Consider the following 72,089-nt stretch of genomic DNA (forward strand, 5'->3'; position numbering starts at 1 on the left):
AAATGAAACAAAGAATCATGTCAAGTCTAGTTTTTGTGAGCACTTAACTCACAATTCCGGGACAGGTGAGTTTGATGGGACAAACAAGGAGGCCAAGGTTGTGATAAACGTTTTGAAAAAAATGTATCTATATTATATATAAATGTATATGATACAATCAGTTGCAATTTTACAACAATATTAAGTGTAATTTCACTAGTATGAGGTTTGCAAAGTTGGATTGTAGCCTTTTTTACCAAACACCTTGTAGGTTTCTTTTTTTTCTTTTTTCCCCCTAATTTACCCCAAAGTTCAAAAATCATAACATTTGATATTCTTTATTTTTTTTTTTCCTGTTTTTTTTTTTTTTTTGTTGGGGACGTAGGGTCCAATATTTAACACCTTGGATTGCTCTCTATAAAGGGTGTTTGAGACTTCAAATATTGCTCCGTGACCACTTCGCCCAAAACAACTTAAAAAAGTTTTAACATAATATGGTTCGAGATGTTGAACCTTGGACTGCTAACATTTAGAACTTAACTCAGTTGCTCAAGATGTATCCGTGTGAAAGCAAGCGGTTCGGGATTATAAACCTGGACCGTTTCTTTCACAAAAAATATCTAATTTGCAAGCCCGTGTGCCCTATATTTAGGTTAGTTGATGTTTTGAACATGGGACTTCCCCATATATGCCTTCCCCACCATCCTGAAAGCCCTTCGGCTCCAAAAAAAAAAAAAAAAATTGATGCATGGCTGCATGAAGTTATCATACTTATTGTATGATTTTGTGTTAAGTTGTGCACTCTTGTGTATGATATCAACAAAATTGATGAGTCCTACATGAGAGTAACAATTGAAGGAGACTCCCTCAACGTCATCAACTGGTGATGATATACTTTTTCCACCCCTTGACAATGGGTCCCTATTTGGGATTATATTGATAGGGGCTTTCGAGGTAAGGAGGTGTCTTTTTTACATGTTACAGACAATGAAATGGAAGTGCTGACGCTATTTTCAAGGGTGTAGTGGTGTAATGTTTTGCTGCTCACTTTTTCCTTGTCTTTTTTTTCTTTTTTTTTTTTTGTTGCTTCTCTGTAATTTTTCGAATGAAAAGCTATTGTTAATTGTTCAAAGAAAAATAATATTGTATGATTTTGTGTTTGCAAAAATCCTTGAAACTTTGCATAACCGTGGCTTTTCTATGCTAGATGTCATGTTTCTTTCTTGTCACTGCATGTTGTCATCAATGCATGAACTTTGCCCATACATCTCATCAATGTACCTGCCAGTGTTTAAAAATTACGTCGCGGGCGGATTCTCCATCCAAAAGACCGGTCTAGATAGGTGGGTTTACAATTTAGATCGGCGATCAGACTAAGTAAATCGGCCAACAAAAAATTTTAAAAAAATAGAGATCAAAATAAAAAATTAGAAAAAAATTTAAAAAATAAAACGTTTGGGGGGGAGAGGGCGGGGGGAATTAGCTAACTGTATCAAAGAACTGGCCGGTTCTAAGGGAGAACCAGCTAGTTCTTGATATATGATGGAAACTATTACGTATTCGATAATCAGATCTGGTAACCAGAATGGAAAAGTGACTTGATCACGAGCTAAGTAGGAAAATTCACGATTCTTTCCCTTGTTCTTACTCTTACCTATTTACTATTACCTATTTTGGTAGATTTGTAATATGAAAGAAGGTAAGGGGAAGAGAGAGAAACAGTTTCTTCGATGGAAACTAACCTCTAATGCAATATATTAATGGGATAAAAAATATGCCCCACACCATCGACTACAACACTTTTATTAATGCCCTTCCCATTTTCAACTTTCCTCCTTTTGTTTTAACACTCAGTCTTCTCATACTCCCTAAACACCAAGACTCTTAACAACATTCTACTGACTTATTACTCACACCACCTAAAAACTGGAACTCATTCAACTTCCTTCCGCTATTTTAGCACTCATTCAGCTCATACTCCCTAAAGACTAGGACTCTTAACAACCTTCTACTAATTTCAGTTATTCACCCTTACATGAACTCATCTACTCAAAGCCATGTTACCTTTTTACACCTTGCATACGTGATGGAGTTTATTGAGGCAAAACAAACACATAACATAAACTTGGTCCGTCTCATTAATTCTTGATCTAGGCCATTCTAATATAGATTAACATTTTTTGAAACCATGGTAATAAGAGTATGTGTGTGCTTGTGTTAGCATCTCGCTTGAGGATAATTCTTGGCAATTTTTAATAGCACTTTCAACCTCGGTCGCGTATATTATGCTCCCCACAAGCAACAAAGAACTACTTTGATTTTTTCGCAATGAAATGTGGGGATAATTTTGATAACCAAGGGATGATTAAGAAAAATTAAAATTTTATTGTTAAACAATTAGATCTAACCATAACAGAACATACAGTTTTTATTCAATCTCCTTGCGTTGTTTTTATCGTTTAACTGGGCCTCTTAGGTGGTTCAAAATACTAAAATACCCCCAATTTTTTGTGTACCTTACCTTGATGTAATTTGTATATTTTTAGTATATTTTTTAAAGAGATACATGATTGACATGAAAATTAAGAAATAAGTTCTCTAATGTGGATTGGGATGGTTTGACCCAGTGTTCGCAAAATCGAACCGGAACGGTTAACCAGACATAGGCCTTGAAGTGGTTTAACCGGCCTAACCGGTAAACTAGCCAATTCAACCGCTCTAACCGGGCAAGTCTAGGGCAGTCAAAAAAGTGTTGAAAAAAATAAAAATAAAAATACAAAAAAAAACTACTAAAATATGAAAAGCATATAAAGAATAATTAAAACAAAATAGATTCAAATGAAGTTGAAAATTAATGAAAAAATATGGATTTTAACCTATTTTATATTTTCCAACAGGCTACTTTTAAAATTTTCTAAAAAAGGTGGGAAAATATAAAAGTGAGTATTAATGACCAAGACAATTTTTAATTTTTACCATAATGTAAAGAATATTTAAAAGTGCATAGCAAATCAAATTCCTTATTTTTGAGAATTTATATATATATTTTTTATTTTATTTTTTTAAATACTGTTTGATCACCCTAACTACCCAAAAGCGGAACCGGCCATTGGGCAGTTCCAATCTAATTGGGCAGTTAGCGGTTAGATTGGGCGATTTTGCGAACAATGGTTTGACCCCGTTGGGTCTTAATTTCAGGAGAAACAAACATAGGGCTCGTAACTAATATGAATTTATCGTTAAAAACATAGACATTCTTCCATTAAGCTTGGACAAAGAAAAAAAATAACCGGACAGGACAATAGAAGAACTTAGCACCTAAATCTATTAACACTTGTGCTAGAAAGAGAGATGCAAAGAATCCCCAATATCTACACCAAAAAAAAAAAAGAAGTTGAAAAAAAGAAAAAAATTGCAAATCATCGATCAAGATAACCATACCCTGGACGAAACATCCCAACAAAAGAAAACCACTAAAATAAGAATTTATTCGATTAAACTACGATTCCCCATCGGTTTTGCTTTGAAAGGCAATAAACCCAAAAGTTCTTGAAATTTTAATAGTCACTCAAAATTGAAGATAATGGTGCGGATATGAGTAGATTTGATCCAATTTTAGCAGTGTTTATGATCTACATCGTTACATTTTTTGAGAATCGATCTATATTTTTCATTGACCCATAGGGGATAATTATATATTACAATTACATGCCAAATATAATCCATTGATTATGGGGATTTTACAGGATATATGTTATTCTTAGTTATAAATCTCAGTGTTATAGGGATTTACAATTTGAAATAATAAAACCGTTTAACACTCCCTATCAAGTTGGAGCATAAATATCGAGAACACCCAACTTACGAATCAAAGAATTGAATTGGTTGCGGCCAAGAGCTTTAGTGAATACATCAACAAGTTGCCGCATTGTTGGAATGTAGGAGGTCCGAAGAACTCCATTTTGGATCTTTTCTCGAATGTAGTGACAATCAAGCTTGATGTGTTTCATCCGTTCATGAAACACAGGATCGGTAGTAATGTATAATGCAGCTTGATTGTCACAATAGAGAACGATAGGTGGTGAGTGAGGAACTCCTAAGTCATGCAGCATGGAGCGTAACCAGATGATTTCACAGCTGGTAGTAGCTATATCTCGTAAATTCGGCCTCGACGAAAGACCAACTAATAGTATGTTGCTTCTTGGTTTCCAACATATAAGAGAATGACCAAGAAGAGCACAATATCCAGTGGTAGAGCGGCGGGTGTTGCCCAATCAGAGTCACAAAAAACTCAAAGTTGAAGAGGGTTGTCTGAGGGAAAAAATAAACATTGTCCCGATGCAAGTTTTAAGTACCAAAAAAAGCATAGGGCTACTTCATAATGTGCCCACCGTGGTTGATTCATATACTGACTAAGGATATGATCATCATAAACGATGTCTGGTCTAGTGAGAGCCATATAAATGAGACGACCTACAAGGCGACGGTACATGGTGACGTCAGAAAGGAGTTCTCTATGATCATGATGCAGTTTGAGATTTTACTTCATGGGGAGGTGAATAGGTAGGGCAGCAAGGAGACCCATTTCTTCAATTATCTCAAGAGTATATTTGTGTTGTGAGATACATAAACCCTCTTTAGACCGTGCCACTTCAAGACCAAGGAAATATTTGAGAGGACTAAGATCTTTCAGGTGGAAGCGGCGATGGAAGGAGGATTTGAGAGACTGTGTGGCATGTGAATTGGTGCCTGTAACAATGATATTATCGACGTAAGCCAAAGTTATCAAAAAACCATCATGGCGATTGTCAGTAAATAAAGAATAATCTATTTTAGATTGGGTAAAGCCAACATCAATAAAGGCCAATGAGAACTTTGTAAACCACTGACGGGATACCTGCATGAGTCCATATATGGATTTATGTAACCGGCAAACCCTTGTCTCCCCCTGTCGAGAAAACCCCAGAGAAAGACTCATGTATACCTCTTCTTCCAAGTCACTGTGAAGAAATGCATTCTGCACATCTAATTGGTACAAAGTCCAGTTACGAACTGAAGCAATGGCTAATAAACAGCGAACAGTGACCAACTTTGCAACTAGTACAAAGGTCTCATAGTAGTCCAATCCTTCACGTTGGGTGTAACCCTTGGCAACAAGGCAGGCCTTGTAGCGTTCAACAGTATCATTAGATCGATACTTAGCTTTATATACCAACTTACATCCAATGGGAGTTTTCCCAGGAGGTAAAGCCGTAAGGGTTGAGGTATGATTCTTCTCAAGTGCTTGATGGGTAAACAAAACTTTGATAAAAGCGAGACAAGTTTTAATAAGAAATGAAATGGGACAGGGGATGATGTGGACCTTTGGTGGAATTAGTGCCATAAGAAGATGTGGAAGCAACTCCAAGCATGGCGTGAGAGCAGTGAAAGTCTTTCAAATAAGAAGGTGGTTGAGAAGCTCGTTGAGAACATCGAATGGGTGGTATAGAGATTGGTTTTGGGACAGAAGTGGATGAGGTGTCATGGGGTTGGCCTTGATGAGGAGAAATAGGGGAATTGGGTAGGGAAGTGATGGGATCAGTGGTATTTGGGGCATCATATGAATCAAGGGGTGGAGTCATCAGGTATTAGTAAGGGTAATAATGACAGAGGAATCAATGAAAGGGAGATTTTGATAAGGAAAAATGTTCTCATGAAATACTACATCACAAGAAGTGAAAATAGAATTGGTGGAAAGGTCAATAAGACGGTAGCCCTTTTGAGCATGGGGATAACCAAGGAAAACACATTTATGAGCGCGATAGTCAAACTTATCTCGATTTGAAGCAATGGTAGAAGCGTAACAAAGGTAACCAAAAACTCACAAATAGGAGTAAGATGATTGTTTGTTAAATAATATTTCAAATAGGGATTTATTCGATAATAAAGGTGTTGATAACCCGTTTATTAAATATGTGGCAATAAGAATACAATCTCCTCAAAAGGTAAGAGGAATATTAATTTGAAAGCGCAAAGCACGTATCATTTCAAGTATGTGGTGATGTTTGCATTCGGCAAGCCCATGTTGCTACAGTGTGCAAATGCAACTATATTGATGGGTGGCCTCATGTTCTTTAGAAAATGTTGAATAGTACGAGAAAGGAACTCGGATCCATTATATGCTCTTATGTGCTTAATAGTACATTGAAAATGAGTATTTACAAATGCAATAAAATATTTTAATAAGGATGGAGTCTCAAATTTGTTTTGCATAAGAAATACTCATGTGGAATGAGAAACATCATCAACAAGAGTTAAAAATAACAAGCTTCACAAGGGAAGAAGTGGAATAATATCCCCAAATATCACAATGAATCAAATCAAAAGGTGCGATAGATAAAATAGAGCTTGAAACGAAAGGTAATCGTGTTTGTTTAGCTAAAGGACAAACATCACAATAACTAGGATTGAAAACAGAGATCTCATCAACAGTCTTAGCTAACAAATTCAAACGAGTAGAAGAAACATGTTCTAAACGTCTACGTCATAAATCAAAACCAACTGAAATGGACAAAAGACCAGTATGCGTCAGTGGAGAGGCTTCAAAATAGTAGAGGCCAACAAGCTGCTTACTTGTTCCAATCATCGTCTTCTGGTACAGGTCCTGAAAAATGCACATATCAAGAAAAAATGTCACTAAACAAGGATATAATGTAGTAAGTTTGATGATGGAAAGTAAATTGAATCCAAAAGAAAGTACACACGATATATGATGTAAGCAAAGTGTAGGTATTAAAAAGATAACCAATATGAGTTACCAAAGCAAATGAGTCATTTTGAAGTTTGATAGGTGTTATGTGAGAAACATGTGTAGATGAATGAAACAAAGATGTGTCAAAAATCTTCTGATCAGAAGCACCTATGTCTACAATCCAAGTATAGAGAGGAATGGAAGATGGATAAGCTGTGGAGTTACCTGCAAAGTTGACCATTGGTTGTACATTACCTTCAGTAAGCATAGAGAGTAAGCGACGATATTGATCCTGTGTAAATTGTGAGCTACTTTGGCTTGAATTTACAGCAACGATATTTTTCTCATTTATTGTAGGCTTAGAAGATGTCCTTTTGCTCGGTTGGTGCAATCGATGACCCGGTGGATAACCATGAATAACATAACATGTGTCAATGGTGTGGCCTACCCAATCACAATAATCACATTTGGGCCGCTGTTTGCGACGACCTTTTACTTTGTCTGTATTGTTGAAAGGATGTCGGGGTTGGCGGTTTGTAGTAGGTGTAGCGGTGTTAACTGCAAAGGCAACATCTTCTAAAGGAATTGTTTTTGTAACCACCTGCCACTGCTTTTCTTCTTGAAGAAGAAGATAATAAGCTCTATTGACATTAGGAAGCGGGTCTATGAGAAGGATCTGGCCTTGAATTGGGTAATAAGACTCATGAAGTCCCATGAGAAATTGAATTAATCTGTCATATAGTAGATAGTCAAGCAAGGCCTTAAAAGACCCACAAGAACAGGGTGGCAGAGGGGTATAAAAAGCAAGTTCTTCCCAAAAAAGATTTAAGTTTGGTATAATAAGCTGAAATGGTAGAAGAACCTTGAGAAACAATTACAATATCTCGTCGTAACTTGAAGATACGAGAAAAATGATCTTTCAGATCATCCCACATGCCTTAAGCAGTGGTTTCATAGGAAGTACTATCAACAATATCTTTATCGATACAATTTTGGATCCATGATCGGACCATGTCATTGCATCTTTTCCATAGAAGATGATTAGAAGAAGAGATGTGAGGTATGATTAAAGAACCATCCACAAAGGATAAGTTATTTTTGGCACTCAAAGCAGTGGTCATAGCTCGACTCCATTGTGGATAATTCTCACCTTCAAGGATGTGAGAGATAAGAATATTGCCAGGATTATCATTGTTGGTCAAATGAAAAGGGCTAGTGAAATCAATAACAGAGGAAGAAAAGCTATTACTATTGGTAATAGTGTTCCCATCGGGGATGACATTGGTGGAGTCTTCAGAAAGAAGAGGTATTTGCTAGTCCATGGCAATAACAACGAATAAGGAAATTTGACATAACTGTGTCAATGAAATACAGGTAGCAGGGAATTTACGGGCTTCTTTTTAGAGAGAGGGAAGCTAGTGAGAGAGAATCTCGGTGGTGTGTAACTATGGCAAGTGATCCGAGCCAGAAAATCGACTACGTGTTCAAGATGGTGCTCATCGGTGACTCAGCTGTGGGCAAGTCTCAGATCCCGACCCTATTTGCTTGGAACGAGTTCACCCTCGATTCGAAGGCCACCAAGACAACGTGAGGTCGAGAGTTCGTGCCTCTTTCACTCAGGTTTAGGGAGAGAAAATGGTTGTGAGCTTGAGCAAGATAATGGCTTGGATTTTATCTTTATTCGATGCCAATCAGGTGATTTGGAGTGGAGATATTGACCAACCTCACTCTGATACCATGTTAAAATTTTTGGATAATCGATCTATGTTTTTGATTGACCCAAAGGGATAATTATATATTACAATTACATGCTAAATATAATAATTTTCTTATGGGGATTTTACAAGATATATGTTATTCTTAGTTGTAAATCCCTGGACTGTAGGGATTTACAATTTGAAATAATGAAACCGTCTAATATGCAAAGATGTAGTTCTCATATAAGTCAAATGAATTTAATTTTCATTTCATATTTTTTTTCTACAAATTTGTTTTTGCATAAATGTACCACAGATTTTAGGGTTCGCCATACCAATATGTTCTTCTACAAATTTGAATATGATTTCTTGAAATTTGATTGAAAATGATTTTAGTGAATCTATATTCCATATTACAAATCCAATATAATAGATAGAAATAAAAAAGAGCATGGATTTTGGGCCATGAATGCGGACCGGTTATGGGGATTTTGAGAAATCATGTTTTGAAAGTTAATAACTTTTTAATAAAATTGGGGCTTATGATGCATATAGTTTATTGATGCATATGATGTGTGATTCAATATTTTTTATTTTCTAAATATTTTTAATTTTGATGTCATTATTTTTCATTTTTTAGGGGAGAAATCCTTTTTGAATATTTGTTTTATGTCATAACATTGAAATTTATAAGAGGTTTTATTTTTATTTTTAATCATATGATATGGAAGTGCTTTTTAATATTTTTGGAATCACGTTTATTATAATATTATGGTTAATAATTATACATTGATAACAAAATATTTTATGTTATTTATTAATATATTTATATTCTAAATTAGATAACGTATTATTTTTTGGAAAAAGTTTATATAAGGATGCAACCTTGTAATGTAGAACTATGGATACACCTCAAAAATCCATTGGAAAAGGTAGTTTTAATATTGAAAAACCCTTTCATTGATCATCTAGACATCGAGATGCATGACCATGAAAAATAAAAAGATTTTAAGTCTCAGAAATAGTGCATTTTACAACATATTATCTGCACCGTCATTTTCAAGATTTTCATATGTTTATAGACCTACTTGATTTTAACTATTTTTGAAATTTAAAATTTTATAATTAGATATAAAAATAGATTTTGAGATAATACTAAGAGTATTTTACATCAAAATTATATATCATGATAAACTTTGAAGGTGCACCTTACCTCTACAGCTACAGATGTTTGTAAATAATTTTTTTTAAATTAGTTGATATTATAAGACAAAGTTACATTTATTATTATTTGTATAGTAAAATAGTTATACTTAGGTAATATTAAAGTATTTTTAAATTTATTCCAATAAATTATCAAACACAGGTACTCAGAACTTCTTTAAGCTTTCGGAAGAAAACATTCCACTTCCCAAAAAAGAAAAACTTCTTTTTTCTGGATAATGTGTAAGTTCCAGTAAACAAACCCGTCCTTGATCGTAACCCCACATAGCTAAAAAAAAAAAAAAAACAATAATGATGATAGTTTTTTGGGTGCAGTTTCTATAAGGTTGCAACCTTAGAAAATCCAATTAAGGCGCTTAAAATTTTATCATAGCATGCAATTTTGTTGTAAAAAATTCTTATTATTGTCTTAAAATTTATTTTCATAGCTAATTAGAAAATTTTAAATTTTAAAAATGGTTAAAATCAAGTAGATCTATAAATATATGAAAATCTTAAAAATGGACGGTCTAGATAATGTGTTGCACGATGCACTATTTTCGAGATTCAAAAACTTTTTTTTTTTTCATATTCATAGATCTCGATGTCGAGATGATTGATTAAAGGGATTTTTCAACGTTAAAACAATAATTCCGTTAGATTTTTGAGGTGCATTTGTGCTTCTACATTTTAAAATTGCGACCTTATATAAACTTTTTCCTAATTTTTTTTTGAGTAATGATCCTACGAGACCCTCCCACAACTATATATGTAAGACTCTAAAAAATTATCATTAAATTCCATTAAATTCGACACAGAGACTTCACTTTTCTAGACAGATGTGATAAATTTAATGGTGATCTTTTGAGGCACTAAACATAGATGTGGGAAGGTCTCGCAAAATCATTTCTCTTTTTTTTTTTTTTAATATATATTAATGAGCTATTAACGATATTATATATTTCTAAAAAATTTGGTCTAAGGGAAGCATTTCAAAGTCTGGAGTCTTGCAAAACTGTCCTATGTTTATAATTTCTAGGGTTTTGGCGGTCTATGTGTACAGTCATCGGACAGAATCTGGTGATTGATAAGCCGGATGTGAAATCAGGTCCGTTGAAAGTCATCCTATATTTTTATCGGCGATAGCAGGGTCCCTTTCCTGTCGCAGAGGAGGGAGAAGCGCAGACTCGTGAGGAGAGGAGAGCTTTGGTGCAGCGGCAAAACCACCAGATTTAGCGACCATGGGTTAGTCTCTCTCTGTCGCTCTCTCTCTCTCTCTAAGAGAGGAGAAACAACCATGGTTCGGACTTTGTGGTTGATTTACAGGGCTGTCCTGACCTTCTCTCTATCTCTCTATGTTCATTGGATCTTACTAGTGGGTTTTTATTTATTTTTGATGTGGGCTCTTTTGGGTTTGATTGTGCAGGAAAGGTTCACGGTTCTTTGGCTCGAGCTGGGAAAGTGAGGGGGCAAACCCCAAAGGTAGCGAAGCAAGATAAGAAGAAGAAGCCCAGAGGAAGGGCTCACAAGCGAATGCAGTACAACCGCCGCTTCGTCACAGCAGGCACATACGCACACATTCTCTCTCTCTCTCTCAGATTTATCTCTCTATTTGTTTTTCTCTATAACTTTCTATCTTTGTCTTATATCAAATCCATGTGCCTCTAATTTTGTTCTAGCAATTAATGATTTGATTTTTTGGGTTGAATTTATACAGATTAACTTTGCTTATTCTCTTTTTTCTTTTTTGGTTCTTTTGCAGTGATTGGTTTTGGGAAGAAGAGGGGACCCAACTCATCAGAGAAGTAGATCTACAGAGTAAAATATTATGAGAAGCTTGGTTAGTGATGATTTTGGAGGGTTTGATTTTTGTCTTGTACTATTGAAAATTGTCTCCTTTTTCTCGTTTCTTAGTGGAGTAAATCTGTAAAGTATTTGTGGGAGGCTCAAGACTTCAACGTTTGAGATTTGACAGTGTTATAAATTTCAAGTATTACAGAGTTAGTGGTGAAGAGTGTTTCTTTCTTTTGTGTTTGAACTTATATGAGACTTGTAAGGTGATCTTCAATGAATGCATAATTGAAATTATCATCTTCTCCGATTGTTTTGGGGTTGGGTTTGATTAAATTATTGCAGCTTTCCTTTATATTGTTGGTTGTGAAGTTTGAATTATGGATATCGTGACGAACCTAGTTCAATAGTCTTTAGTACAGTTTCATATTGGTTTACATATTTAAACCCTTGTGAACTGCAGGGATGGCTTTAATTTTTGTTTGAGACAAGGAGTTTGCTAGACTTCTGTTTCCTCTTGGAATCCAATCTCGAGTTTTTTATCATGTGCAGAAACAAAGAAAATGTATGATTTACATGCAATGCCTAGGAAATAGGACGTAATATGGTTTTAGCGTGATTTGCTATAACTTTGGAATTCATGGGGAAATATTGACAAATTTTGAGTTATTTTTATGGAAAATACCATAACTGTAGTCCCATATCTCATAGTGGAGTTTATATTATCATAAAAACGCAAGGGGTCCTTTTGTTCGTCTGTGTCCCCCTTCTTTCTTCTCCGTCCTTCTGCCTCTCTTCTTTTCCCTTTTTTTTATTTTGTGTGTAGTTTTCTTTTGCCACTTCAAGTGGAAACTGTACTTGTAGTTATTCCTTAAGGTTCAATCCTTTGGCATAGCTGAACTAATTGACATCCATATTTCAAACTTTGGAATTCATGGGGAAATATTGACAAATTTTGAGTTATTGTTATGGAAAATACCATAACTGTAGTCCCATATCTCATAGTGGAGTTTATATTATCATAAAAACGCAAGGGGTCCTTTTGTTCGTCTGTGTCCCCCTTCTTTCTTCTCCGTCCTTCTGCCTCTCTTCTTTTCCCTTTTTTTTATTTTGTGTGTAGTTTTCTTTTGCCACTTCAAGTGGAAACTGTACTTGTAGTTATTCCTTAAGGTTCAATCCTTTGGCATAGCTGAACTAATTGACATCCATATTTCATTTATTAATTCTATATGAGTGTTGAATTCTGCATCTTGGTATTTATTTACACTTTGATTAGTTCCTTTCGAATTTCCTGCCTGTGGATTTGAAGATAATATTTATGGTCTGTTCTGTAAGGTTTGTGGCCGATTTATTTGTTCAGGATAAAGTGTTTTGAAGTCCTGATACTTGAAGTTACATGCTAAAACACCTTAACATGATGAAGAGTTCACCGAACTTCTATTTTGGTACTTAATTACCTCCTGGTGTTGGCCACTCTGAAATGAAAAATTTTGAATAAGGTCACCTTATTCGTAGAAAAGAATAAGAGATTTTACATTCGATTTAACTCTTGTTCCAGATGGTTTTGGTACTAGTGTTTTAAGGTCAACCATCCTATTCAATTAAACTCTCCTAGATACCTTTGCTCTTCTATTCTATCTGTAATGCCAATGGCCACAGGTACCATTCTTTTTTCACCTTAGCATTTCAATAGTACTTTCCTGTTTCCTGTTTGCATCTTCATCAATTGAAAATTTTAATTTGATAGACAAAAAGTCAAACAAAAGCTCTTAACAAACTTAAAACATTATCCATACATCCACATAATTGGATTCTCCCATTTCTATGATAGAAAAAATAATTCAAACCAATCCTAGTGAGCATATTAAATTTGGCTATGTATGATTTTTTTTATAGCATGTGATGGATGGGTTCAAACGTACAGACTTATATCCAGCCTTGGGCTAGCATTTAGTTGGAGACATGTTAGGCGAGGCTCTTCTATTTCAATAAAATTTCTCCTTCCCATCAATAGTATCTATGAGACTTGGCTCTAATCAGTTTGAATTGGTTGTTTATCCATTTAAAAGAGTGGCACATTAGAAGGATTTCTATCAACTGACTTCGACCATCAGTAAGATTAGAAATTTTCTTTAGTTACTTTACCATTCCCTCCTCCTATGTGACAATTGCCTCACCCCAAAGCACTAATCCCAAATGTACTTATTGTTACTTAAATAAATATTTATGATATATTTGTCTGTAGATGTCTTATTTTTTGATGCTGTTAACTGTTTGTGTAGAATAAATATATTTGTGTAGAATAAATATATTTGAACTTGATCCCAAGTGCGCACGTGTGTAGATGTTAATGTTAAAATTGTTAAAAGTGTATTTTTCTTGAAACCATATTAGTTTTATTTTATTTTATTTTAAGTGACGTAGTGAGGTTGTATTTGTAATTTTGTGTAATTTAAAGTTATGGAACTACTAGGTGGTTAGTAATTATTTTAGTAAATATGGTTGTAAGAACCTCTATTTAAAGAGAGTTGTGTGGTGGGGAAATTGGGTCACATGTTACAAGTTTGTAATTCTTGTGTATTTTTCATCATTGAATGAAAAATTGTTTTTCTTCCACCTTATATTGAGTGTTCTTCTTCTATTTCTTTGGTGGTGAGTCTTGGGCTAGTGTGACATTGTTATACCAATTGAGAAGCGGATTGTTCCGTATTGTGGCATCCGCCTTTCTCCACAGTTAATGTACATATTAATTAAAAGATAAACCCAAAAAACCCTAAATACATGGCACCCCAAGTCACAAGCTATTTGTTATCTGAGTTGAGTCTGTACTTGTGTGCTTGCATGAACATGCTGAGGTTAAATGCAGTTTGTGCCACTGGTTTTGGGACTGTTTAGTTGTAGTTTGCTTGTGTGAACTTGCTGAGGTAATTTCAGTTTGTGCCGCTGGTTTTAGGACTCTTCATTTGTGTACCTGTGGTGCCTTTTGTGCACAAGAAGAGACAAATATTTCCGTCTTTTGAAGATTTCAAATTATGCTGTGAGATCAAACAAAAGATGATTTCCTCAATGTCTGGAGAATTTACACTTAGGTTCTTTTCGAAAATGTGGATATAATTTTATATATGATCTCTGCATGTTATATTGAACTGATGAAATTTTGAAGAAATATAAATTTTAGAAATTGGAAGTTCGAGAAACTTAAATAGAACATTTTCCTTTCTGATTTTTTTATTTCAATACCACTTTTTGTAATTTTATATTTATGCAGATACAAAACAAAAAATATGACAATCTTGTTTTAGTCACTGTTGAGAATTAGGAATTGATTGTTATTACTAGTGCTGCAATCTTATTCTAGTCACTGTTGTCTACTAATTCAAAGGCCTTATTCATATTGTTAAAGAGAATCTTGATGTCATGATCTTTAACTTGCCTTAAATCACTTGTAGCTTGGTAGTTCTTTGAAATATTCAATGCTTCTGACAGTCTAGTGTGTCATTGACTAAATATGAGTTGCAATTCTTCATAAAATTTTGCAATAAAGCGATTTTGTTAAGGGATTGTATACTATGAGACCATTTTCCATTGTTTAAGCTTGCATGTTTGACATCCATCGGGGTGAAAAAACGCATGCCTCTTAGATTAGTAGTTATAGTGAAGGGGTGATAGAGTTGGTTGATTAAAATTTAGAATATCATGAAAGGTGTGGTTTGTATGAGGTCTCAAACTTAAACAATCCAATTAAGGTGCACCTCCAATGCTCATCTAAAGATGTAATTTTGGTGTCGACATTATTAATGACCTGAGAAACTACTTCAAATCTAATTATGACCTTTATAACTTAAAAAAGGTACAGATCGAGCAGATCTACAAACACATGAAAATTTTGAGATTGACGGTTTCGAAACCCTCTCCATTGTTACATGGGTTTTTGAAGCTTTTGGTCATCCTCCTTGTTCTCAGGTCAGTATAGTACAATGTTTGTTTTATTTTTTAAAATTTGTTGTGGGTTATTTTTGCGGTTTTTCCTGTCATTGGTTGTCTCCATTTGCAAAAACATGGATTAGATTTTTCATTCCTTTTAAATCAAGTTTTTTTTTTTTTTTTTTTTGTGAATCAGGTCTTTTTGAACCCTTTATCTATTTCTGCACCTCCATTCACTTCTGTTTCGTTCTTCCCCCTTTTGAATTTTGAGGTTTTATGTAGTTTTTATTGAAACTGTTGTATTGCAGATTATATTCATCATTTTCAGTGTTGATTGGTTGAACTCAATGGTATTGATAGATTGATTTTGTTTTCTTCAATTTCTATTGATTTGCACATTCTGGTTATTCTTAATGGTTATAGCCACTGTGGTTCTGCTTCATCCATTGGAAAGTTGCCTTGCCAGAAGAAACAAAACTCTTGTTTATGTCCCTGGAAGGCCATATGCCATATATTTGGTTTTGAGGTGTTCCTCTTGAAATGAAGTTTGGTACTAATTCTATATTTATTTTTTGAGGAATATTAATTATACATTTATTATATTTTGAAAGAAGTTTCCTGCTCTATCACAGTTGCAAATTTATTCTACATTTAGATCAAATTGAGTTGAGATGTTCTTTAAGAGGCTTTCCAATCTTGCCATTGGTAGATTAACTTTTTTTTATCCTTGTTGGGTTTAATACCATTCAAAAAATGGGAATATCTATTTCTTTATTATCGGTTGTAGAACTCGTTTGGTTTGAAATTCTCATAATTATATGTAGAGTTATATCTGACTGCATTGCCAGCCCACCCATTGGAGTTGCTAAAATGTTGATGTAGTTCTCCTCTACCTTCCATCTGTCATATGCAGGGCTTGAAACCCCCAGAAAATATCACCTGGTTCCATGTACATTTGAAGAGTGCGATCTAGTTTCTTGCATCTTTAATCAACAATCGGCAAACTATCAGTTTAGGATTTTCTTTGGTTGTACTTTAAATCCTGCCTCTTTCTTTATTTGGGTCTCTCTTTTTGTGTGTTTGAGAGAGAGAGAGAGAGGGAGAGCGAGAGAGGGAGAGGGAGAGGAAACTGGCGCAAAGTTATTTTGAATGTCTGGGAGATGCTTTGGCCATATGTACTTGCTCTATGGCTTTTGGCGAGCTCGTGGCCCAGAAACATTAAACTGTCATTCTCAGTCTCGTGCTAGTAAGCTTCAGTTCTCATCTTTCCATCTTATATGTGTCTTTGAATTTGCAAATTGTGGCTCATGTAATTGCCTTGTGGAACTTCAAGCTATTATATTGGTCTTGTTAACATCAACATAAACAACTGTGTAGCGGGTCAGCATCAGTTACCCAGGTTCTATTGGAACTCCTGTTTCCACACTGGTTTGGGCTGGGCCGATAGTTTGCCACACTCATTTGCTGATGTGTGATGATGATATTCTCTCTTGAAACTTTCGTGTGTCATCTCTTAATCAAGTTTGTCAGATTTTCGATGCAGGTTTGCTTGACCCAGGTTGATGGTAAGTTTATCTGTCTAGAAGCCCCTTACGCTGCAACATTTTCTAGCCTGAATTATTCAGGTTCAGAGCTCCTCCGAGATCAGTTTAGTGGAGCTAAGTTAATGGCCACTCTCTCTCTAGAAGCTTCCGGCTGATTTTTCCTGTTCATTGTTTATATGAACCACAGTGAAATTTTGAACCACAGTGAAATTTATTGTGTGCTTATTTTAGCTCCAATGAGGCTCAGTTAGAGCTCTCTTGGTTACCAGTTTGTTGGAGCTGATTTGATCTTTCTCGTGAAGCTGCTTGCTGGTTTATACAAAAGCATTTCTTCCTTTAAATGTCAATTGATGCTTGGTATCCATGCCTCGGTAGATATTTGCATATCATTCTTATTTTCTCCTTTTCAACTGAATGTATTAGTTTCAGGAATTGCTGATATGGTTAAAAACCAAAAACCAAGGTGATATTTTTTTTTGTTTCCTAGGCATGTTTTCGACCTTTGCCTTTTTTTTAGTAACATAGATAAAACTCCAGCACTAATTGATTTGCATTGGGAAATCTTTGTAGTTTCTATAAAATGCATGCAAAATTCCTAGAACGGTTGGCCAACCAATTTTCTAGGAGAAATTGTTTGAAGTATCACTTCGACCATGAATGAAAAAGGCCATAGATTGAAAAAGTTCCTTGAAGCACTACTTGGGCCTCCACGACTGTGGTAATTAGGTACCTCAAAGCAACAATAAGGCAGTGGAGAATACATCCTTAGTAGCCAAGTTAATCCCAATGTTTTATGGACCCAAATGGTCCTTCCATTTGTAAAGGACAGAGTTGAGTGGTCTGTAATCTTCTTCATTAACTTGAGCCTGCATTTGACAAAGCTACAGAATTCAAGCTGTAGAAACTCACTCTGCCTCATCAATTAGTTGCCTTTGAATCAATCTGAAAAGGAGCCTTGCTTTCTTTTTCCAAAGCACATGACTACATCGAACTGAAGTAGTCATCAGTTGCCACTTGATTCTAGTACTCACAACTTCGTTCAATGATCGGATGTTTGGATGATCGAACGTTTCAGTTGGAGGAGTATGTTTAGGTAATTTTAAAATATGGGCGTAATTTTTACTCTAAAAAAACCCCAGGTACACTATTCAATTTTTACAAATTCCATGTGCATAAGCTAATGAAGTTGAAGGGAAGCGGTTCGGCATTGTTTTACCTCTTATACAGCTCATGGATTGAGTTTTTGCAGAGAGGACATGGCATAGCATAGCCTATGGAACAATTTAATTTCATTATCTACTGAGATGTAGTCTTATGGAGATGAGGCAATTTGGGAGCAACTTATTGTGGGTCATGTAGGTATATTAGGTATATTGGGGGAGAGAGAGTGAGATAATTTGACCCATAAAAATATAAGAAAATATGATCGGAACTGTCTAATGGTGGTTATTTAACTTCTTTATTATTTAATGAGATAATGAGATGCAGTGTTATGGATATGGGAATAACTTATTATAAGTTGTGTATGTATACAAAGAGTGAGAGAGAGAATCGTGCTATGGATATGGGAATAACTTATTATAAGTTGTGTACGTATACAAAGAGAGAGAGAGAATCATAATTTGGCTTAGAAAAATATAAAATGATATGATTGGAACCGCCTAATTTATTTGTTATATTATTGATAACTTATTCTCAAAAAATACTTTTTATTGGCTATGTATTACTAGGGAATCATCGATTTATTGTATGAATGACTAAGCTGTATTAACAACAAATAGCCAAAACCTGGTTTTGCATCTTCATGGTGCCAAATAGGGTACTTTTCGATTTTTATCTTCATGGTGCCAAACCGGGTATATTTCACATACTAGGCTCTTTCAGCAGCCAGCCAAACAACATTGTTATCAAAATCAGCTTTTACATGTACTAGAATCTGCAAAACTAGGTATTGCGAGAAACCCAGGATTTGTGTATCCTGGGATCCAAACGACCCATTAGGGTGTGGGTGATCGATGAACTTTTTGGGAGTAGAAAGTCTTAGGGACCGTTTGGATGCCTAGAAATATATTGTTTGTGACATATATTATGGGCGTAATACATTATTGCGTAATACATTACTTGTAAATAGATTGTCACTATTTGAGTAGTATTTAGATGCAACTTGAGAAATACATTGCTACTGTTTGGCTATGTATGGAAGAAATATGAAAAATACATTACCATCCAAATATGACAAATATGGCTATGTTTGGTTAACATGATTAGACTTTGGTTTCAACATGATAAGTCATTGAAATAATATGATTGGAATAACATGATTTTGTTGTGATAAGCTTTATTTTTATTTATTTTTTATAGAAGCCTTTCAAATATCTCTCTATATATAATTTCAAATACGCAATAAATTTATGATATCAAAATCAAAATCTTTATGGTACAAGTTAAGAAATTGGAAGAAGTTATATTAATAAACTAGAAGGTTTGGTAATTGCAGTAGAAAAATTTGAAGCATTAGAAGAAGCTAAATATGTATCTTATTCCAATTGAGTTTTTACTAACCTCTTATGATGATTATTTGTGTGAATTTTTTTATTATGATTGTGTTATATAATTTCCCATCAATTATCAATTATTATTATTATTAATATTTTTTTTTTATATGAGAGTTGATGGCGAGCTACAACCTAAATTGGAGATAGTGGGATGTATAAAAGTTTTTATTATGATTGCAGTAGAAAATTGTTCCTCATCAAGTTATACAGTTGTTCAAATCAATTTATATTTCTCCAAACTTTCACTTACTAATTCTTAAAAAATTTTGTTTTTACATGAGAGTCAGATGAGGGCTACAACCAAATTGGGAATAGAGGGATGTAGATATTTTTTATTATGAATGCAGTAGAAAATTATCCTCGTACATCTGTTTAAATCAATTTAGATTCCCTTACATATCCCCTACTTTCACTTTATATTTACTTTACATATCCCCTACTTTCACTTTATATTTACTTTAAGCGGAGATAGGACAGAAAGACCCAAGCGAAAATTTACAAAGATTTCCAAAATTACTCATCAACCTGCTAATAGATTTTTTGAAAAATTTACAAAGATTTACAAATATTACCATCAACCTGTTAATAGATTTTTCGGCCCTTACTGTATGTAATGGATTTTGGATACACGAAAGAAGATTTTCAAAGATTACTCGTCAACCTGTTAATAGATTTTTCACCCTTCAGCGGTTAATGGATTTAGTAATTTTTGGAAAAATCTAGGAACCCTGTGATTTTTGGGAAAATCTAGATACCCTTTACTGATTAATAGATTTCGTGATTTTTGAGAAAAATCTAGATAATGTCAGATAATATCTTTCCATTTCCTTATTATTAGAGTGTACCCAAATAATGTAAATGTCATATTTTCTTGTAATCTATTAAGTTTCACATACTCAAACCGCCACTTAAAGTTGGACCAAATCAGAGCCCCACGTTCGATAGGAACCTGTCATCCTTTTCAACAGAAAATGGAACTTGGGCGATTTTATTTTTTTTAAAAGGAAATTTATCATACTGCCTAAACTATATGGTCTATTTATTTTATCCATTTATGACTAAATCACGTTGTTTTTAGTATTTTGAAATTAAACCAAAAGATATTTGTATAGTGTTTGCGTTCTCTTATGATTTTGATAGATTTTTATTTTTTATTTTTTGGGTAGTTCAATGGAAATACAGCCCTATTAAAATTGTTAGTAGTTTTTTAAGGTGATATGTGAGAATAGAAGTACACGGTAAGAATGGGACTCTAAATGTCACATTGCGGTGCCTTGTTCGCATCGATGGCTTCTTCCTAGAGCCTATTCGCATTTTTAGCTACTTCCATTGGAAATACCACAAGCTCAGATGGTTAAATGCTTTGGATATTATGCTTTCGTGGGAGTATATTGTACACTTATTCTCCTAAACATAAAGCTTATTTGGGAAGATTTTTCTTTTACTTGAAATTTTGAGAATCGCCTAAAAATTACGAGATGTTTTAAAAAAAACATTTTAATTTTAAGTTTTCTAACATTTAGATCTCACAATTAAAAAATTAGACACTTTCCATTCAATCTTGAGGCATTAGTTTTTTCCAGCCTATAGAGAATGCCACTTGGAAATATATTTTTATTACATTTAATATGAGAGTTGGAGAGGTTAACATTCCGAAATGTTGGGTACTTAAAGTACTCCTAGATGGGGTTTTAGTATGCTCCCTAGGGAGCACGAAATATTTCATCTTACTTGTGCGGGTTTAATATCTCAACTCATTACTGTCGCTCACTCTGCCCTACTTGAGAAATGCTAATGGAAAATGAGTATTTTATAATCCCCAAAATGAAAAAATAAATTTTTTTCGTTATGTTACAACAATAAAAAGGAAATAGGAAAACCACATTTATTTTTGAAAAAATAAAAGTTGTCAATATTGTAAATTTTTTACTCACGTCTCACTTTTTTAATACCACAATAAACTATTTTAATTTTATTTTATTTTTCGATAAATAGGATTAAACTCAAGTTTGGGGTGTCGGTATTTCACGTACCTATAAAAAATACAAGATATACATCTGAAATATTAAAATAACCAAAATACCTCCGAAATTGTTGGAATATTTTGGCCATTTTGCATACTAAATAATTTCTTATATTTATAGATGCATAATTGAGAGAAGTATGAATGTCCTAAAATTAAGCTTAATTTGATATATTGAAAAACTTAAATAAGATATGTGCTCCTAAAAAGTGGAACTTGAGTGTAAAATATGAAATAATTTTTAAATTTTGATAATAAAATAAAAATTTTCAACATCTCATTAGAAAAAGGTAAATTTATCGGACTAAAGATTTGAATTATTCAACAATTTTTTCTATACTTTTTGAACTAATTTTAAATATCCCATAAGTCTCTTGATCAAATTTCAAATTGCACTCCTCAAAATGGGGCTTTAAAATTTGTGAAGAACACCTTGATAAAATGTCAAATAGCCTCAATTTCTAGTTGCAATTTGATAAATCTCCATTAAAAAAAAAAAAAAGTCCCTGAATGAATCCAAACTGGCCCTAATATTGCCAGCTAGGTTTTGGTGGACTTGAAAAACACGAGTGAGAAGTTGAGGAGTATTAGCCCCCTTAATGCGTGAGGATGATATTCTCCCGATCAGAACAACATGTTGGTTTCACCATCGGACGGTAGATAGGTGGCCTGCATGTTATGCTCCATGTTACACACTCATCAAGGAAAATTGTTTGGTGCGTCCAAGCCCGCACCTGCACCTGTTATTATGCGGGCTTGGAGATCTACACAGTCCACCAATCTCCCGAGCAGAACAACATGTTAGTTCCACCATCGGATGGTAGATAGGTGGCATGCATATTATGCTCCATGTTACACACTCATCAATGTCGGAAGGAAAATTATTATGCGGGCTTGGAGATCTACACAGTCCACCAAAATCAAGTCACATAAATAACAACCCTCTAAAGATAAAGTAAAATCAACCGTTCAAATAATTTCTCCAAAACATATCATTTGTTGTTTTTAAAATTTATTTGTTTTTACAATTAATAATGGCTATATTATATATTTTTTAAAAATTAAAATCAAATTTTATTTCAAAAATAAATTATCAAGGGGTGGATATTTCGTGGACTCATAAAAACCGTGTCCATATCGGGAATATATACCACGAGACCATTTATTTTTGATATCCTGTCAAGTAAATTTGAATTAGAAAAGACTCACGAAATTAAAAAAATTATTTGAGCATTGTGCAAAGTCTTAGCCATTTAAATTTGCATTTGACGGCTGGGAGTTGGTGTGACCTCAATGTGTCAAAAGGAGATGGTCTCATCTTCCAGTTTCTCAAACATCTCTTCTCCGTGCCATAACGGTGGCCATAATTGCTGCCATCAAAATTTAGAGAGAGAAACAAAGAAAGGGGGCATATGCGGAATAGAAAGGGAGAGACTCCCGACGTTTTAGAGAGAGAGAGGACGCAGCTGCTGTTGACAGTTTAGGGGAGCAAGCGTAGAGTGATGAAAACTTTTGCTTTGCCAACTTCTATCTACCCCCGAATTAATGGCGCTCTCTTTCTTTCTAGGCACCAAAAAGGACAACAATTCCTTCTTTCTCGCTCTGCACGCTTCCTTTCTCCCTCTCCTACTTTACTTTGCCGAGTATCTGCTTCAGAGAGGCCCACGCTTGCTGCTTATCTCTTTTCTCCAATGGCCATGGCACCTCAGGTATGCTCTGTCTATACTCTGCATATTCCAATACTGATTGGTATTGTTTTGTGTTTGTGTCCTATATCTGAGTTTTTTTTTTTTTTTTTTGGGTTTTTTTTCTTTTCTTTTCTTTTCTTAGGGTGTTTTGATGCAACCATGGAGATTCTAGTAGTGGTGTTTGGTAAAATAGATTGAAACCCATGATAGGATTTTGGTTGTGGGTTGATGAAAATCACGAAAACCCATATCGGCTACTATGCAAATTCTGGTAATGGGTTGATGAAAGTGATGGAAACATGTTTCTCATGGGTTTCCAATCTGGTACTCTTTACTTTACTCCAGATAAAGTTTAGAAACCCAGTCTCCAGGTTGAAAATTTGAAGTTAATTTCTCCTTTGGAAAAAAATTAATTGTTTTCGATGGGCATGGGATGCTACACTCTTCTGCATTAGCAATGGGGAAAGCGTGAGAAGATAGAAAATTAAATAGCAAAAGAAAACGAGAGATAAAGATAGATGATGCAAGAGACTGAAGAATTAGAGGATGTCCTTTCATTGTGATTGATGCATGATTATATAGGAGAGACCCCATGGTTTTACGGCTCACCACAAGGTTTCCATAGCAAGTACTTTCCTATATGTTTCATGAATAAAATGATAATCTAGTTCCATAGCATCTACTTGACACACATATCTCACCATCTTCAACTTGTTCATGAATAAAGTGATAATCTAGTTCAATGTGTTTTGTTCTTGCATAGAAAACAGGATTAGAGGAGGGATTTATTTCACTTTTATTATGACAATATAACTTAGGTTCACCAACAAGAATTCCGAAATTTTCAAGTAGATGTCTAAACTTTAAACCATGAAAACATAACCATTGTGGGACTGCCGACCCCCCCCCCCCCCTCCTCCCTTCCTCCCTCCCAAAAGAAAAGAAAATAACCAAAAGAAAAAAAAAGGAAATTTTTTTTTTTTTTTTTTTTTTCAGAGATTAGCAATCCAGGAAAAAACTACACAAATAACCACTTACTGATCATCTATTGCCTGGAATTCCTGCCCAATCAGCATCGTGTAGGGTTCCTAATTAAATTTTGCTTCTAGATCTTTGGAATAAAATTGCGCATCATAAATGGTTCCCTTAATTTAACCTAAGAATTCATTATGCAGCTTTGAACTGAGCTTGACAATGAGCATGCATGAATTTGCAAACTTGATTTACAGCAAAAGTAATGTCGGGTTGAGTAAAAGTCAATTACTAAGGCCTCCAACCTTGCTTCTATATCTTAGGGGATCTTTAATGAGAACCCCTTCATTTGCCTTTCATCTCTTTTCCATTTCTGCAGGACTAGATATTGGTTTGCAGGACTTCATTTCAAACTTAGACAAGAGTTCCAAAGCATATTTTTGTTGTGTCAACTTGATGCCAATTGATGTTCTTTCAACTTTTAATTCCAAGAAAATATATGACCCCTCTGTGATCTTTCATTTCAAAATTCAGACTTAGTGTACCCTCCAAGTCTTGATCTCTTTCAAATTGTTTTGATAATGAAGACATCATCAACATATAAAAGAACATTTTCACTTCCTTGATCAGTCTTCTTTGTAAATGAAGAAATATAAGCAATGCATCTCTTGAAGCCCTGTCACCTGATACCTTCACTAAATCTATCAAACCATACACTAAATGCCTCTTTTGGCCCATCTATAGCCCTTTTAAATTTGCATGCAAAATCATACTTCATTGCCTTGTTATAACCAAGTGGTTGTTCCATATATCTTCTTCATTCAATTCTCCATGGAGGAAATCATGTTTTACATCTATTTGACAAAGTTTCCATTTCATAGAAATTAGCCAATGCAATATTAAATCTTACTTGGTGACTCGGGCTTGGACTCCGCCAAGTCGCTCAGACCCGGCACTGTACGTATTCCTGTTAAAAAACCCTAGGACTCACCCTAGTTCCATCAGGTTAGGACCCTACTATGTTATTTTTTAGAGACTTGACCTAGTCTTGGCAAGACTCGGTCTAGTAGGACCACAAACTTGGATTCATACCCCTACAGTCTTGACCTAAGTTCGAGTTTTAAATACTGGTCTTATTATTCTAATTTTTACACATATTACGGGCGACGTAGAAGGCATCTCCAATTTTCCCCATGCAAAATTTAGAATTACTATTGCTCAACTTTTATTTTGCCCCTGACCATCAAATGAGATGTGCATAGCGCGTCCCCTTCTCTTGAAGCAAGAGGCAGCTCTAGTTCGTTCTGTGCTTCAAACAATTTAGTATTCTCCATATTACCATGTCTCTAGCGTCAATAATTTTATATTAGGAACCTATCGGGCTAAAAGTCTCATGTAAGCATTGCCTTAAAGCTGTCCATATCCTTTTGCTACTGATGTTGTATGCCTTTCTTTCAATGGTTCTATTTGATTTGCACTTCATTTTTTTTTTGAAGGTCTGTACTTCCTATGCCCATTTGGATCTCACTATACTTTTATTTCAAGGTCTAGTAACAATCTCAGATCTATTATTATTATTATTATTATTATTACTATTACTATTCTTATCATTATTATTATTATTATTATTATTATTATTATTATTATTGTGATTATTATTATTTAATGGTACAAAGCTACAATTTCATCGTTTTGTAGCTGGTATCCATCTCTCATCAGCCTTGGCTCCTTCAAAGAAAACCAAAATTTCACCTTAACAACATTGGCTAAAAGTAAAACCAATTTTTCACCTTAACAACATTGGCTAAAATTAATTGATGACCCTTAAAAATTTTGTGTTAGAGCCATTGATCAGCAGGATGCTTAACACTTGGAATTTTCAAACGAATGGATTTTCTTGCAATAGGTGAAGTATTGTACTCATGAAGAGAAAGATGTTGTGCACCTGTAGATTGCAGTAGGATTAATTCTATATTTGAGGCCAATGTTGGTGATGTGAAGGGAACTTCATCATGAATCGTTAATTGGATCAGTTGAACCATTGTGTGGTATATGAATTTGCTGCTCTAGACTCATATTGTAGACACATTATCTTTAGAGGATAGAACAATCTTCGACGATGATTCCCTCTCTGAGTCGTAGTAGACGATGAATGAGCTCCATGAAAATGCATCTTATCAATAGTAAGATGGCAAGATGCATGAACTCTCTTGGTTCGAAGGGACTAACAATGAGCTCTTATGTTCATTATTGTAGCCAACCATGAGATGTTCTTCCACAGTGGGAGATAACTTGGGTCTATTAATTTTTAACAATATGGACATAAAAATAACATAAGAATAATCGGGTTCTTGTTCTGTAAGCATTAAGCAATAAGCTGTAAGCAATTCACATGCCGAGAATGGTTATATGTAACTTATTAATAACATGTGTTGATGTGTGAAAAACTTTTGTCCATAGATGTGTCGGAACACCACTATGAAAGAGCATTGATATGCCAGACTTAGTGACATGTCAATACTTTCCATCGACAACACCATTTGAGCCTACGTGTTTGGACATGAGAATTGTTGCTTAAGAGGTGAATTCACCTCCCCCGTCACCTCTCAGTTTTCTATTACTTTTTCCATAATTCATTTCGATGAAGCTCTTAACTGCTGAAACTTTGAGAAAACCTCATATTTTCGCTTAAGGAAATAAATCCATATAAATGTAGTGTACTCGTTCTCATAAATCACATAATATTGTGAACCAGAAGGAGAGGAAACATGTGTGACCCCGAATTTCAAAATGTATAAGGTCGAGATGCCTAGCTTATGTCCAGATTCCTTTTCCCTTGGGCATGGCACTACCCTTGAGGGTTTTATGCAGGGGTCATTCTCTTGTTGAGTTCAGGGAGAAGCTTAGGGATGATGTTTGTAGGTCAGGAAGAGTATCATGGTATATTGTGTACGGCTGTAGGCTCGTGAGAATGAGGGCTAAATCCTCAACAAATTTCCGCGCGGCATGTACATATGATAACCACATTTTGGGAAGCAACCCTTTAGAGGGACGCGTGTACATGTGCATAGAGAGAATCCCGGATGCAAATCAAGAGATGGACATTTCTAATTTTTATTTTTATTTTCATTTTCATAGATTCAAGATGATCGCACTACATTATTTGGAGCAAGCAGATCGGGAATAGAGGAGGCAACATTAGAGGGAATTTATCTATCTTTTCTTTTTTTTTAATTCTTTATTGCCTTTTTGTTTTTGTTTTTTTTAAAAAGAAGGTATGAGTTTGTTTAAATCTTGAAAGAGTCCATTTTTTTTGTAGGAAGGATAAGTCCCTTTTTTTTTGTGTGAGTTGTTTTTGGCAGGAAGGGTTATCTTTCAGAAATATCTTTTAGAGGAGGAATGGAGTTTGTGTTAAGATAGGAAGTTTATCTTTTGGTGAGGGACATAGTAGGAATAGAGTTATAGTTTATCTTTCTAAAAGGCAAGAGTAGTGAATAAAAAGGGGTATGCACATTGTAATGGGATGGTTTTTGCTTTTTGTGAATGATATATATATATATATATATATATATATATATATATATATATATATATATATATATATCAGCCATGTTTTAGAGAAAACAATCGTGGAAATTGATTTCTCATTTTTTCACATTTCTGTCTTTATATTTATTTATTTATTTTTTATTTACATATTAATATTTAAGTTAAGTGTTGTAATGGAGACACGAATGATATATCGATATACTATACATACTACATATTTATTTACATGGATTCTTTCCTTTCCATGGAACATGAATATACTAGACTAGAGTGATAATGACACGGATTACTAGTAATCATGTGGGCCAAATTGGTTGAGAATGAAAAATCCTGTGTACCAAATTGGTTGAGAATGAAAAGTAAAAAAAAAAGAAGATTCTTTTTTTATTCTTGTCTTACAATAAGTCATGAATCCTGGTTGTTAAAAATATCAGAAGATGTGGGAATAAATAGAGTAAAAAAAGATTGGTTTTATCATCCTGATGGGTCGGTAATTCTTGGGCCGAGCTGGATTTGAACCAGCGTAGACATATTGCCAACGAATTTACAGTCCGTCCCCTTTGACCACTAGGGCATCGACCCAGGAAGAATCAATTGTAGACCTTTTGATATTGATAAGCCATGATTGACTTCCTTATGTAGTACCTTACCTTACTCCCAGGAGAAGTCGAATCCCCGCTGCCTCCTTGAAAGAGAGATGTCCTGAACCACTAGACGATGGGGGCATACCACCCATCGCCATGATACTATGATCATAATATGAATAGCCTTTTGGAATTGTCAATAGAATGTTATAACTAGATCCCAACAATCTTTCCTGTGTTCATCTCTATTTCACAAACCATCATTCTAATTTATAATATATGACGAAGTATCGGATTCCCTCAGGGGTGCGTTTTTCCGACAGGCACAGGAAAAAGTAAAGCCTCATTTCAATTTTTACTCATTCATTTGCACATTATTAAGAAATGCCCATCTCTGTCTCAGGCTAAGCCAGTAGATTCAGCAACGATAGAAAATTTTTGATTGATTCACAAAGAATGATGTAGAACCTTTAAATCGAGGAAAGAGTTAACAAATGATTGAAGAGATTATTTTTTTATGTCAATTTAGATCAAGGCATGAATCAAATCCCTTTATGTTGAATTGGTACATTATCAATCAAGTGAATCTCGTTCTGATGAGTCAATAAAAACCATTAGGATAGAATCAGTCTCGGAACAATTCGTTCCAGTGATACTTATCTTATCAATTACTCAACCACAATATTACAATGAAATAATCATAATCAAAATCTATCTATAGGGAATTTATAAGGAATATATTATATAAGGAGGGATCATACCCTCCCTTCGTATGTGTATCCAATTTCTTGTTCCTGAATGAACGCTATCTTTATATACACGCATCCGTGCCCTATTTGATATATATATATATATATATATATATATATATATATATATATATATATGATATGATATGATATGTTGATATGTACATACATATAGTATATACATGGGTACATACACTATACTCATAGTGGGCTAACTCATGAATTGAATAAAATGGGCTCTTTTAACTCAGTGGTAGAGTAACGCCATGGTAAGGCGTAAGTCCCTTCAAATCTGGTAAAGGGCTTCCCACAAAGCTCCGGTCTTAATTTTTTTAGCGGAGGATAAAGGGAGGTTTGTTGATATTTGTGATAAAAAAAAGGAACCTACTGAACTATCATAACATAAATTCAATAATGAGTTGTAATGAGTTATAAAGTTCATCGTTTCTTCATTGTTAAGACATCAAACTTCTTATTTTAGTAGGAGTAGGACCACTATGTCACTACAGAATAGACTATTCCTCATGTTTCATTATTCATATTTTTTTGATCTTGGGACATGAATATTCTAGATACCTAATTATGAATCGCCAAAGCTGAAGTATTCCTACTTCTCCATTATTTCAATGAGATTCATCAAAAAAAATAAGAAATCAATAAAAAGAAAGAAATGTGAAATAACCCATCTAGTGAGTGGATCATACCTGTCATTGATCATAGCTGACGTTGATCATAGTTGTGTTAGTTGGTATCAGAGCTCAGTTCTTGTAGGATCGTGGTGTTGTTTGAGAGGATGTCATGGCTGGCGGACATGGTCGATGGCTAAATACAGGGGATGAGCCCATCCAGTGAAAACGTCATCTCCGAGATATCGAGATTTAAGACTTGAGAAGGTAAGTTGAGGAGTTAACCCAATGCTTGGCACAAAACCCCAACACATGATGTTGACGGTAGTGAGTCATAAGCTGCTTTCGAGGACCCATTCTATGCACACGCTCTATGTTGAGGGCCTTATGTTTGGGAGAGTAGATCATAGGATTTTGACATCAAAGTTGATCTACTTGAGTTTGAAGGAGAAAAAATGGATCCAATCTTCAATTGGATTCCACATTCTTTGAATTGATGGATGGTCCTATCTTTGATTGTGATTGTATCTTTGATCGTGATCCTAGGCGATCCTATCTTTGATAGTGAAGACGAAGAATTTGGAGTTCCTATCAATGACGAAGAACAAGGTAAAGTTGATGGTGATGATGTGGATAATGGTGGTGGGGAGGTAGAAGAGGTAATAGGGGGCAATGACTGCAAATGGTGAGGCTGACCTTTCTTGCTCCCAATTGGAAGATTCCACCCCAAAGTTGCATGCTACCATAGTTGATTGTGCCAAAACCTTCAATAATTGGTTCGATGATATTTCAATTTGGCCCATAATCCACGGGTCCCAAGATCAAGCTCTAAAGTCAATACACAACATTCAGGTAGAGAGAGACATTGTGTTTAGAGGAGGATTTATATTAACTCATCTTTAAACTTGAGGGCGAAGTTTCTCCAACCAAGGGAGAATGATGCAAATCAAGAGATAAATAATTCTAAATTGTTATTTTTTATTTTGATTTTCATAGATTTGAAATGATCACACTAGATTATTTGGAGCAAGCAGATCAAGACTAGAGGAAGCAACGTTAGCAGGAAATTTATCTGTCTTTTCTTTAGCAAATCTTTATTTTCTTTTTGGTAAGTTAATCTTTTTTTTTAAAGAAGGTATGAGTTTGTTTAAATCTTAAAAGAGTTCATTTTTTTGTAGGAAGGATAAGTCCTTTTCCTTTTTGTGTGAGTTGTTTTTGGTAGGTAGGATTATCTTTTAGATCTTTTAGAGGAGGAAATGAGTTTGTTTTAAGTTTTAAACATAGGAAGTTTATCTTTTGGTGAGGGATGTAGGAGGGATAGAGTTATAATCTATCTTTTACAAGGCAAGAGTAGTGAATAAGAATGGGTACATGCATTGTAATGGGATGGTTTTTTAACGCAGAGAGTAGAGAGAGAAAAAGAGCATTTCTCCTTGTTTTCTCTTATGGTGCATGGTGGTCTCGGATCCCCACGCTTGTGCCTTTTCTTGCAAATTTTCCTCTCTACTCTTTCTCTCTCTAGAACGTGGATGTATCGTTGGTTATTAGCTGTTGGTGATATCAGCTGTCAGTTCCCCTTGTACTTTAGTTGATATGTGCATGTGATTAGGGGGGATCCTATAATCTACATAGTAGGACCATGGTTCTACTATTTATTGGCCAACTTTAACGAACCAATCATAAGACGTTGTACATGAATGTGGGTCATGGGTCCCGTTGAGTTGGTTTGAGAAGATAGTTGTCGATCATGGTTTCTAATAGCAAGGTGGAGTGCCCTTACAACCACTTTTTGTGACCCATTGGTACCTATCCATTTCCAGAGGCATTTTTGAGAGTTTTTGTAATTTTTTAAGAACTCCAAAAATATTGTTTTTAACTTTTTGTGTTCCTGTCATTTTTGGATATTTTCAAATTTTTGTAAAATTTTTAATGGCTTACCCTAAAAGGGCATTTACGAAATTTTTAGAACTTATAGGGGCCCAGTGGGACCCATGTGTGTGTGGTGGGGGGGGGCAAAGGCCCAACCCCTGCCACATGTGGGACCCATGGACTGGGATGTGGGGCCCACATGGGCCACACGCTCCACGTAGTGGGACGCCCCCCATATATCTCAATAATTTGGGAGGTCTTGTGGGGAATCCAGTATTAGAAATATTTTGTTTGCTACAAGAAATCTTTGAAAACCTTGGGGAAAGATTTTTGTGAGAATATTTTGTTGGAGTAGAGAATATTTTATGTTTGAGAAATATTCTTTCAATATTTGAATTTTGACCAAGTATCTTTTTGACTTTGAATTTCTGCAATCCCTTTGTGAGAGAGAAGAAATTCTAGTCAAAATAGAAGATGCATTTTGACTTGTCTTATCCTAGAATGTCTAGAAGTAGATATGGGTTAAATATTTGGGGGATAAGGTTCCTAGATTTCTCCCTAAATAAATGATGGCTACTTTTAGGGATGGATGACTCTTTTATGCTTCTCTTTACCTCACAGATTACCAGGAAATCTTTTGGCCAAACTGAATCCTAATCTAAGCGGAATACCCTAGGGTCCTTGAGGCCTATCTAAGGAGCCCCACACTCCCCCCCCCTCCCCCCCCACCCCCCAAAAAAAAAAAAAAAGAAAAAAAGAAAAAGAAAAACAATTCTCAGCACCCTTTGCCCTCTCTCTCTCTCTCTCTCTCTTTCTCTCTCTTGCTTGTTGCACACGACCCCACAGAGACCCAAGGGTGGCACGCACCACCTAGTAAATAGAGACCTAGAAAAGGGGGTACCCCCGGCCCTAGTGTTGGTTAGGGGAGGTGCCATATAGTGGCATGCCCCAAAGTTTAAAAAGGTGTTTAAGAAATCCTAATTGTAGTAGCCCATGGTTTTGTGACAGGGTAGTCCAATGGTGCTACCTATTTCAGTGCATTCAGTAGGACCTAAGGATCAAGTGTGCCATTCGGTTTGGTAATTGGATGTGGTGTGTGCTACGTCCTAAGGGGATAACCCTAGGCAAAGGTTCAGTACGTTTTCCTAGTTTGTTTATTAATTTTTTATTTCTATTCTTGGTTCATATTTGTTTTTGAATTCCTAATTGTAAGTTTAAATTCAGTTTTTTGGGATAAAGTTTTATTTTGACAGTAAGATTTAAAGATCCTAGATTGTAGTAGGTTTATACTTGCATTGAATTGTGGTAATTGTAAGTAGAGATTCCGGTTATATTTTTTTTTTGTTTTGATAATGTTGACCTTTAATAGAAGAAAAAAAAGATAAGTGCAAAATGCCTTGGCGATTCACAGAGTAGGATGCTCGAGGGAGATAAGAGCCAAAAAAGAAGAATCAAGTCCTCTTTTAGGAGGTTACAATGGAACAAAGCAACTTAATAAAACTGGTTGATCCGAAAGAAAAGACTAAGGACTGTCCAAAAAAGTCCAAAACCCCAAAACACGTCAGTTGTTCGCCATCTCTACTGCTTCTTTGGCGAGCGTATCAGCATCCTGGTTTCCTTCCCTCCATGTATGCATCCACACGACATACATATTCCTGCATAGATGATCAATCTCATCAAACACGTGTGCCAAGAACCATGGGGGGGGAGATAGAGAGATTTTTTGAGCCCAAGAAATGGTGTTCTTGGAGTCTCCCTCTACCACAATAGAATTTACGTGGAGAGGGTCTAGAAGCTTTAAGCCTTCCAACAGTGCTAGCACTTCAGCTTCCATGGAGCTGGCGTGGCCCATGAATTTGGAGACCGTGGCCAGAGCGAAACCCATGTGTTCTCTAAGGATGGCTCCTACTCCTGATGGGCCGTGGTTCCCAACGGAGCATCCATTGAAGTTCAGTTTGAGTTGTCCTAATGGTGGTGGTTTCCACCTAGTGGTCCTAGGTAGACGCACTTGATGGGTTTGAAGGATATTGCACCAATCCTGGCTAAAACCGAGGTTGGAATTCCATTGTAATAGCGGTGATTGGTGGCCCAAAAGATAATGGAGGACTTTAGTTTGTCGAATACCTTAGTCCAAGGGGAGTAATCCCCTCTGAACGTTCTGTTGTTTCGCTCGATCCATATGGCCTATTAGGTGGCTGCCACCGAGGATCTCCAAAGAAGTATCCCTGCCTTAGGCCACGGTTAAGGTTTAATGGCTGAGAGGATTGAGGTTACCTCTGCCGGTAAAACCCACTGAGCTTTGAAGAGTTTTAAAATTGTTCCCCATATGTTGTAGGCAAAAGGACGGTGCAGCAGTAGGTGGTTATTTGTTTCCTCAGCTGTTAGGCACATGACACATTGATTAGGGATTGGAATACCCCTTCTCTGCAATTGATCGACAGTGAGTACTCTTTGGGAGAGAGCCAACCATGTGAAAATTTTGATTTTTTGGGGGGGTGGAGTCCAAAGCTTGAGCGTTAGTAGCAGCAGGAGCTAAGGGGAGTGTTGGAGGCGGAGTAAGGCTTTTATAGAAGGGTGACACTGTGAAGAGTCCAGAGGGTGCAGGTGTCCAAATGATTCTATCTGGGCCTGTGGGTGCTAAGAAGGTGGTTTGGAGTTCTATTGCTAAAGTTGAGAAGCTCGCAATCTCATGGTTGTTGAGAGCCCTCCTAAAGACTGGATTCCCCGAGCGAGTGGACCCTGCCCATAACATTTCGTCTGCTATGGTGGCCCTTGATTTCTGGCTAGAGAGTAGAGTTCGGGAATCCGTCCCTAAGAGGTGTGTTACCCAGTGTTTGAAAAAGTGCCAGGCGGAACCAAGGCGGTCAGGGGGGTCCAGGCCGCCCAAAACCTGGGCGGCCTAGTAAAAAACAAAATTTGTTTTGGGGTTTTCTCTATCTAAAATAGCCTCTAATAGGTTTTAGGTTTCAAATGAACCTAAAACCCACAATTTTTCCCTTTAGTAGTAAAAAAATGACCCAAAAACATCCTTAAGGAGCCGCATTTTCTCCCCTGGGCGAGACGCAGGCCCTGGGGGGCTGCCCGGGGGGGCGCCTAGGCGGGTTCAGGTGGGCGCCCAAGGATATCCGCCTAGTTTGGCCGCCTAGGCCTGGGCGATGCGCTCAGGCCTTTTGGACTGCCTAGGCGGCCGCCCAGGGGTTCAGGCGGGCGCCCAAGGATATCCTCCTAGTTTTGCCGTCTAGGTCTAGGCGATGTGCTCAGGCCTTTTGGACTGCCTAGGCGGCCGCCCAGGTGCTGGGCGGTCCACTTTTTAAAACAATGGTGTGACCTAACCATAGGTCATGCAAAAAAAGGATGCAGTTCCCCGATCTCGGGTGGAATCTGATTCTAGATTTGAAGGCATGGAAAGCATAACATATTGACCTCCAATTGCCTGAGGATCTTTGATTACTCCTGCAGTTCGGCAGCCACGGTGTATTAGAGAGGTGTTACTTGTGTTTGAGTATGTCAATCCACAACTGGTCTCTGAGGTTCGTTAAGTGCAAGCACCATTTACCCAGTAGAGCCAAATTCTGAGTTCTAAGATTTTTGATCCCCAGTCCTCCCCTTATGCGTGGACTGGCATAGCTTATCCCAAGCAAGAAGATGGAATTTGTTATTGGTTCCATCTCTGCTTCAGAAAAACCTTCTCATTAAGAGTTTGATTCTGGAACTGACAGCCACAGGCATGTGGAAGATGGACATTTGGTAGACCGGGATATTGGCCAGAGTGGCTTTGATCGGTGGTAGCCTACCTCCCATGCATACTGGAAATGAGATACTTTGGGAGCCCGAGGTCCGACTGGGAATCCATGCAAGCGTCCAGCCGCATACATTCTGGAAATAGACCTACTAAAGACCTCAACTGCTGTAGCAAAAAGAAAGGGAGATAGGGGATCTCCCTTTCTGAGGCCTCTTGTTAAAGGGAAGAAACCCTTGGGTCTGCTGTTTATGACGATAGAGAAGTGTGGGTGCGAGTAGTACGCTTTCATCCATGTTCTCCATTTAATCCCGAAACCCATCCTGGCCTGAGTTTCATCTAGGATGGCCCAGTCTACGTGATCATAAGCCTTCTCCCAATCCAGCTTGATCACGATACCTGGGACATTGGCCAGATTTCTAGAGTGTATGCACTCGTGGGCAACTATGGCCCCATCAAGAATTTGGCGATCTTTAATGAAGGCGCTTTGTGAGGTATAGATGACAAGAGGGAGAACCTCTTTGAGACGTGAGGCGAGGACTTTGGCTAGGATATTGTAGGTTGTAGGTAGAGTTTACCAAGCTTATAGGGCGGAAGTCTTTTAGTTGGGTAGCCCCTTCAATCTTGGGAATAAGAGTGAGGAAGGTGGCGTTCAGTGCCCTGTTGATAATACCCCTATTGAAAAATTCATCAACCATTTTCAGAAAGTCATCTCTAAAAGATTCCCAAAAGAGTTTGAAGGGTGCAATGGGGTATCTGTCGGGTCTAGGGGCCCTGTCTGAGTCTAGGTTTGAAATGGCAGCTAAAATTTCAGTTTCAGAGAAGGGTCTTTCTAACTAGGTAGCTTTGTCAGGGGCTAGAGCGAGGAACTCTAGGTCCCCCATGGGGGTCGAGAATGGGGGGGCAGTGAGTAGGTTCTGGAAATAGCCAAGGATGGCTTGCTCTATGTCTAGGGGTTGGTCCAATAGGTTCTCTCCTACCAGTAGGTGTGTGATGGTACTGTCTCTGCACCTGCAATTGGCCGTCTTATGGAAAAATCCAGTGTTGAGGTCCCCGGCCTTTAACCACTTGATTCTGGACCTTTGGTACCAAAATATTTCCTCTTTCTTGACGATGGCTTGGTATTGTAGCTTAAGGTCTTCTTTGTGAGAGAAGCCGAAAGTGGTTTGGACTCTTCAAGCGAGTCAAGGGTCTTAATGGCAAGAAGTGTAGAGGTTTTTTGTGGCCCTATGAACCCTGGTAGACCCCTGCTCCAAGATTTAAGGTGAGCGTTCAATAATTGCAGAAAAGAGAAAAGTTTGAATTTATATTTTGGAGTTCTATATAACCACACCTTTCACCTCATAGATAACATTCACCTTATGCTAGTCATACTTGTCTTAGCATATGTATGCTAAATAGGCAGACAATGAATTTTGGGTGGTGCCATGGATTTGAATTCTGAACAGTGCACATCACTATACATCGCTTATTTTCAGTGTGATGAATTCTATACGGTTTCCCTTGGAGTAGGTGGTCAGATTTTGTACCATACTTGGGGCTGTGCAATGTTTTTTTGGATTATTTTGGGTTTTGGGTCCTATATTGGGTGCTTCAAGTTGAGACATTGTTTATTGTATTTTCCTTAATGGAAAGATTGTACACTTTGACCCAGTCTTTTTAAACTAATATTGGTATATTTACCATTAGTTTGTTAAAATGCTCTCTAATTTGCTATTTTCAGGTCGAACATTTTTATTACTCTGTCTCTACATATTTAGATTCAAATGACTCAATCAGACCTACTAATTACTTCATTTTACGGGCTCAATTTCCGGGACTACTTGAACTGGATGCTGTGGGCTGGCAATTCTTGCCTGGGATAGAAATCCAATCTTTCAATAAAATGCCACTAATGTTTGATTTTAGTATCTGATTATTTTTATAACCTTTGATGCGTGATTTATGTTTGTCGAGCATTGAGCTTATCATGTACATTTGAGTTGCAATTAATGTGTCACTAGAAAACAGTTTCGTGTGCTAACTAGTTATAGAGATTAGTGGCCTAATAGGTCATTGGAATATAATGATTGTCTTATTTTGCAGGCTGTGATATCTGATGAAGTGAATGAGGACGGTAACTTCTCTCACCTTATTAAGGCTCATCAGGTACATGCTTCTAATTTTTCATGTATGAAGTCTTACTGATAAGTTTGCTTCTTTACAGATCTTGGATATCAGTTTAGATCTTTTTTTATCCCTGCAGGAGTCAGCTACTCGACTCCCACCACTTGAAGAAGTTCGTACACTATTTGATCGCAGCACCCGAGGCATGCTCTCTACATTTTCTCAGGTGTTTTGTTTTGAAACCTGTATGTAATTCTTTTTTTGTGCTAAAGTAGGTAAGAGGGCAATGGTTGATATTCACTGACTTGAGCTGCACTTTCTGTTCACTAAATGAACATAAAACATCAAAGATGTCTTGTGTTTAATGTAGCATTAACTTTATAATGGATGGAAAATATTGAATGAGTTCTTGTCTTTCTGTTGCACCATAATGAGTTAAATCTTTGAAAATGTAAATGATTTGGAAATTCAAAGTTACAAGGTCTTGATAGAATTTGGTCTTGTGAGATCATGGAATAGTCTTTAGTTTTCCTGTGGTTCTCATAAACTGGCATTTTTCAATGGTGATCGATTCTTTAGTGGACATGAGTTTGTTAACTTGCTGTTTCATGGGGTCTGGGATGTGAAAATTTCTTACTTTGTCCAATAACCATGTTGATTTCATGATGCCGTTGTTCATTCATAATTTTTTCTTTTTAATTCTTAAAGAAAAAAGGTTCAAAATCATACTCTTAATTTCTTCAATTTGGCACATTGTGTTTATGGGAAATGATGCATAGATACTTCTGTGGATGGACGGACATGGCTACAAATGTCAGTTTTGCCATTTATGTGTGATTTTGAAGTATCAGTTATGACTGTGGTACCCATTTTGAAGTATCCCTGCATTATAGTATCTCGTCGCTGGTTTTGTTTCTAAAGAATTTTGAATACGAGTGATTCACCAGTTACAACAGAGACCCCTCCCAACCCACCAAAAAAACAAATAATATATGTACAAAAACTAACGGCACATTCAGATAATGCAGATAAACATGAGGATTTTCTACTTGGTTATGTGTTACTAAATGAGTTCAAGTCAATTCTTCTGGGGGTTAATTTTTAGGACAACCATCAGAAATATCCATTTTTTTAAACTTTTTGTGAAACATACCCACTTTAATGAAAATCTACGTCCATGCCCATTTTCTGACATTTTATAATATATTACCAAAAATGCCCTTCACAGTTCTATTAGAAGTGTAATGGTCAAGGGCCCTTGCACAGGGCACGCTCAAAGGACCATGACGATACATTGAGAATGAGACTCAGCTTCCAATGAAGCCCGCGGCCTGTGTAATGAGCATGATGAGTGGTTTTGAGCAATGGGGTTTTGGCTGATAAGAGGCCTTCACACTTTTCCCAAGCTTGGCCGCCCAAGTGGTGGAATGGTGGTTTCGGTGAGTTTCCATCGGGTTGGAGAGAGGGGAGGAAGGTGATTTATGAGGAAAAGGAGGACGGCCAGATAGAGAAGGGAGATGAGGAGCTTGGCTATGGAGGAGTGGAACATGTACCTGAATGGTGAGTGTGGTGATTTCTCCCTCTTGAGTTTGCCTGTTGTGGAGGTAATGCTGTCCATAGCTACTGTTGGGTTTTTTAGGGGCCATCGTCTCCCTCTAGAAATGTGGGTCTTGGCTATGACATTGATGGGGTTGATGGGTTTTCTTGCTAGGTTATCTCACTCTCAAGAAATGGGGTTTTGGGGAGGGCAGAGAAGGGGCTTGCTTGATGGGTTTTTCTTGTACACTGTCCTCTATAAAATTTGGCTTCAGTTAGGGCAAAGAGATGGTTTAGGGTTGGTCTCTGAAAAGTGGTAGGTTCATTTCTCTCTAGACCAAGGCTTGCATCTATGACAAACAAAGGATAAAGGATTTCGGGCTCCTCTGTTCTTTGCTTCCCTCTCCAGAAACAGGCTTTCAACTAGGTTACCAAGAGGCTTTTGTGGCTCTTCTTGTTGCTTTATTTTTCTCTCTAGAATGTTGGGCTCTTTGCATTCAGGGTCACTTGCTTTCTGGTATAAGAATGTGGGTCTCAACTGGGTGAAAAGGGCCTTTTTCTCAGAATGCAGACTTGGGTATCTCTGATAATGGCTAAGGTCAAATCTGTAAGAAACAAGCATCATGGCTTTTACTTACTCTTCTACAAATGGGTTTTCCCCATCATAACAGATGCTTCGTGTTTTGTGTTCTTTTTGGGTTTTTCTTTGCGGCTTTCTGGCTATGGAGGTGGACCAGAGATAGAAATAGAAAATTGAGGCGAATGTTTTCGGAGGGTGAAAGAGGGTGTGTCATGGTTCTAATAGAACTGTGATACTTGAAGTGCATATTTTTTTGGGGAAAGGTTTCTATACTTCCCCTACAACATAGAAGATATATGCTTCCCCTACTATCCAGCCGTCCAATTTTGATCAAGAGAGCCACTCACCGTTTGATCTTAGATCCGACGTCTCAAAGTATTTTATTTTTATTTTATTTTTATACAAATTGTATGAATATGAAATTTGGTATGTGCCATCTTCTCATTGGGGCGCACATATAAAAAATATTAAAAATAAATTTTTGATAAAATATAATGACCAAAATACCCTTTGAAACTTTCAGGGGTATTTTGGTCATTTTATTTTATTAGAAATATTTTTTTTATATTTTTCGCTGGTGCAAGTTTAATAGAGGATTGGACATACAAAATTTGGTGTTAAAATAGTTTATAGAAAAAAAATAAAAAATAAAATAGTATAGAGACGTGACATTGTGATTGGGACAATCTTATCCCTCCATTTAGAATGGACGGCTAGATAAGGGGAAGAATATAAGTTTTATGCTGTAGGGGAAGCATAGAAAGCTTGCCTTTTTTTTGTGGGGGCGGGGGCAATAGAAGTGGTTATAGACATAGTTTCATGATTTTTGAAAAAGAGGATTTTTTGGTAATTGCCCTAATTTTTATAGAAAATAAAAAAGATATTCCCGGTTATGGCTTAGGACGATATGGTCCTTGCTGAAAAATAAAATGATCATTAAGAAAAGTTTGGATCTCATAAGGGATTATATTCCCCACTAAATTAATGGGCAAAACTGTTAGTGTTTTATTGTTCTAAATGATGTTTATGAAATTCTTATGATGCCAAAGATTTAGATGTTAATGCATAAAAAAGGATCCTCCCATATTATGAGGAACTTTCACATAAAAGGAATAATATATGAACCAAAAGATGCAAATCAGATCTAGGGCCCAAATTCAGAGCATTAACATCTTCAAACAATTGTATAGCTTTATTAATTGATGAATCAAATGTTCATGGGGATTACAGAGCTTCACTTCCAATGTTCATGGGGATTTGTTGGAAGAATTGCACTGAGAATTCATCAAGTTTATCCATGAGGATGGCCAATTTTTTTTTTTCCTCTCTGCAATAAATAATACAAAGGGAAGTAACTGTTTCTTTTAGTAAAAACGCACAAGGAAAATATTGAGGAATATGATCCACATTTCCTCCCAGTTTTTCTGTACTCATAATTCTTGCAGCTCCCTTTCCCTCACCTGATTTACAGTAGGGAATATTTAATCACCTCAACCAACATCTCTTGATTCATTTATCTCTATCAGAACTCATGTACATCCAAATTTTCTAGACGGTGATCATGAAGCTTGACTGCCAAAGAAACTTCCTACCATCTTTTCCTGCCCAACACTTGCACTAAACCAAGGAAGGAATCATTCGTAGCCCATGCAGTGTCAAGTACTGGCAATATACCTCTGTGTATAACTACATTGAACTCAGAGATGGTCTATTGTCTCTTCCTTATCCTTGCATTGAAAACTCAAGTATGCTAATTAACACCCTCTATGCTGAAGATGTTCATTTATAATGCTAATTAACACCTCTATGCTGAAGATGTTCATTTATAATTCTTTGTGGCAGAACTATGAAAAAACTTGCAACTTCCAAGGGACATGTTTTGGAAATTTGCACAACACACGGCAGACTACAATACTGTCTCCGGACGATCCTGGTTTAGATATTTAGGGTTTTGAAATTTCGAATGTGAAATCAAGCAAAAATGCCCTATAAATTTTCGTAGTATAAAACCTCTTGTTGTATTGACTTTTGAAATTCTCTCTCCTGTAATAATCAGATTATTAGCACGTAATAATTTGTTTGTTGAATTGTTGTATGGAAAGTTGTAGTTTCACATTTGTTCCAAAGCTGTGTCTGATGGTTCCAGTTGACATAATTTATGTCCAACTCTAGCTAAAGTTATTCAGTTCTTGTTGTGATACAATGTGTACATCATTCTTTAAATATGTATTGGCATGCTTCCTTTACATCATACATTTGCTAATTGCCTTCGCAGAAGCATGTGGGCTATCCATCTGGATCAATGGTTGATTTTGCTTGTGATAGTGATGGCGCTCCAATATTAGCAATCAGCAGCTTGGCAGTCCATACAAAGGTGTAATTTAGATGCAGTTTCTTAAATTCTTTTCTGAGAATTAGCAACTTGTAATAAGAGATCTAGTATGTGATCCTCATGGCTTTGCTCAAATGTGGTACTTTATATCTTTTTTGAATATTAGTCTAATATTCCATGCATTTTGGAGAAATTCAAAGTTGTCTGAAGACTTGCTTATTTCCAGGACTTGTTAGCCAATCCAAAGTGCTCATTACTTGTTGCAAAGGACCCTGAAGATAGGACTGATTTAGTAATTACATTGCATGGCGATGCTATTTCTGTAAGTTCGTGATCCTTTATTTCTTTATGGTTGTTTCGTTTTAATACTAAACATGAAATTGGTACAATTGTTGTCTAAATCGGACTGATTGGTCGGTTTGAGCTGGGAACTTGTCAATTGCTGCCTTGGCCGATCCTGTCAGATCCCTTAATCTGGCTTGTCTGTCAAACCGTTCATGAATGGACGGGCCGGTCCTATGTTTGGATCAGTCGATCTGCTGGTGCAGGACCAAACTGGCTGGTCTTGATAAGAATAGAAAAGGTCAATTTTGACCTTTGTATTTTGATATTCTAAATAAAATCCCTTTATTTTTTTCCATACTTTTTGTTTGTATTAGGGTTTTAGTAAAATGAGATGTTAAGGTGGGTTTTTAGGTATAGAAAACACTTTTAGAGAGAGAGAAAAGATTTGGCAACTCTCTCTCTCTCAATCGAGGAAACCCAAAGTTTACGGCAAACTTTAGGCAACTTCCCCTATCAAAATCTGGCCATCCATAGTATTCAAACCCCAAGTAAGTGCCTGTGATCTGTTCTTAGTTTTATTTGTTTTGGATTTTAAAAGAAAGCAAAAATGTTGAAAAATATTTTTGGTTATTTAAATTTTAATGCTCTTGTTTTGTGAATTTTAGGTTTTTTTGCATTTTCTCCTCTTTTGCGCATTTCTCTTTTTTTTTTTTTTTTTTTGCCTTTTTGATTATTAAGGGCTCCCGCAAATTTTGTTTTGTAAAAGAACTTAAAAACTCAAAGTGGAATGAAAATTTGTTTTTGTATTTTTAGTTTCGATTTTTGAATGGATTTTACAATATGTAAAAGCCCTTAAGAATGAAAAATTGAAAGTTGTGTTTTTTTTTTCGCTTTTGTGCTTTACCTTTTCCTCTTTTTTTTTTTTTTTTTTTTTTTTTGCATTTTCAGTTTTTCAGGCGTCTTAACGTTTTTTATTTTGTAAAATCACTTTGAAACTGACAATGAAAAGAATGAAAAATTTGTTTGTGCATTTTTATTCAGTTTTACTTTTTTTAAGGGCTTTTACAATTTTCCTTTTTTTTTTTTTGGATTTTTTCATTTATTTTTTATAGTTTTTTAAATTAGTTGACCTATCATGTTGAACCAGTCTGGACCAGCTGGTCGGACCTGATCGGTGCCTTACTAGTTCAGTCACTGGTCCCATCCTGGCAACATTGATTGGTAATTTTTTAATTATTGTAGTGAGTAATATCTTTCTTGGATCTCTGCTTTATGAATCAGTCATTAATCATAATAATGTTATTTGACTTGCTACCTTTACATTTTCTATAATATCTTTTACCATTTTATAATATTTTTTTTTCTGATCACTGATATTGCGAATGCATGGTTAGCTGTGCAACTGTGGGTTAGAATTCTTCTTCTTCTTCTTTTCAAAACCTAGGGTTGCAAATCTGACATATTCATCTGATCTGATACTTTACAGTCATCTGGTGGAATTACAATGATGAGATGTCAATACAGCTAAATGCTTCTAGATATCGAAATCAAGCAACAAAAAACCAACTTCTCCAAAAGAAGGCTTGCAAAAATTATGTTCAATCCCAATGGTAGCTTGTGTATAATGATATTTCTTGCTCTTGCAGTAGCATTGTGAATTTTCTAAGGGTATTAAACCTCTATGAGTTGAATTAGGACTTAAACCAAGTTTGACATGATATCCTGCAGGAGTGTAATGTAACTTGTTGAAGTCCATTATTTTAATATATTTTTAAAAAGACTTCGCCAAGTCTCGTTGAGTCAACTCAGGTCGGGGAACTACCGAGTTCTGCTCTGAGTCTATGCTTTCAAACCTTGGATTTTATTAAGTTAGAGTCAATATTGCGATTTTCTATTAACTTGGTATGTTTTAACTTTTAAGAGTATTTTGGTTGACCTTATCTATATATCCAGTACTTCTTCTTGATGCATGGATTATGACTGACCTTGGAGAATATAGAAAGATTCTGTTTAAGAGCTGAAAGAACTAGTGCAAAAGCTTCGGAAAGTAGTGTCTCTAGGCCCTTACAGTTGTAATAAGAAACTTGATATGCCATGCAAGCCTGAAAGAGGCACTTGAGCGTGCACGGTGCTAAATAGGGCTGCAGTCATGGCCTTTGGCAGTTCTGTACGCTTGACACTTTCCATTGAGGAGTGTCAAAGAACTGAGCCTAGCCAAGATTGGGCACGTTCAAGCATGGCTTGCACTAGAGGGCAAGCTTCAGCTAGGCTTGAGATTGACTCGAGCTTGGGCCAAACGGCTTGAGCTTGGCTTGATTAACGGAAGGTGAGCTCAGCCTGGGCTTGGCTTGTTTACTTAAACAAGCCCATAAACAAGCAAAGGCAAGCAATAAAAAACTAAGCACGAGCCTTATAAGAAGGCAATATATAATAGAACACCTATATTATATAATATGAGAGCTTGAATGTCCTGTTTGATATGAAGTCAAAATAATATCTGTGGTATAGTTTTCGTATTATATATAAGAATAATAAACTAAACAAGCTTTGGCCGAGCTTGTCTCAGCTTGAGGTTGGCTTGTTTGATAAATGAGCTAGAGGGCTCAGCTTGGCTTAGCTTGTCAACTATTCACGCTTGGCTCATCACAACCCTAGCCAAGCCTGTTTGTGAGCTTGTTTGGCTTGTTTGACACCCCTATTTCCTTTAAATATGTGAATTTATTGAGGTGGCTATTAGTTTCATGTTTGCATCACTTTTCTCTTTGAGTATTGGAGACAAAAACATAACTCAGTGCCAGAATAAGAACTTAGAGTCAGCATCGAGATTTCATAGTAAGATATTGTAGTAGACCTATGCAAGTTCCTTAACAACACTTCTTTTTCTGTCTTTTCAGAGTATTGCGGTCATTGTCATGTGTGCATACCTATTCAGTCATGTACATGCCATTCCATTGATAGTTCCTTGTCTTTTAGTTAGTTTAGTGGCTATCGTTCTAGTGGTTATGAATTTCCTATATCTAGGCTTCTTCCTTGAAGGCTTTCTAGTACGAAATACAAACTGTTAATAGTATATTTGCATCAAAGGATTTTCAAAATTTTTAAACTTATCTACCTTGAATACCATCATGCACACAACAGATTAGTTAAATTAAACAAATGGGCCCATATTGAGTTACTAAGTAAACCTAACTTGGGATATGAAACATCATGAGATGATTGCTACTTAATAATTTGAAATGATTCCTCCATCGTAGCTGTTTGCATGATAAATTGTATATTAGGGAAATTCATATTATTTTTTGCAGTTCAATGAGATAAAAAACATTCTGGAACAAGTCAATTACCCTGAAAGATACTTCACATCTTTTTCAAGGGGTATTTATGTTTGGCTCTATTCAATTTTATGGATGTTGTTTTTTTTTCTGAAGAAGTTAACTGTTCTGTTCTATTGAGGGTAGAGAAGTACATATGTATAAATAAATAGGCATCCCACATACTGGGAGCTCTATATACAAAAAAGCTCCCACAGGATAGGAGCACTATACAGAGGTATAAAGGCTACCCCTGAAAGGGGAAGCCCTGTACAAAAAACTATCAAGTTCCAAAAAACTGCCATAGTAAAAGCTATAAAGACGGGAGAGTTATGTAGAGCTAATAAGGTGGCGTCCTTAGCAAGAGAGTCAGCTTGTTGGTTGGCCTCCCAACAGATATGCTTCCAAGAGATGTCCATGTCCCTGCATATATGAGTGATTTCAAAGACCAAGGGTGAGGAGAGAAACTGGGAACCCATCATATGACGTTCTTGGAGTTGCCCTCAACTACTAGCGATTGGCTCCACTGTGGGTTAAACAGTCTGAAACCCTCAAGAAAAGCGAGGGCCTCTGCCGTATGGGAGTTAGAGTGTCCAATATTCTTGGAGAATGAGGCAAGGATGTGACCATTGTGGTCCCTGAAAAGTCCACCAATCGTAGAGGGACAACGGTTATTAGGGAGCAACCATCAAAATTCAATTTGGTGACTGGTCTGCCCTGGGATTGGTGGCCTCCAATGGGAGGCACGAGGAATATGAGCCTGTGTTGAATGAATTATGGTTTCCCAATCCTGGAAGAAGGCGGAATGAGGAAGGCCTTTGAAGTGTTTATGGTTTGTCACCCAGAATACGACCATGGACTTGATCTTGTCAAATAGAGAAGCCGGCAAGGATCTTTCTCGTCGAAAGATCCTACTGTTCCTCTCGGTCCATATGACCCAAAGTGCAGCAGCCACTAATGCCTTCCACAGGAGAATACCTGCTTTGGGCCAGGGCAAATGTGGTGGGAGGTAAAGAGGAGAGGAGCTGACTGGGTGGTAGGCCATTGCCACTTGAAAAGTTGGAGGAGAGCCCCCCAATATTTCCTATGAATTTTATGGATGATGTTTGTGATCCAAGATTTGGTTTTGCCAAGTGGGACCCATTTACCACGTCAAAAGTGTAAACACCATATCAAATAAAAAGTAAAGAGATAATTTTGTTCACATTAATATCATTTTAGTTTTAAAAGATTCACTCAGGCATTTGGACAAACTATTTTTACTACTATCACATTATTTGGGATTCAATGAGTATGTTTTTTTCTTCTCCTTTTAGATTTTTGGAATGTGGGTCTTACTTATCTGGTGTTATGTTACAGTATGACATTGTCTTGTTATATAATGGTTAATATTTTTGGTATGCATTACTTTTAGGTTTCTGAAGATAAAAGAGAGCTTGTTCGTGCTGCATATTTGAAAACGCATCCTGGAGCCTTCTGGGTAATTTTAAGTATTGTTTCCGGAGTGCTTGTATTGTATGCATCTTGTTTAGCGATTGATGTGTCTCAGATAACTCACTGAAAGAAACCAGAAAAAAATGATAGGTTGACTTTGGGGACTTCCAATTTATTCGAATTGAACCAAAAGTTGTACGCTATGTTTCTGGGGTTGCAACAGCTTTATTAGGGTCAGGAGGTAGGGTTCTGGATCTTGGATTTTATGAAATTTATTTTTGACATTAACAGTTATATTTCGGTTATAGTTCAGGATGACTTTTCACTAAATGGTTAGGACTTAAGATCATGTTGAAGTTTTTGATGTTTACCAGTTTTCCAATAAATGTGTTATTTCTGTCGTCCCAGAATTTAGTGGAGAGCAATTCAAATCAGCAACTGTTGACCCAATATCTCAGTTTGCGGCACCTGTTACTGTATGTTACTTACTTTATTTCTCTTTATGTATTTGCTATTTTTTGAATATTGATTTTTATCATTTGGTGTTTGTTCCTGCTAACTCTTGATCAATCTGCAAAGTCCCACATGAATAGGGACCACTCAGAAGATACCAAAGCAATTGTACAGTACTCGACATCAGTCTCCGTAAGTGATTATACTTTTATAAGCATCAACACTGATTTTAACATTTGGAAAAATTGAATCGTGCATGTTGTAATATGTATCTGGAAATTCATGAAAGTGATCCTGTATCAGTTTTTGATCTCATATTCAAAGTTTAATAGTAAAACTGATGAGAAGTTATTTGGTTTCCTTTCAAAAAGGTGACTCCAATTTTTTTGCTCTTTGTACGGCCATCTATGTTAATAATGATCAAACTCCCCTTATTCCTGTTGTTCACGATTGAACTTACTACTGGAATCGGTTGTTAGAAATGAAGGTATCATTAAGAGACCCGCAATTACTTTTCCAGGGAAGTTTGTTAAAGGAATTTTTCATGACATTTACATCTTAACTCTTTTGATCATGCATGTGAGAGTATACATGGCATTTCAATTTTGTAGACAATAGTGTTTTCTCCTTGGTTTTGATAGTTTAAGGTTCAAATGACTGCAATTCGTATGGATGACTGACATGTAGCAAGGTGAAGTATGGTATAGTCCATCTGACTGTGGAACACCATAGTCCATTGTGGGGGATGGCTGTCTGATGAAGACAGTTACAGAAATAGAGAGGGTCCCACCATAACAGACGTGAACATAATGGTGGGTCCCATTCTCTCCACATCACTTCATTGGACCATCATGACCATCACGGACTGCAGTTTCTATACTCCATTGGACTACAATAGACCTTCCTCTTTAGTAGTTGAACTTTTATTGAATAGATACCCTCTGGATTCAGTATGTATTTGTGCATGTTTCTTGAATGATTACACATGTATGTGGCTCTTAATTTTACCTGTAGATTTGTGTGATTCCTAATGTTGGGATATTTTCAGGTAGATTTTGCTCAGATGCTGGATTTGGATAGTTTTGGCTTCAATGTAAAGGTACTTTTAATTTCATTGCAAAATTTGCTATTTGATTTCAGTTTTCTTCCTTTCAGGCTTCTCGTTGCGCGAGTTTCTTCTATCTTATTTTAGGGGAATCTATTTATGTGGTCTGAAGCAGCATTATTGGCTTGCATCAAGTTTGAGCATGCATGTGCATCACTGGACATGTGCGTATGAGTGCACGTGTCCAGGGTGCATGTGTTCATATAGGAATAATATTGTGATGAGGTCTTATTTGTTTCTTTTCATGTTGATTCTCTAGGCTGGTTATCAAGGGAAGACATTTAAACTTCGCATACCATTTCCTAGACGTGCAGAGGATAGGAAGTAAGTATTTTTAAAACTCCTGAAATTTTTAATTAGAAGCATGAGGCAGCCCATATGAAGGAAAACAAAAACATTCGAGTGGACATACTGCATCTGATTTTATCAGAAGTATTTATATAGTTAAGGCACCATGAGAATGACGCATGCATCTATGGGGGAAGAGTGAATTACTTACGGACACCAAAAGAAAAAAACAAAAAAAAACGAAATGAGTCAATTTTGGGTTAAAATTACGCTGAAGGTTGGTCAACCTAAGATTTTTTATTTTTTTTAAAATTGCCCTTGAGTCTGAGGATACCATCCTCAGACTGCCTTTTAAATTTTTTTTTTTTAGTTTTTTTGATAATAGGGATGTGCCCTAATGTTTGGGGCAATGCCCAGTCGGTTCGATGTTAGCATCATCGGACCGCCTTTTGTGGTGCTCTTCAAAGCGGTCTGAGTTGCCCATTCTCAGAACGCCTTCTCTGGTGCTCTTCAGGGCAGTCTGAGGTTGGCATCCTCAGACCGCATTAGCTCATTTGTTTGCTGAGAAATAAGGTGGTTCGAGGATGCCAACCTCGGGCTGCCTTTTGGACTGAGCACTGCCCCTCACACTAGGGCACCGCCCTACCAACGAAAAACCTAAAAAATAATAATTTAAAAGCGGTTCGAGTATGGCATCGTTGGACTGATGGGCAAGTTTGGAAAAGGGTTGACCGACCTACATAATCTTCACCCAAAATTGACCAACTCGTAATTTCCTTCTTTTTTTTTTTGTGTTCGTACGTAAATTACTCATGGGGGAATCTTTAGCATTATAGATTGTGTCCGATTTAATCAGGCCCATGCTTCTCTATAACAGATACCTTCTAGGATTTATTTATTTTCTAAATGATATAATTGTGACATTGAATTAAGGAAAAAGTTTATATAAGGATGCAACCTTATAATGTAGAACTACGGATGCACCTCAAAATCCATCGGAAAAGGTAGTTTTAATGTTGAAAAACTCATCGATATCGAGATGTATGACCATGAAAAATAAAAGAAGATTTTAAGTCTCAGAAATAGTGCATATTACAACATATTATCTACACCGTTCATTTTCAAGATTTTCTTATGTTTATAGATCTACTTGATTTTAACCATTTTAGAAATTTAAAATTTTATAATTAGATATAAAAATAGATTTTGAGATAATCCTAAAAACATTTTATATCAAAATTATATACCATGCTAAAATTTTAAGGTGCACCTTACCTCTACAGCTACGGATGCATCCATATGCCAACTGCACCCCTAAAATGTCCTGAAACACCCAAAAGATGCTCCGTCTCTCCCCACACCCACCCACAGCCTGAGCCAGTGTTTTTAGATTCTCTTCAATTCAGCCGAAGAGGCTAAATTCTTCAGCTTGGGGCTCCAAATTAAAGTGAATGGAACCCACCCAGTATTTTCAATCTATTGGTGAAACATCCGTTACATTTGAAAATATCGAGAAAATACGAAACATTGTCAGAGTATGGCAATATTTTAGGAAAAAACAGAAAACTCTCATAAAAAACCTTGATTTTTAATATTTTAAAGGAGAAATCTCAAGTCTATGGCCAATAGAAACCTCAAGTCTTTGGCAAATTGGCCCTATTCTGCAGTGCTTCTCTTCCATGGCAAAAATGAGGAGTTCTGGAAAGCAAATAACATACTCACAATGATCATAATGGCCGCACTAAATCTGCTTTCCTTTCTTTTATTAATAAAAGAATCGAGCTAGGTTTTTAAATGTACCTTGTACATTGGGGTCATCCAAAGGCTCTGGATACCAGTCCTCTGATTCATCTCACCTTGTTATCCATTATTTCTTAAAATTTTGTTGATGTCTCTTTGTTCCCTCATTTGCCATCCTACTTCTTTTTCGTTTGCCCCTTTTTATTAGCAGCATAAGGAGTGCTAATTTTTTATTGCATTTTGTGGAATGGCCAAAGTACCTTTCTAATTCCATTCCAGTACACAGCAAAAATAGTGACTGATACATCCATTTCTTTCAACTTTATTGGACTAAATTTACTTAACATGCGTACATGTTGATGTTCTTTGGTTTCAGATTCATTAGAATTAGTTATTCCCCTTTATTTTTCCTCCTCTTGATTACATTTTCCATTTCCATTCATATTTTTGGCATAACTGAAGAGGGAGGGACTACGTCCTTATGCTGTTTTATGAACAAAATGCCCCCTCTCTCTGCATCATTTTCTGCATTGATAAGAATAAAGTAAGAGTTTCTTTCTCAAAATTGTAAACAATGACATAGCCTGGTTTATATTCAATTGTTTCTGTACTATTAAGTTAATACTAATGTTTCCAGCTCAGATTTTGAGTAGAGGGAATCAAGGAGACAACATGTGCATGACTTTTTTATAAATTATCATGCTTGGGTTTTCATGGACATAGTATGGAAAACAAACATTAACAATTTGGTAAATATAATAGAAAAACAAGAATTAGCCTACCAATAAATAAAAAAAGAGTTAAAGGCCTGAACAATGCCAATCAAATTGAACACAGCTGTTTTGCCTCCTTTTTCTCTTCATATTCTCTTCTTTGCTAGGGTAAAAATGGGGAAAATAGCAGTTCCCTTTCCCTTATTTGGCAGGTTTAAAAACCTGGGGCATTCCGAGAATTGAACTCGGGACCTCTCGCACCCTAAGCGAGAATCATACCACTAGACCAAATGCCCGTTTTGATGCCCTTTTCCTTGCTTGTATTTGCTTTTTAGCTATTATTAAACCCAACACCCCCCAATCGCACACCCCCACTCTCCCCACACCCCAAGAAAAAAAAAGAAAGGTCCTCCCTGTTCTCTTGTTTGCTAGGTTAAAAAATGGGGCATTCCGAGAATTGAACTCGGGACCTCTCGCACCCAAAGCGAGAATCATACCACTAGACCAAATGCCCTTTTGATGTTCTTACCTTGTTTCTATTTGTTTGTATCCATCACTATAATAAAATATTCCCTTATTTTCTTGCTTTTGCAGGGATGTGAAGACTCTGATAGTAGAAATGCTTCAGGCGGCTAAAAGCAAAACTCAAGTAGTGTAACATCTGAGCAGTAAATGAGGTGGCCATTTTCCTCTGAGAGTATAATGGAATATCTATTCTTGTTTGCTGATCTTCATTTATTTCTCTCTGAAAATCAGCACACAGGTGTCATGAGTGTCATCCTTGAACACGTTGGGCTTCGTGGCTGGAGGACTACGATGATATCAGTTATATTGGGTATACTCAAATCTGTCTTTGATTTTCTCGTTTGCTTTTTTGATGGGTGAAAGTTTTGGGACGCTTTGTTTGCTGTCTGATCTGCATTCAGCATGATGGAACTGTAACGTGTAAATAATAGAACGTGCTCTGGTTTTTCCTTCCAGAAGGCAAAAAGTAATGGTTTAATATTTTGTTGGAATATCTCGCTACACCAGTTGATTTCCGATAAATAGTGGCATAATTTTGAGAGTATCTTTCATGGCAAACTTTTGGTGAATAGTGTGGATCAGGGTTTTGAAAGTTGCCCTGATAGTGCCGAATCGCCTGTTTGAACTGAACCAGAATAGGTTGGTGGGGGTGGTCCAAGTCTTGGGAAGCCCAAAATTGTCTGAATCCCCCATGTTTGTAATTTTTTAATAGTTTTATGTGTCTGTACAGGGATACAAATCAAGAATTACCTGTTTGAATTGGGTGAACCAGAACTTACTCCCTGGTGATCTTGGGTCTGATTCCGAGTTTTATAGCCCCGGTTTAGATGTTGCATAATGCATAAATAAACATTGTAAATGGGGATCACACATGAAAAAGCAAATCTAATCTTCCCAATCGCAACATAGTTTCGTCAATAATCAATTTTTACCAAGACTTACAATGGGGTAGATCATGGTTGAATTCTCAACTATAGGCCCAGCGGAACCAAGAGAATAATTTTCCATGGTGTCTGGAGGGTGACACAAAGATAACAAAGTTAGAATGTGAGAAACAGAGATGGAGTAGGGTTAGATGGTTGTAAGAGTGTCCTTGATTAGGCACAGTTTTAAACTTTTTTTTGGAATTTTGTAGCTAACTTTCAAGATATTTTTATTTGACATCTAATGAGTGGGAATAATTGTGATTTTTTTGTACAAAAAGTAAATGGTGTTTTTGTAGACAATTTATTTTCTTTTCAATGTATTTAAAAAATATTCATTGTCATCTCCATTGATTACTTGTGAATGATACATGTATTAATAAACAACTCTTTTTATTCTCCTGAGGATGTAATTTTTTTTTTTTTGACAAGGTTCATAATTTAGTTGAAAATTCAAATTACAACATGGTCACAAAGGCAAAAGAAAGATAAATCATCGAAAAACCTGCAAGGTCTCATTGCATGCTCATCCGCAATAGTATTAGTTTCTCCATAAACATGATTTAAAGGATGTCCAAAGGGTTGCTAATGTCCAAGATTTCTAACCACATCGATCTTAGAATATAGGGACCTTGTTACACCACTAAATCACATTCATCAAGTCTCTTTCCACCTCTGCACATTTGGAAGTTGTCTTTCTTTAAATATTTTCAATCCCGGCAAAGGAGACGAGATCTTTGCATGATTGGCTGACACAACTTGCTAGCCCAAATAACAAAAAGCTCCTATCAAAATTCAGCTTTAAGGAGGACCTCCAATTAATCTTCGGTCACACCTTAAAGGTCCCTTGGTTCACCAAGTTTGCTGAGTTAAGCACTATCTCTACTTTTGAATCACCTCATCCTTCTTTTGAAATGGCAAACCAGATCCGAAGGTCATAAAGAACTCTCCATTCGAAGGCATTGTCATCAGAACTCACTCATCAAAAGTTCGTCTATTACTTTCCCTCCAAATCTCACTCAAAATAGCAGCCTTGGATACTTTCCATATCGCTTTCCCTATACTTGGTAGAGCAGAAAAATTGAAATGCTCAACTATCAAACATCGGCGATATTCCCATTAAATCGAGGAGGTAACTATCAACATGGAAATTGTGTGAATGTATTTTTGCTGTGCTTAAGATATATCCTGTAACTTTCACATTTTTGTGTCCATTTCTCATTTCTTTTTATTTTTTTCAGTTTTTTCAAAATGTCCATGGTTGATATCCCAAGTGTCGGGGTCGGTTCGGTGCATGGAGTGTCGTCCCATGCTCTGGATTTCCCATGGGGCTCAATAGAGCTGGTTCCCGCTACAAGTGCCAACTCGGCCTAAGCTCATGTTCTGACCCCAGTAAGTGAGTTTTCTTTGCACATTAGGGACCTGATTTGCTCATTTTCTTCCCTGCTTTAGCCTTGCTCACGCTTTCTGTCACCTACCTTGTGGCAAATCCAGAGTGCGGATTGGTACTCAATGTGGACCAGACCTAATATTCAGGTGGGCTCGGTGCTTAGATGCCGACCTAGGGCATTTTGGGGAAAATAAAAAGAAAAGAAAAAAAGAAACACTGATGTGGAATATAAAAATGGTGGGAAATATTTCAAATTTCACAAAAAAGGGATAGTATAAAGATTTTGCTATTAACAATTTGGCACAGACCTAGTAGCTTGGGCTAGGGTTTAGTAGAGAAGAAGAAAGGGTAAAATACAAACTTAGAGAGATTAAAAAACCACAAGTAAAAGAAATGGCACTTTCTGCTCTATACAAGTCTACAACATGATCATTCATTATGCTTGATACATCCCTTATATAAAAAAATACTAAAATAAGACTTAATCTTGACCATCCATCTAATCTAAGTATGATCATTTATTATAAAGATTTTAAGTGATTAAAAAGGAATAAAATATTATAAAAATTACTACTTATGCCCCCTAAGTAAATAAAAAGACTCAAAAAATAAAAAAGATATAAAATGATAGACTCAATGACTAATTTGTCCTTCTACGATTTCTATTGTAAACTTTAAGCTTGTTTCTCTTATTTAGATAAGAGAGAGTAGCATCTGGGTTACTTCAGTCCCCCTTCCTCAAAAGAATTCACCCTCGAATTTGGTAGCTTGTCATCAAACGTATGACCTCGATAGACAATGAGATGCTTGATATTAAAAAATATCTGAAGTGCGAATATGGTTAGGAAGCGTCAATTTGTAAGCATTGTCATTAATCTTCAGCACCACTTCACACGGTCCAATCTTGCATTAGTTTAACTTATGATGTTTAGAACAACTTGGTCTAGAACTAGAAGAAGCATAGGAGGGAAGAGTCTTGACTCAATTCAAAATATCTTCGTAGGAAATCTCACCTCTATGACTTGCAAGAGGTTGAGCATTGAATCCGCCAAAAGGAGATTGCCAAGTTTGCAATGAATTGATGAGAGTGCAATGCCAGTGCCAGGATTATAGCTAAACCCACGTTTCACAGCTTTAGCATGGACCTGCTTAATTGCTTCCATAATTTCCAATTGTCAACTACAACATTTTTTATTTAACAATACCAACGGTATATTGAGAAGGCCAAGACCAAAAAATTTCATCTCTTGGAAACATTGTAACTCAACCTTAATAATATACAATTCAAAATAATTAGAGATCAATATTTTCTAGATTATGGTGCCTCTCATATACATCTTATCCATCATGTTTTGTGCAAATTGAAACTAACACGGCTGCGATGCAAGTGCATAACACTATCGATCATAAACATACATGGGGAAAACTCTTCTTTTAGAATGCAAGAAAAACTTCGAAATCTTGAGGGTTGCTATTGCTGAATCTTGTGAGGTCGAGATACAAATATTAGATTTCTTAGTGTTTGGTTTTGGGGGAAAATGAAAAAGAATATATTTGGTTCTTCCATCAAAGCATAACAACTTAGCCTGAGTTCTCTCATAGAGAATGATTTCAAAAACTCTTTGGAGAGAATCTGTTGTATTAAATTCAAGAGCAGAGAGTTCAATAGAAAATACCTTTTAACTCTTTGGTGTGAATCTTACGTGATGTTCTGAATTTAGGTAAAACTCGAAGAACAACATTATCATCATTACCTCTGTCAACACTATCCTTTTCTTCGCTAATTCTTTCAAGGATAAAGAAATTTTTTATGTCCATCATCTCGAGAACAAGTTTGTCACTCTTACCCAATTCTCCATCAAGGAGAGGAGCATCCACAAGATCCTATCTAATAGTAGGAATCTTTTTCTTGATCCTCTTTATGGATTGAATCACAATTAAAGCTATGATCACACTTTTTTCTCAACACCCAAATCTTCATCCAGGTACTTGTCAATGACTAGTTCAATGGTGGCTAATGGTGAGTCCCAGTCTACAATATGCTTATCTTGAGAATAACAATATTTTTCTATGCTTTTCCTCGGATGGACTTCCACAACACTCCGGAATCTCAACCTTGAGATTGATTTCCCACCCCATGATATCCCTATCTATATGAACAGCTACCTCTCTCCTCGGAGCTTGATCATGGAAAGGATTTATAGATTTCTCATCTACTTTGATCTCATACTCCTGAGATGAGGCTTCCATCTACGCCAATATTGAGCTAAGATTTCAATCAATCTCTTCCAATATGTAATCCCTTCTTTTGAATTAGCATCAAATTCTTCTAAGATTGCCTTTTTTCCTTCTTTTCTTCTACGTGGAGGCATGGTTCTTGATCTAGGGCAGAAAAACCATCAAAATAGAAACAACCAACAAAACCCAAATGATGTTTCTACCTTTATTCAATCAAATCCACAATACCCAACAACTTGTGAAACCACTCTCGTAAAAACCAAGTTTCCCACGCCAAATTCCAAAACCAGTCACTATTGACAGTGTACTCGTTGTGGGTTTAAGTTTTTTGAGAGGGAAAGTAAAAGGTTTCAGGTTTTTAGAGAGAGAGAGAGAGATAGAGGTTTCAGGTTTAAAATAAATGGGAGTGATATAGATAAATAGTAGGGGCAGGTGGAGAGAGAGAAGGGGGTGTATGGGATTGTTAGAGCTAGTAATGGGCCTAGGCTGGGCTGGGTCAACCTTGGCCCTAGCTTGGCTCTGACATGGCAAGCTCAGAATAGACCAAAGGGGCCCTAGCCCAAGCATGAACCTAGCCCTATTCAGGCCTGGTCGGGACATATATAATAAAATATATAAAATAGAAAAAAAAAAAAAAGAGGGCCAAACTGGTTGGCCCTGGCCGTGGCCCGATCCAACCTAGATTGAACCAAAGAGGCCCCCAGCCCAAGCCTGAACCTAGCCCTATTAGGTATGGGCTGGGTTAGATAGTATGAAAAACCTAAAAGAGAAAAAAATAAAGAAAAAAAGGGCGAACAAACCCGGCCTTGCTGTGGCCCTAGCCCAGGCCCAACCTTCAAGCCACATTTTGTGGCCCAAGCCCCAGTGTTTAGGGCCAGGCCGCAGCCATATGGTCCATTGCAACTCGAGGTAGGGTGGGTATACGGTCCATTGCTACCCCCAGGTAGGGTGGGTACAGGCTACTCAGTGTATGGCTCGACCGACCTGAAATAAATAAGTTTTTCCTTATCTAGCCACCGAATCGAGCCCGAAAGCCTAACTTGCGCATAATTTTGCGGCTCAGTTCACACCATTGGCAACCTTTGCTTGGGAAATATAGTTGAGTAGATCAAATCTAGTGAAACAAGATATTTTATTTATTAGAAATGGAGAAAGGAAGGGTTTTAAGTTTGGAAAAAATTCATATACTGTTACATTGGGGCATCCCATCTCATGAAAGAGGGGCACTAATGAAAATTATTTTTTTAAAAGGGCAATTTTGGAAAGATGATTATAAGACTTGTTATCCTAGTCATGATCCTATAAAATATGGGAATTGATATGGGTAAATAATTCCCCTTATCTCTTACTTAAAAGAGATAGAGATGAACCACTGTTTAGGAGGTTATGAGATACTCTTTCCATTTTGGTATTTATCCCATTGGCCCATAATTTGTGGTTGATCTTGGTTAAAATTTGTGGTTGATCTTGGTTAGGTTTTAACCAAAGCCATATCTTGGGTCATTTTTGGAGTGTGCCTATTACTTTTCATAGTGTATTGAAAATGCAAAAAGTCTTTTTTTGCAAAGAAGAAGAAAAAGAAAAGAGAGAAAGTTGGCATTCTCTTAGAGAGAAAATGAAGAGAGAACGAGTTATCATTATTTGAGAGAGAAGGAGAAGAAAGAGCAAATAACCATTCTTTTTAGAGAGAAGAAAAATATGAAAGAGAACCAGTGATCATCTTTTTAAGCATTTCTTTATAGAGATAGAAGATAAGAAAATGAGAGAACATTTTCTGTTTAAAGAGAAAAAGAAAGCCTCAACAAAAGAAAAGAAGCCTCGGAGAGAGAGAAGAACTTGAGAGAAGGAAAACCTAAAGACAGAGAGTCACTAGAAGAAATTAGTGAATCTAAGAAAACATGTTTCTTTGAAGACTATTGTAAATGTTGAGTTAAAGTAAGTTATTTGCTTTGTTTGCATGTATTCCCACTCATACACACATATTAACTTTGGCAATTTTTGTCCCATATATCTGTGTTTCGTTGCATGCATCCGCATTCGTGTGAGAGGGCTCTAATTGGGTGAGCCCAACAGTAACCTTATGTTGTAGAAATGAGGTAATCCTAAAAATTCATGTTAAAAAGAGTGTTCCAAAGACCATCTAATTAACCATCTTGTCCTTGTTATCTATGGACATAAAAGAAAGATTTCCAATTCTTAAAATCAGTTCATCATATAACAAATTATCTGAACTGTCTATTTTCAAAAGTTTCGAGTGTTTATAGATCTACTTGATCAACACCGTTTTTAGAATTTATAAATTTAATAATTAAAGTTAAACATATATTTTCAAGCCATTGTAAAGTTTCCGACACCACAGTTACATCTTCTGGAAAAATTTAAATGTGTGCCTTGTATAGTATAAGTTGGGCACCTTATATACACATAAGTTATTTGCTTTTTTCCGTAATCAAGAAGGCATGATGGAGATGAAAAGTTCAATCCAAGAGGGGCAATTTCAAATATTTCCCAACCATTTCTTAAAAAAGAAAAGAAGAGAGTCTGGTTTCCATTCCCATGGACCTCTATACCATGAATTCTGTAGGGATAGAAGAAAATGCCTAAATTTCTTGATCGATGAAACCTTGAAGTTCAAAATTTCATAGGAATGTCTGGTCCGATTACTTTGGTTTGATGAAAACAAACAATAATTTCTACCTCAATGAATCACAACAACAAATCTTGGGAAGAAGAGAAACCCCATTTTCCCAATTGTGGACCTTTAATGATATGTAGGTTATAAAAAGAGGAGTATTCACAAAAGGGACCATTTCTCTTGTATACATGGAGGTCACCATCATTCTTACTAATTAGATGTTAAATTGGATGATTGGGGTGAGTCACAAAAATCCAACAATGTTTTTTTTTACAACTTTGTGTCTATTCCATGACACTCTTACAACCACCCATTTTTAAATTTAAGGGACAAGTTTGATTGAGACCTCCACGTGCAAAAGATAAAGGGAAATTTGCGGATAGCCTCAAAAGTAGACATTTCTAGACAACCTCCTCCCAACCAAACTTTTTTTGCAACTTTAACTTTAAAACTAAGTTTTATAGTAAATATCCCTCCAAGTCAAAAAGTCAATATTTTTTAGACAAAAATATCTTTTAGTCAAAAGTCACATTTCTCAACGTGATTTCCTACGGTCTGACACTCTAGCCCTCTAACCAAAGGGCTGACAACTTGTTCGCACGGTCCAGCACATCCATGTCTTGATTTGGCAGTTGTGGCTTGACCTGTCTTCATGCGGTCTAGCATTGGCTTATGTTTCTTTTGCGGTCCGGCAATCTCGTTATGGGCTTTGGTAGGTGAAGAGCAATCTGGCAAAAGGTTCCCTCAGTCTGTCAGTTTTTGTTTATGGTTCGGCACTATTATAAAGGGAATTTTCGTCAAAAAAATTATGACTTTTTGCTTTGAGGGTATTTGCTATAAAACTTGGTTTTGGGGTTTAAAAAAAAAAAAAAAAAAAAGAAAAAAAAGGAAAGAAAAAAAGATTGATTGGGAGAGGTTATCTAGAAAGTTTACTTTTGATAAGTATTTGTAATTTTCTAAAAATAAATAATCTATTTGCATACAATCCCAAAAAACCGTAATCCGCGTTATTGGCGATAAGAATCAACACCCTACATAGACATGTAGTGGAAGCCTATGTGGATGACGGGGATGGTGAAAAGTTTGTTAAAAAATATGGGAGGGAAAAACCCCTTTAGGTGGGTATTGGGTTTTTGTGGTTGAAATCCTAGAGGGAAAGTATTTTGAACCCTCAACACTCCCTAAGACCTTTACTTTGATTATTAATTTATGAACATGATTTTAATAGAAATTGTCACCGATTTGTTTATGGGGTGACTTTTGTATTTTGTAAATAAGGGTGGCAATGGACTCGAATGGGGATTTATTGGGTATACCTGACATGAATCGGGGTGTGGGTCCAATATTTGGACCTGGCGCATTGGGTTTGGGTCCAATATTTGGATCTGGCGTGTTGGGTTTGGGTCCAAAACTTGGACCTGAACACTATTTGGGTCCGGATCCAAGTCCGGTTGGACCTGACTCGTACTCGTACTCGTAAACTGTTGGAGATAAATACTTCAAGCCCTATTTATTTGGGTGTATTAAGGATTGTATACAATAGTAAGTCATAGTCATTTTTAACTATTAAACGACAAATCAGACGTTTTGAAATCTAATGGGTGGTGATTGTGATATGGTTAAAAAAAAAAGAAGAAGAAGCTCACAGTGGCAATGGACCCGACCAGAGCTCGGACCCGACGGGATAGACCCAGGATCCGACAGGTATAGGTATGGGTATGGGTCCAACTTTTGGACCCGACAGGTTGGGTCCGGGTCCAAAACCTGGACCCAAATACTATTTCGATTTGGGTCTGGATCCAGCTGAACAGGACACGTACCTGACTCGTTGCAACCCCTATTGGTAGAGAGATTGAAAAATAGAAGTAGATATCGAGGACAAAAAGAAAAAGAAGAAAACGAATCAGTGATGAGGCCAACTCCCATCATGCAGAAGAATTACGACAAGTTGTAGGGTTAAAAGCAATGCATGATGTGTACTCAAGAGAAATAAACTTGGGAAAACATCTCCGCACCCCTTATTTTTAAGTTTCATATCTCCACATACTCAAGATCTCAAAATATATTTTAAGGTATAGAAATCCTATGTTTTATATCTTCTAACCTCCTAGACTAATTTTATCCACTTTAATTATATTTTTAACCTTAACAAAGGGGAGAAATACAATCCTTTCTAAACCTATCATTTCTCTCTCTTCACCTCTCAATTCCTAACCTTTTCTTTTTCTCTCTCCCCCATGACTCCTCAAACCCCTTCTCTCTCTCTTCGTTTCGATGTTTGAATTATCAAGACCAGGTGTTCGATCTTTCGACTACAAGTTCTTATTTGTTTTCCAATCTACTACATAAGCACAAACCTTCTTCTAAACTTGGTTTTAAACTCACTCCAAGCTTTGGTATTTGTAGTGGTTGACTACAAATTCTCAAATCAAAGCCTTTTGCTCTTGAACCAGGTTTTTTTTTTTACAAGAGTAATGAATATTATTAGAAATAAAAGTTATTACAATACCAATTAAAATACCGAACAAGATACAATCAGGGAATCCAACGAAACTTCTTTCTTGGCTAGATCATCGGCAATGGTATTCTCGGTAGGCGTGATGAAAGGTAAAAATAGCATTAGAAGATAACTCAATCACCTTGTACAATACGGTTAAAAGCCGTCAAGGAGGTCTTGACAGACCTTTACACCAATGGATAACATTGTGAAAGTCTCCTTCAATGGTCAGGTTTTGCTCAAAACCCTTCTCCCTAAAGATAAGCAATCCTTGTAGCAAAGATACAAATTCCTCGTGATTAGCAGAAACCATCCCATAAGGCCCAGCATAACAAAAAATTATTTAACCTTCGTGATTGCGACATACACCCCTATCTCCTGAAGACCTCGGGTTTCCAAAAGAAGAGCCATCAAAATTTAATTTCATGCAACCCATTGTTGGTAGACTCCAAACATACCATGGCTTCATCTTTAGAGATCTTTACATAATTAGATTATCAAAGTTTTGTTCAATATCCTCTCCTTGAAATCCCCCAACTCGCCTTTGTAATACTAAACCAACTCCATCCCAAAAAATTAATTTTGCTTTGTAATTCAACCATTCCTATAGCCATGCCATCAAAAGGTACGCATGTTGCTTCCCACGCATCTTCATTTGAGAGCCCACGCATCTTCATTTGACTCATTAGCAAAGTAACTGAGGAAGGGATAGGTAAAGGCAACCCTATTTTCTGCATTACCCCACACCATAAATGAAAGGTATATGGACAATGTAAAAATAGATGATCAATAATTTCCTCATCTTGTTTATAAAAGAGATAAATTAATGTTAGGAAAAAGTTTATATATGGATGCAACCTTATAATGTAGAACTACGGATGCACCTAAAAAATTCATTGGAAAAGGTAGTTTTAACGTTGAAAAACCCTTTGATTGATCATCTGGACATCGAGATGTATGACCATACAAAATAAAAAGATTTTAAGTCTCAAAAATAGTTCATTTTACAACATATTATCGACACCGTCCATTTTCAAGATTTTCATTTGTTTATAGATCTACTTGATTTTAATCATTTTTTAAATTAAAAATTTTATAATTAGATAAAAAAATAAATTTTGAGATAATCCTAAGAACAGTTTACATCAAAATTATATACCATGATAAAATGTGAAGGTGCACCTTACCTCTACACCTATTGATGCATCCGTATGCCAACTGCACCCTTAATGTAAAGGCCACTCGCTCTAAAAAAAGACTCTTGAACCCAGTTTTGAGCTCGAAATGCTGCACTTTTTTTTTTTTTTTTTTTTGGGGGTAGGTAAAATTTTTTGGGTAAATCGAAATGGTGTACTTTATTGAGCAAAGAAGGAGCAATGGCCTTTAAATCTTTAATTGAACCATGGATTTGTGTCTTTGGATCCCCCTTATCCTGCAATTATAGCCTTGCCTTCAACGGATGGGTAGTCTGGTTCGATGGCCCAAAGTCTAACCATTTAATGGAGATTTGCCCAATTGCTGATGAATTCTCTTCGGTTTGTCTGTTGTAACAATGGCTGGAGAGCGTTTTCAGGGTATGCAATCTTTGCCCACTTTGGCGAGGACATCAGTGAACAACATGTCGATGGCGGATTGAGCATAACGAGAGAAACCAGCCCCCCTCTTGGGTTTTCGTCACGGCCAAACCCTTCTAGTTATTCCATAACCCTGGTTTTCAAGCTCCATCAAAATCTGATACAAAGGAGTTCTGCTGGAACACTGCAAGAGTACCGTCATTGGAAATATGTTTTTTGGACGGGGACTATCAATAAATCGGTTCACCATAAAATCAGAAAGAAATAGTTTTATTTTACAGATCGGCAAAAATACTTCATATAAAAATATCACCAATATATCGAATTAGGTTAAAAAAATCGGAATAAAAAAATCGTAGAATTTTAAAATATTAAAAAAATTGAAATTCAAAAAAATAAAAATTATGTCAAAACCAGTAATAACCAATCCATCCATAAAAATATACCATATAAATGTACTCATTAAATACTTTAACAAACATCACATCTACTTAGTAGGTACCAAAAAAAATACACTAATTTTTTGTCTCATTAAAATACTTTAATTATGGTATGGTGACTATGGTCACTCTATAACTATGGTTAAATTTTATATGCAATTTTTTAATGGGTGAGGTTTGTATAGAGCCGAGGGTCTAAACAATCAAAGCACAACGCATCTTCAAATGGTATCGAGAAATATGATTTCAGTGCTAAAAATCTTTGTGATGGCCTTAAAATCTATTTTTTTATCTTTAATTATAAATTTTAAAGCTTTAAAAATATTGTGGATCGAATAGATCTATGAAAACTTGAAAATTGACGGTCAAAAAATGCGTTACAAGATGCACTATTTTCAAAACTTGAAATTTATTTTTTCTCTTGTCCATGCATCTTGATGTCGAGATGACTAATTTGAGGATATTTGAGCATTAAAACAACATCGTCTAGTGAAATTTTTGAAGTGCGCTCTAACTTGATTATTTAAAGCCTTCGCTCTATATAAACTTTTTTCTTTTTTAATGAAAACAAAGGCTTGTCTGTTTCAAAAGGATGTTTCCCGAGAGAAAGACAAAGGGTTTGAGTTCTATGTTTGGGTGCTCTGAATTTAAAGGATTTTACAAGAGCATCACTTGCCCTTCTTTTTGCGTTCGAAGAATCTATGACTCTTCGATCAGCTTCACCCCTAGCAGTCATTGCAAATCTATTCATAAAGAGAGAAGAAATTTGAGCGGCTGCCACAATAGCCCTTGCACTTAAGAGATTCACGACTGGTCTAGAATTAGGAGTTATAGAACACAAGTTCCTATCAATTCCCCACCCTTTCTTATTAGAATCACCATTATTTGTGAAAGGAAAGTTAGGGTTTGTGCAATGAGTGCAGGCATAAATAGGCAAACATTCAGGAGAAACACTGGTTGAATGTGAAACTGAGACACACTTTGAGCATTTCACGCCATCAATTAATGATGCCTCCTAAGTGTAAACTTTGAAGCAACTAGGGCAAAACAATTCTAAGTGGGATTTCAGTAAGCAAGAAGTACAGAAATGGCAAAAGGTACCTTTGGGCTTGGGCAAGATTTGGGATGCTGATTTTTTGCTGGGGGATGCTGATTTTTAGAGAGAGAAAAACAAGAAAACTCGAACATATAAAAAAAAAAAAAGAAGAAAAATTACATGTAAAAAAAAATATGCATTTTAAGTCTTGTGTAAATCGTTTTATGAAAAAATAGTGCTTTAAACATTTTTATGAAAAAATCGAGATTTTTTGCCGACCTTTTCATAAAGTCACAGTTTTAAACAGTTCCTAATAAAGTCACCGATTTAAAAAAAAAAAAATCGGCGATTTACTAACTATGTGCAGGAGTATAGAGCCTGCTCTGGAACATGCAACTGAAGACCGGAATCACCATTCGTCGTTTTTTGTCGAATTTCTGGCGAGAAGGGACCAACACCTTCCATTCTAAAAAGAGAACGGTGGCAATTCTGTCCAAAATTTTCTGGTCCCTGAAGCTCAAAGACTCAACTTTGCTCTCCCGTGCCCCTAGTTTTAGGGTAATACGGAGAGAGAGAAGGGGTTTGGGGATAGTCATGGGGGAGAGAGAAAGAGAGTTGGGAGTGAGACGTGAAAAGAGAGAGATGATGTGTTTAGAAGAACTTTTTACAATTTGTTTATGGTAAAAAACATATGATTAAAGTGGATAAAATTAGTGTAAAGGGTTAAAAAGATATAAAACTTAAAATTTTTATGTCCAAGATATTTTTGAAACATTGATTGAGATATAAAACTTAAAATAGGAGGCATATAGATATTTTCCCAATGGGTGAAATTGGCATATGGACGCCTCCGGGTGTAGAGGTACGGTGCCCTTAAAATTTTATCATGGTGTATAATTTTGATGTAAAATGTTATTAGGATTATCTCAAAATCTATTTTTATATCTAAATATGAAATTTTAAATTTTAAAAATAGTTAAAATCAAGTAGATCTATAAACATATGAAAATCTTGAAAATGGACGGTATAAATAATATGTTGTAAAATGCACTACTTTTTAGACTTAAAATATTTTTATTTTTTATAGTCATACATCTCGATGTCGGGATGATCACTCAAAAGGTTTTGCAACATTAAAACTACCTTTTTTGATGGATTATTTAGCGGCATCCGTAGTTCTACATTATAAAGTAGCATCCTTATATAAACTTTGAGTAATGATTCTATAAGACCTTCTCCCACCCATACGTATACGATCTCAAATGATCGCCATTAAATTTGATGTGGATATCTAGAAAAGTTATCACATAAATGTGTGACTTGACTTTTTTAAATATCTGTATCAAATTTAATGATGATTATTTGAAATCCTATACACATAGATGAGAGAGGGTCATTTCTCGTAATTTTACCGTTCCTCATAAACTTCCTTTAAAATCTGTCGACCTCACGAAAGTAAGAATGCGAACATCCTAGTAGAGGGAAGATGATACTTGGCTGGTTCTGATCCCGGTAAAAGAAAAATTAAAGTAACGGATGAATACCAAATTGGTATATTCGAGAGGAGATGCAACAAGCGGGTGATCACAAAGGCCAGATCTTATAAGAACTTTAATGTAAACCTCCCCTTTAACCTCTATTTTATAAGGTCAACCTTTTTAAGGAAATAAATAATTATCTATAATATTCTATTGAAAAATATAATTTAAGAGAACAAGCATATAACCTACCTGATGGGATTCTTCATATAAGAACTAGAGACAATACGAGGAGTTTATAGTTATGATGCTGGGATAGTCCATCACTCTTAATAATGTAATATGTAAATTTATAGATAAATCCACTCATATTTTTTTATATTTAAAAATACTCTAACATAAAATATACTTTATAATCAAGTTTCATTTTATAAGAACGTAAATTGCATTTTAGTTTTATCTAATTTTTATTTATTGGATTAAACTCAATTTGGAATGTTTATGATATAAAATATTGAATTTTTTTTTAAATTTTTTTTTTTAGGTATAAGTGGTAAGAAGCAATATTTTAAAACCCGAGGACTTTCGATATGGATCACCAATCTGAATGGAAATCCATTAGGACCGAACTTGTTCGGGAATGATATGGGTCCCAGCTCAGTTCCTCCCTAAAACCCCCACTTATATACGTTTTTACTTTTTTCTAAGCTTATCTAATGTTTTTTTTAGGTCTCATCTAAATCCCCAACCTTGAAATCATTGTTTTAATTCTTATTTTATTTCATGTATTTTTTATATTTTTTAGATTGCCAAGTCGTACCTATGCAAACACGATTTGGAACACTAATCCAACGACCCAACATGAATTTGTGGTTGAACGATCCGCTCACCATCCATGTTAAACATTGGCAAGAAATATGAACATACCAAATTTGAGCTTGATCCGACATATAAAAATATAAATAAAATTGAAATAGAATTGTATGCAATGAGACCATTTACCTTTTATACATGGAAGTCACAATTACTTATACATGATATTATTTTAAAAAATTAAAAATAGATTTATCTATAATTTACCAGAAAGAATTATGAGAGAGAGAGATCAATGGCAGTTATAACGAGTGGCAGTGATTTCATGCAACGTTTGTATTATAGTATGATGCAACAACCCTTTAAAACCATGTTAAGGCTATTTGTTTGTTCCAAAATTTGAAATATATACTCTTTTCATTGTAATGAACAATCAAAAAAAAGAAAAATTTGAAAAATGCAACTTAGAAAGTCTTTTTTGAGCCACATTAACATAGGCCGTCCATTTTGGTGAAATGCTTAGATCTAGGCCTTAGATGGGTTTTTTCTTTTCCAGCTTTTTTAGATGGTTTTATTATCATTAGATAAACAATGTTAAAAAAGAAAAAAATAATTTTGAGTTTGTAAAGGCTAAGATCTTGAAATTCACCAAATGAATGGTGTAGATTCGTTGTTGGAGGGGACTAATTTTCACCATAGGGTTCAAATTGAAACTTTTTTTTGGGATTTTTATTTTTTATTTTTATGTTTTTACAAATGTTATCAAATTTTATTGCCAAACTAGAATACAGTTATATTACTCACTCATTACATCATTCACGATAGAAACAGAATCCATGGAAACCCCTCTTTTAGCCAGTCCATCAGCAATAACGTTCGATTATCTAAAGACATGATGGAATGATAAAGATAAATCCCCTTCCAAATTAACCACTTGTACCCAGATCGACCACATCAGTCAAGGGACTCTTTGTTCCTTGTTATATCACCTATCGCCTTCGACCATTATACAGTGACCCAGATTCATGACTTTAATAAAAAGTAATCCTTTGAGTAAGGCTTTGAACTCAGCCATGTTAGCCATGGCAATTCCAATTGGTCCGGCATAAGCAAGAATAATTTATCCAGTCCAACTTCGTACCACACCTCCAATACCAGTACTACCCGAATTACCGAGGGAGCTACTATCAAAGTTTAGCTTTAAGCAACCTTGTACAGGGGGTATCCATCTACCAACCGGTCTTGTCTTAACACTATTAGATTTTGATTATTGAAATGAAGAGAGTGTGTACAAAATTTTGAATCATACAAATACCACAAATATAGTTTTCTAAAAATGTGATTGTATTATACTATGATACATCCGTTGCATGAAATCACTGCCCTATAATGAGAACCAGCACTTCGTTCATCTCATGCACGTGTAACCGATGGGGAAGTACGATGCCAAACTTAGTTTGAACTTGATGCAAAAGCGCACGTATAGAAAGTGGATGCTAGGGTGTGCAATAATTTACGAATACATTAAAAAATAAATAAAATAGGACTCGTATGTTGATCCTAGGGACAATTTGTTATGGAGCCGAAAACGGCTAGCTATGGGGATTATGTGATTTAATATTTACGTCAATGGTGCATGTTGATTTTTCATTGACTAATGGCACATTTAGTTATGTGATTAGATGTTGGAGTTTTTTACATCAATTAGTTTCATTTTTCACATTAATTGGTTTATAATTAATGTGAAAAAATACCTACACCTAATCACAAGGAGTTCTTCCATATGAACAAACTTTCATAAAAATATTTTCAAATATACCAAACATGCCCCAAGTGTGCATGTTTACCATGCAGGACAACATAAGCTTTTGTTCAAATTTACCTTCGTAATGAGTGTGACTACGAAACACTGTACGTTTCAAAATTCTACCAAGATACTCTACGTTAGTTATATCCCTATGAATTCCACAATTTGTAATGCTATTTTCAAGGTATCCCTCAAAACCCTCGTTTCAATGACCGGAAAACTCTTCGATCGATCATCTTAGCATATATATATATATATATATATATATATATATATATATAAGGATGCAATTTTAAACAATCCAATTAAGGTGCGCCTTAAAAATTTTATCATAACATGTAATTTTGTTATAAAGAGTTCTTGGTATTATCTTAAAACCTATTTTCATACTTAATTAGAAAATTTTAAATTTCTAAAATAGTTAAAATCAAGTAGATCTATAAATATATGAAAATCTTGAAAATTGATGGTCTAGATAATGTGTTGCAAGATGCACTATTTCCAAGACTCAAATTTTTTTTCATCTATGATTCTACATTTTAAGGTTGCAACTTTATATAAACTTTTCCATATATATATATATATATATATATATATATATATATATATATATATATATCAAGAGTAAAGATTTTAAAAATAGTGCATTTTATAACATATTTGAATCGTTCATTTTCAAGATTTTTAGGTGTTTATAGATTTGCTTTATCAACATTGTTTATTGGTACTTTAAATTTTATAATTAGGAATAACAATAGATAATAAGGAGTTCTTGGCACAAGAACTATATTTTCCAATAGAATTTGGGTGCACTTTAAGGTGGATGATAACGGTAATGGAATGTCTTTCATATTTTTTTGGGGCCTTGTTTGTCATTTTCCAAAAATGATCAACGTAGAAGTTGTAAACAGGTGGGGGGTTTCCTTTCGGTAAAAGTGAGAAAGGGGAATGGGTAAGAAGGTCCATAATGCCCCTTTTGTGGAGAGATTGCGTGAGTTTGTATTCTTCCTGTTTTTAGATCATTCGAATTAGAGAATCAAGGTGCAAATCTTGGGTTTTAGTTGAGTTCAAGGTGTTTTATTGAGGATTTTTTTTACTGATTTTCTCCAATGAGGTAACATTTTATCTCCTATTGAAAATTTATCTTTGACAGTGGAATTTTGCTTGCTGACGTAGTCCTACGAGTTCAACCATATAAAATTCATAAAATTCACTGTTGCAGTTTGTTCTTCATTTCCTCTTACAATTAGGTTATTCCATCTCTTATTTATTTATCTTGTAATTTTATTGCACTCGATTGCTTAGGCTTGTTATTGCATCATTGGTCTGTGGGAGAAGTTGGAGAGTGTTTGCCAAAACAAGTTTCTTGCAAATATTATTCTATCAAAGAGAAATTCAGAGGACAAAATTTTATGAACATTTGAATACTTTCAACAATATTATTTTTGAGCTTGAAAGAGTTCGTAGAAATATGAAAGATGGGGATATGGGGGCAATATTGTTATGTATTTCACCTAAATGTTATAGTAATTTAGTGACAACTTTAAATTACACTATAGAAGATTCACTTGACTTGAGTATGGCGTGTAGCACTTTGCTTGTTCATGAACTCCGAAAAAAGGTATCCATTAGAGAACCTAAATCAGAAGTCCATATGTCAAAGGGGCGTTCAAGTGAAACATGTAATTATGCTCAAAAGTCTTTAAGAAGTAAGTTCAAAGATCGATAAAAACTTTAAAGACTGAGAAAATAAGTGTGTTTCTTGGGGATATGGTGAGGTCTATCACTTAAAAAGAAGTTGGACAAAAGTCACAAAAAGAAAAGGAAACTAATGAGCCCAAGAATGATGCAAATCAAATGGAAGAACCTACATCCAGTTTTATTGGAAAAGTTTATATCGTGTATTATAATCCCAAATTCATCAAAATTGACTATTGGGTATTTGCGCTACATATCATATGTGCTTGCACAAATAATGATTTAGTTCATATGAGCCATGTGAGGGTAGTTACGTGTTGATGGAAAATAATTCAAGTAGTAGAACGGTTGAGAATGGTTCAGTGAAATTAAGGATGTTTGATCGAAGTATTCCCACGATTGAGAATGTTCGACATTTGTCAGACTTGAAGAAAACTTGAGGATTCTATTTTGTTGTTGGATTCTGATAGCTATAAATTTACCGTGCTAGATGGAATTCTCAAAGTATCAATGTGCACTCTTGTTGTTATCAAGGGTGATAGAGTTGAGAACGCGTATAAATTGTTGGGAAGCTCTATTGTTAATGATGGGATGACTTTGGTAGTGGAGAGTAGTGATCTTCACTATGCTTGTGGCAACGGTGGTTAGGCTCTACTTGAGTGAAAATGGTATGGATATTTCCAGGAATATGAATCTAGTTCCCACCATAAAATTTTGGGAATCCAAATTTTGTGAGCGTTGTCTATAAAAAACAACTTAAACGAAGTTTCAAAGTTGGAAGTCACACAAGCAAAGGAATACTTGATTATATTCACTCGAATTTATAGGGGTCCTCATCCACTATGTCAGATGGAAGTACATTATATATTATTTCTTTTGTAGATAACTTCTCAAGGAAGGTAAGAGGTGTTCACTGTTAAATCAAAGAGTGATGCATTTTTTACCTTCAAGCATTTTAAGGCTGCAGTTAAGAACAGTACATAGTTCCACATTAAGACACTCAGAACCAATAATGGGAAAGAATACAACTCCTAAGAGTTCACAAAATTTCGTAAAGATGAATAAATCAAGAGGTACTTCACCACATTTTACACTCTCTAAAAAAGTGGTACTGTGAAAATGATGAATTGCACTTTGATAGAAAGAGCAAGAAGCACGTCAATCAAATATCGGGTTGGAGCAAGAGCAATAGGCCAAAGTTGTGATGAAGCTTGTTATCTCATCAATTGATCACTTAGCAGCTTTAGGGGAGAAAAGACTCCAAGAGGTATTGTTTAGAGCCCCTTGTGATTGTTCTAATTCAAAGATTTTTTGTTGTGATGCTTTCTTTTAATTCCTAGATATCAAAGAAATAAGCTTGAATCAAAATAAAAGACGTAAAATGATATTGGTTATAGGATTCAAGTGCCTGGAAAATAATTACATGCTAGGATGTACATTTTGATGAGTGCTCCGTGTTGACAAGAGGTGTAGAAAATGACACTAGAAAAAATAAAGAACCTCGAAATTACACCTAAGAAATTGATTATTGAACCTATGTGTAGACACCCCATTTTAAATCTGACAAATTCTATGGTTTTCTAAACCCTTAGAACCACATTATACTAGTAGACCCAATTTAATTACCCCAAAACTATCCAAATCCTATCCCAATTTGAAGTAGAACCCAAGAGCTTCTCAACGGTCCAAGAATCGTCTGAATCGGACCTACGGATAAAATGATATAACAAATGATAATTTAGTCCCTGTGAGACCCCAACTGTTGGGCCGCAAGCTGCACTGTAACGGCCCGACAGGCTCAAATGCGGGCTGATGATGCAGTCAACACATCTGATGATGCAATAAACGTGTTTTTTTCTCTCCTTTTACCCAAAAGGGGAGAGAAAAAGAGACCAAAAAAACTTTAGAAAATTTTGAAATTAAAAAAATT

At 35.9% G+C, this 72,089-nt stretch overlaps 2 protein-coding genes, 1 long non-coding RNA gene and 3 other non-coding genes across 11 annotated transcripts; 2 read left to right on the forward strand and 4 right to left on the reverse strand.

Annotated features, from left to right (window-relative positions):
• Nucleotides 1–10,770: 10,770 nt before the first annotated feature.
• On the forward strand, nt 10,771–11,705 carry LOC18448804 (small ribosomal subunit protein eS30z/eS30y/eS30x). The gene is made up of 3 exons (XM_006858863.4): nt 10,771–10,854; nt 11,036–11,173; nt 11,372–11,705. The coding sequence occupies exons 1-3, from the start codon at nt 10,851–10,853 to the stop codon at nt 11,416–11,418; spliced, it is 189 nt and encodes a 62-aa protein (XP_006858925.1). The 5' UTR covers nt 10,771–10,850; the 3' UTR covers nt 11,419–11,705.
• Nucleotides 11,706–22,838: 11,133 nt separating this feature from the next.
• On the forward strand, nt 22,839–52,121 carry LOC18448805 (FMN binding protein). Of its 6 annotated transcripts, none has more exons than XM_011630486.3 (13): nt 22,839–23,155; nt 37,308–37,370; nt 37,468–37,554; nt 41,720–41,818; nt 42,003–42,098; nt 46,787–46,852; nt 46,957–47,047; nt 47,215–47,282; nt 47,386–47,451; nt 48,308–48,358; nt 48,624–48,688; nt 51,700–51,782; nt 51,862–52,121. In XM_011630486.3, exons 1-12 carry the CDS (start codon nt 22,949–22,951, stop codon nt 51,761–51,763), a joined length of 1,023 nt encoding a protein of 340 aa, XP_011628788.1. In that variant the 5' UTR covers nt 22,839–22,948; the 3' UTR covers nt 51,764–51,782; nt 51,862–52,121. The 6 variants fall into 6 exon arrangements, with proteins under 6 accessions (XP_011628788.1, XP_088719414.1, XP_088719415.1 ...); XM_088863288.1 differs by having other exon boundaries at nt 37,468–37,531; XM_088863289.1 differs by having other exon boundaries at nt 37,468–38,888; nt 51,700–52,121.
• On the reverse strand, nt 28,154–28,237 carry TRNAY-GUA (transfer RNA tyrosine (anticodon GUA)). Its single transcript has one exon. It is a non-coding gene; the product is annotated as a tRNA-Tyr (tRNA).
• TRNAP-AGG (transfer RNA proline (anticodon AGG)) lies at nt 51,330–51,401 on the reverse strand. Its single transcript has one exon. It is a non-coding gene; the product is annotated as a tRNA-Pro (tRNA).
• Nucleotides 51,548–51,619, reverse strand: TRNAP-UGG (transfer RNA proline (anticodon UGG)). Its single transcript has one exon. It is a non-coding gene; the product is annotated as a tRNA-Pro (tRNA).
• A 9,293-nt stretch (nt 52,122–61,414) lies between the features above and the next one.
• On the reverse strand, nt 61,415–63,315 carry LOC148782737 (uncharacterized). The gene is made up of 2 exons (XR_016053000.1): nt 62,501–63,315; nt 61,415–62,044 (listed from the first exon to the last, which is right to left on the reverse strand). It is a non-coding gene; the product is annotated as an uncharacterized LOC148782737 (long non-coding RNA).
• Nucleotides 63,316–72,089: the final 8,774 nt, after the last annotated feature.

Source organism: Amborella trichopoda, chromosome 3 (assembly GCF_054954075.1).
Source record: "Amborella trichopoda isolate Santa Cruz 75 chromosome 3, AtrichopodaSantaCruz75HAP2 v2.0, whole genome shotgun sequence".
NCBI lineage: Eukaryota > Viridiplantae > Streptophyta > Magnoliopsida > Amborellales > Amborellaceae > Amborella > Amborella trichopoda.

Excerpts from the sequence above, each read along its gene's own strand:
- LOC18448804 (XM_006858863.4), top strand. Across the intron at positions 11,174-11,371 it reads CCGCCGCTTCGTCACAGCAG|TGATTGGTTTTGGGAAGAAG; the intron begins GCACATACGCAC and ends GTTCTTTTGCAG.
- LOC18448805 (XM_088863285.1), top strand. The coding sequence starts at position 22,949 with ATGAAAACTTTTGCTTTGCCAACTTCTATCTACCCCCGAATTAATGGC. Across the intron at positions 46,853-46,956 it reads CGCATCCTGGAGCCTTCTGG|GTTGACTTTGGGGACTTCCA; the intron begins GTAATTTTAAGT and ends AAAAAATGATAG. Across the intron at positions 47,452-48,307 it reads AGTACTCGACATCAGTCTCC|GTAGATTTTGCTCAGATGCT; the intron begins GTAAGTGATTAT and ends GGATATTTTCAG.